Source organism: Gopherus flavomarginatus, chromosome 21 (assembly GCF_025201925.1).
Source record: "Gopherus flavomarginatus isolate rGopFla2 chromosome 21, rGopFla2.mat.asm, whole genome shotgun sequence".
NCBI classification, from domain to species: Eukaryota; Metazoa; Chordata; order Testudines; family Testudinidae; genus Gopherus; species Gopherus flavomarginatus.
The window spans coordinates 23233785-23304254 of NC_066637.1; the positions used below are offsets into that span (position 1 = coordinate 23233785).

The 70470-nt window shown below is 53.8% G+C and overlaps 3 non-coding genes across 3 annotated transcripts; all 3 read left to right on the forward strand.

Moving 5' to 3' along the window:
- The first annotated feature begins 24377 nt into the window (after positions 1–24377).
- Positions 24378–24449, forward strand: TRNAQ-CUG (transfer RNA glutamine (anticodon CUG)). Its single transcript has one exon. It is a non-coding gene; the product is annotated as a tRNA-Gln (tRNA).
- A 2468-nt stretch (positions 24450–26917) lies between these two features.
- TRNAQ-CUG (transfer RNA glutamine (anticodon CUG)) lies at positions 26918–26989 on the forward strand. Its single transcript has one exon. It is a non-coding gene; the product is annotated as a tRNA-Gln (tRNA).
- A 14752-nt stretch (positions 26990–41741) lies between these two features.
- TRNAS-UGA (transfer RNA serine (anticodon UGA)) lies at positions 41742–41823 on the forward strand. The gene has a single exon. It is a non-coding gene; the product is annotated as a tRNA-Ser (tRNA).
- The last annotated feature ends 28647 nt before the right edge of the window (positions 41824–70470 follow it).

Consider the following 70470-nt stretch of genomic DNA (forward strand, 5'->3'; position numbering starts at 1 on the left):
TAGCTCCAGCGGCCCAACCCCGGGTCCTCTAACCCTAGCTCCAGGTCCCCAACCCCTGGGAGTCCTAACCCTAGCTCCAGGGCCCCAAGCCCTGGGTCCCCTAACCCTAGCTCAAGGTGCCCAACCCCTGGTTCCCCTAGCCATAGCTTCAGGGGCCCAACCCCTCGGGACCCTGAACCTAACTCCAGGGGACCAACCCCTGGGTCCCCTAACCCTAGCTCCAGGGTCCCAATCCCTGGGGTCCCTAACTCTAGCTCCAGGGGCCCAACCCATGGGGGCCCTAACCCTAGCTCCAGGGGCCCAACCCCTGGGAGCCCTCACCCTAGTTCCAGGGGCCGAACCCCTAGGCCTCCTACCCCTATCTCCAGGGGCCCAACCCCTTGGGGCCCTAACCCTAGCTCCAGAGGACCAACCTCTGGGGGCCCTAAACCTAGTTCCAGTTGCCCAACCCCTGGGTCCCCTAACCATAGCTCCATGGGCACAACCCCTGAGGGCCCTAACCCTGGCTCCAGCGGCCCAATCCCTGGGTCCCCTAACGCTAGCTCCAGGGGCCCAACCCCTGGGGGACTGAAACCTAGCTCCAGGGGCCCAACCCCTGTGTCCCCTAAGCCTAACTCCAGGGGCCCAAACCCTGGGGGCCCTAACCCTAGCTCTAGGGGCCCAACCCCTGGGGGCCCTATCCCTAGCTCCAGGGGCCCAATCCCTGGGTCCCCTAACCCTAGCTCCAGGGGCCCAAGCCCTGGGGGCCTTAACCCTCGCTCCAGGGTCCCAACCCCTGGGTCCCCTAACCCTAGCTCCAGGGCCCCACCCCTGGGGGCCCTAACCCTAGCTCCAGGGGCCAACACCTGGGTGCCCTAACTGTAGCTCCAGCATCCCAACCCCTGTGGGCCCTAACCCTAGCTCCAGGGCCCCACCCCTGGGGGCCCTAACTCTAGCTCCAGTGGCCCGAACCCAGCGGGCCCTAAACCTATCTCCAGGGGCCTGACCCCTGGGGTCCCTATCTCTAGCTCCATGGGCCCAACCCCTTGGCCCCCTAACCGTAGCTCCAGGGGCCCAACCCCAGGGGGCCTTAAAGGTAGCTCCAGGTGCCCAACCGCTCGGTCTCCTAACCCTAGCTCGAGAGGCCTAACCCCTGGGTCCCCTCACCTTAGCTACAGGGGCCCAACCCGTGAGGGCCCTAACCCTAGCTGCAGGGGTCAAACCCCTGGGGGCATCACCCTATTTCCAGGGGCCCAACCCTTGGGTCCCCTAACCTTAGCTACAGGGGCCCAACCCCTGGGGTCCCTAACCTTAGGTCCAGGGGCCCAACCCCTGGGGGCCCTAACCCTAGTTCCAGGGGTCCAACCCCTGGGGGCCCTAACTCTAGCGCCAGAGGCCCAACCCCTGAGTCCCCTAACCCTAGTTCCAGTGGCCAAACCCCGGGGTCCTCTAACCCTAGCTCCAGGTCCCCAACCCCTGGGGGTCCTAACCCTAGCTCCAGGGGCCCAACCCCTGGTTCCCCTTACCCTAGCTCCAGAGGCCCAAGCCGGGGGTCCCCTAACTCTAGCTCCAGGGGCCCAACCCCTGGTATCCCTAACCATTGCTCCAGGGGCCCAGCCCCTCGGGACCCTAACCCTAGCTCCAGGGGCCCAAGCTCGGGGTCCCCTAAGTCTAGCTCCAGTGGCCCAACCCCTGGGGGCCCTAACCCTAGCACCAGGGGCCCAATGCCTGGTGGCACTAACTCTAGCTCCCGGGGCTCAACCCCTGGGGGCCCTAACTCTAGCGCCAGGTGCCCAACACCTGGGTCCCCTAACCCTAGCACCAGGGGCCCAAACCCTGGGGGCCCTAACCCTATCTCGGGAGGCCCAACCCCTGGATCCCCTAACACTAGCTCCAGGGGCCCAACCCCTGGGTCCGCTAACCCTAGCTCCAAGGGCCCAGCCCTAGGGTCCCCAAACCCTAGTTCCAGGGGCCCAACCCCTGGGGTCCCTAACCCTAGCTCCAGGGGCCTAACCCCTTGGTCCCCGAACCCTAGCTCCAAAGGCCCAACCCCTGGAGGCCCTAACCCTAGTTCCAGTGGCCCAACCTCTGCGTCCCCTTACCTTAGCTCCAGCGGCTCAACCCCTGGGTGCTCTAACCCTAGCTGCAGGGGCGTAACCCCTGGGTTCCCTAACACTAGCTCCAGGGGCCCAACCCCTGGGTCCGCTAACCCTACCTCCAGGGGCCCAGCCCTAGGGTCCCCAAACCATAGTTCCAGGGGCCCAACCCCTGGGGTCCCTAACCCTAGCTCCAGTGGCCTAACCCCTTGGTCCCCGAACCCTAGCTCCAAAGGCCCAACCCCTGGGGGCCCTAACCCTAGCTCCAGCGGCCCAACCTCTGCGTCCTCTAACCTTAGCTCCAGCGGCTCAACCCCTGGGTGCTCTAACCCTAGCTACAGGGGCGTAACCCCTCGGTTCCCTAACACTAGCTCCAGGGGCTCAACCCCTGGGTCCGCTAACCCTAGCTACAGGGCCCCAACCCCTGGGGGCCCTCACCCTAGCACCAGGGGCCCAATCGCTGGGGGCTCTAACCCTAGCTCCAGGGGCCCAAGACCTGGTGGTCCTAACCCTAGCTCCAGGGGCCCAACCTCTGGGGGCCCTGAGCCTAGCTGCAGGTGCCCAACCCCCGAGTCCCCTAACCCTAGCTCCAGGGGCCCAATCCCTGGGTCCCGTATCCCTAGCTCCAGGGGCCCAAGCCCTTGGGGGCCCTAACCTTAACTCCAGGGGCTCAACCTCTGGGGGCCCTGAGCCTAGCTGCAGGTGCCCAACCCCTGAGTCCCCTAACCCTAGCTCCAGGGGCCCAATCCCTGGGTCCCGTAACCCTAGCTCCAGGGGCCCAAGCCCTTGGGGGTCCTAACCCTTGCTCCAGGGTCCCAACCCCTGGGTCCCTGAACCGTAGCTCCAGGGGCCCAACCCCTGGGGACCCAAACCGTAGTTGCAGGGGCCCAAACCCTGGGGGCCCTAACCCTAGCTCCAGGAGCCAAACACCTGGGGGCCCGAACCCTAGCTCCAGGGGCCGAATCCCTGGGTCCCCTAACCCTAGCTCCAGGGGCCCAACCCCGGGGGCCCTAACCCTAGCTCCAGGGCCCAACCCCTGGGGGACCTAACTCTAGCGCCAGGGGCCCAGCCCCTGGGTCCCCTATCCCTAGCTCAAGGTGCCCAACCCCTGAGGGCCCTAACCTTAGCTCCAGGGGCCCAACCCTGGATCCCCTCGCACTAGCTCCAGGGGCCCAACCCCTGAGGACCCTAACCCTAGCTCCAGGGGTCCAACCCTTGGGTCCCTTAACCCTAGTTTCAGGCGCCCAACCCCTGGGGTCCCTAACCGTAGCTGCAGGGGCCGAACCCCTGGGGGCCCTCACCCTACCTCCAGGGGCCGAACTCCTGGGGGCCCTAACCGTAGCTCCAGTGGCCCAACGCCTGGGTCCCCGAAACCTAGCTCCAGGGGCTCAACCCCTGGGTGCCCTAACCCTAGCTCCAGGGGTATAACCCCTGGGTCCCCTAACACTAGCTCCAGGGGCCCAACCTCTGGGGGCCATAACCCTAGCTCCAAGGGCCCAACCCTTGGGTCCCCTAACCCTAGCTCCAGGGGCCCAACCCCTGGGGTCCCTAACCCTAGCTCCAGATGCCCAACCCCTGGGTCCCCTAACCCTAGCTCCAGGGGCTCAACCCCTGGGGGCCCTAAACCTAGGTCTAGGGGCCCAACCTGGGGGTCCCTTAACCCTAGCTCCAGGGGCTCAACCCCTGGGGCCCTAGCCCTAACTCCAGGGGCCCAACCTCTGGGTCCCCTAACCATAGCTCCAGGGGCCCAACCCCTGGGGGCCCTAACCCTAGCTCCAGGGGCCCAACCCCTGGGGGCTCTAACCCTAGCTCTAGCGACCCAACCCCTGGGTCCCCTAACACTAGCTCCAGGGGCCCAACCCCTGGGGACCCTAACCCTAGCTGCAGGGACCCAAACCCTGGGTCCCCTAACCCTATCTCCAATGGATCAACCCCTTGGGCCCTAACCCTAGCTCCAGGGGCCCAACCTCTGGGGGCCCTAAACCATGCTCCAGGTGCCCAACCCCTGGGTCCCCTTACCATAGCTCCATGGGCGCAACCCCTGGGGGCCCTAACCCTAGCTCCAGCGGCCCAATCACTGGCTCCCCTAACCCTTGCTCCAGGGGCCCAACCCCTGGGGATCCTAAACCTATCTGCAGGGGCCCAACCCCTGCGGTCCCTATCTCTAGCTCCAGGGGCCCGACCTCTGGGTCCCCTAACCGTAGCTCCAGGGGCCCAACCCCTGGGGGCCCTAAACCTAGCTCCAGGGGCCCAACCCCGGATCGCCTAAGCGTAGCTTCAGGGGCCGAACCCCAGGGGGCCCTAACCCCAGCTCCAGGAGCCCAAACCCTCGGTTCCCTAACCCCAGCTCCAGGGGCCCAACCCCTGGGGGCCCTAACCCTAGCTGCAGGGGCCCAACCCCTGGGTCCCCTAACCTTAACTACAGGGGCCCAACCCCTGTGGTCCCTAACCCTAGGTCCAGGGGCCCAACCCCTGGGGGCCCTAATCTTAGCTCCAAGGGCCCAACCCCTGGGTCCCCTAAACCTAGCTCCATGGGCCCAACCCCTGGGGGCCCTAACCCTAGCTCCAGGGGCCCAACCTCTGGGTCCCCTAACCATAGCTCCAGAGGCCCAACCCCTCGGGACCATAACCCTAGCTCAGGGGTCCCAACCCCTGGGGGCCCTAACCCTAGCTCCAGTGGCCCAACCCCTGGGTCCCCTAAACCTAGCTCCAGGGGCTCAACCCCTGGGTGCCCTAACCCTAGCTCCAGGGGCATAACCCCTTGGTCCCCTAACAGTAGCTCCAGGGGCCCAACCCCTGGGGGCCGTAACCCTAACTCCAGGGGCCCAACCTCTGGGTCCCCTAACCATAGCTCCAGGGGCCCAACCCCTGGGGGCCCTAACCCTAGCTCCAGGGGCCCAACCCCTGGGGGCTCTAACCCTAGCTCTAGCGACCCAACCCCGTGGGTCCCCTAACACTAGCTCCAGGGGCCCAACCCCTGGGGACCCTAACCCTAGCTCCAGCTGCCCAAACCCTGGGTCCCCTAACCCTATCTCCAATGGATCAACCCCTTGGGCCCTAACCCTAGCTCCAGGGGCCCAACCTCTGGGGGCCCTAACCCTTGCTCCAGGTGCCCAACCCCTGGGTCCCCTTACCATAGCTCCATGGGCGAAACCCCTGGGGGCCCTAACCCTAGCTCCAGCGGCCCAATCACTGGCTCCCCTAACCTTTGCTCCAGGGGCCCAACCCCTGGGGATCCTAACCCTAGCTCCAGGAGCCAAACACCTGGGGGCCCGAACCCTAGCTCCAGGGGCCGAATCCCTGGGTCCCCTAACCCTAGCTCCAGGGGCCCAACCCCGGGGGCCCTAACCCTAGCTCCAGGGCCCAACCCCTGGGGGCCCTAACTCTAGTGCCAGGGGCCCAGCCCCTGGGTCCCCTATCCCTAGCTCAAGGTGCCCAACCCCTGAGGGCCCTAACCTTAGCTCCAGGGGCCCAACCCTGGATCCCCTCGCACTAGCTCCAGGGGCCCAACCCCTGAGGACCCTAACCCTAGCTCCAGGGGTCCAACCCTTGGGTCCCTTAACCCTACTTTCAGGCGCCCAACCCCTGGGGTCCCTAACCGTAGCTGCAGGGGCCGAACCCCTGGGGGCCCTCACCCTACCTCCAGGGGCCGAACCCCTGGGGGCCCTAACCGTAGCTCCAGTGGCCCAACGCCTGGGTCCCCGAAACCTAGCTCCAGGGGCTCAACCCCTGGGTGCCCTAACCCTAGCTCCAGGGGCATAACCCCTGGGTCCCCTAACACTAGCTCCAGGGGCCCAACCTCTGGGGGCCATAACCCTAGCTCCAAGGGCCCAACCCTTGGGTCCCCTAACCCTAGCTCCAGGGGCATAACCCCTTGGTCCCCTAACAGTAGCTCCAGGGGCCCAACCCCTGGGGGCCGTAACCCTAACTCCAGGGGCCCAACCTCTGGGTCCCCTAACCATAGCTCCAGGGGCCCAACCCCTGGGGGCCCTAACCCTAGCTCCAGGGGCCCAACCCCTGGGGGCTCTAACCCTAGCTCTAGCGACCCAACCCCGTGGGTCCCCTAACACTAGCTCCAGGGGCCCAACCCCTGGGGACCCTAACCCTAGCTCCAGCTGCCCAAACCCTGGGTCCCCTAACCCTATCTCCAATGGATCAACCCCTTGGGCCCTAACCCTAGCTCCAGGGGCCCAACCTCTGGGGGCCCTAACCCTTGCTCCAGGTGCCCAACCCCTGGGTCCCCTTACCATAGCTCCATGGGCGCAACCCCTGGGGGCCCTAACCCTAGCTCCAGCGGCCCAATCACTGGCTCCCCTAACCTTTGCTCCAGGGGCCCAACCCCTGGGGATCCTACCCCTAGCTCCAGGAGCCAAACACCTGGGGGCCCGAACCCTAGCTCCAGGGGCCGAATCCCTGGGTCCCCTAACCCTAGCTCCAGGGGCCCAACCCCGGGGGCCCTAACCCTAGCTCCAGGGCCCAACCCCTGGGGGCCCTAACTCTAGTGCCAGGGGCCCAGCCCCTGGGTCCCCTATCCGTAGCTCAAGGTGCCCAACCCCTGAGGGCCCTAACCTTAGCTCCAGGGGCCCAACCCTGGATCCCCTCGCACTAGCTCCAGGGGCCCAACCCCTGAGGACCCTAACCCTAGCTCCAGGGGTCCAACCCTTGGGTCCCTTAACCCTACTTTCAGGCGCCCAACCCCTGGGGTCCCTAACCGTAGCTGCAGGGGCCGAACCCCTGGGGGCCCTCACCATACCTCCAGGGGCCGAACCCCTGGGGGCCCTAACCGTAGCTCCAGTGGCCCAACGCCTGGGTCCCCGAAACCTAGCTCCAGGGGCTCAACCCCTGGGTGCCCTAACCCTAGCTCCAGGGGCATAACCCCTGGGTCCCCTAACACTAGCTCCAGGGGCCCAACCTCTGGGGGCCATAACCCTAGCTCCAAGGGCCCAACCCTTGGGTCCCCTAACCCTAGCTCCAGGGGCCCAACCCCTGGGGTCCCTAACCCTAGCTCCAGATGCCCAACCCCTGGGTCCCCTAACCCTAGCTCCAGGGGCTCAACCCCTGGGGGCCCTAAACCTAGGTCTAGGGGCCCAACCTGGGGGTCCCTTAACCCTAGCTCCAGGGGCACAACCCCTGGGGCCCTAGCCCTAACTCCAGGGGCCCAACCTCTGGGTCCCCTAACCATAGCTCCAGGGGCCCAACCCCTGGGGGCCCTAACCCTAGCTCCAGGGGCCCAACCCCTGGGGGCTCTAACCCTAGCTCTAGCGACCCAACCCCTGGGTCCCCTAACACTAGCTCCAGGGGCCCAACCCCTGGGGACCCTAACCCTAGCTGCAGGGACCCAAACCCTGGGTCCCCTAACCCTATCTCCAATGGATCAACCCCTTGGGCCCTAACCCTAGCTCCAGGGGCCCAACCTCTGGGGGCCCTAAACCATGCTCCAGGTGCCCAACCCCTGGGTCCCCTTACCATAGCTCCATGGGCGCAACCCCTGGGGGCCCTAACCCTAGCTCCAGCGGCCCAATCACTGGCTCCCCTAACCCTTGCTCCAGGGGCCCAACCCCTGGGGATCCTAAACCTATCTGCAGGGGCCCAACCCCTGCGGTCCCTATCTCTAGCTCCAGGGGCCCGACCTCTGGGTCCCCTAACCGTAGCTCCAGGGGCCCAACCCCTGGGGGCCCTAAACCTAGCTCCAGGGGCCCAACCCCGGATCGCCTAAGCGTAGCTTCAGGGGCCGAACCCCAGGGGGCCCTAACCCCAGCTCCAGGAGCCCAAACCCTCGGTTCCCTAACCCCAGCTCCAGGGGCCCAACCCCTGGGGGCCCTAACCCTAGCTGCAGGGGCCCAACCCCTGGGTCCCCTAACCCTAGCTCCAGGGGCCCAACCCCTGGGGGCCCTAACCCTAGCTCCAGGGGCCCAACCCCTGGGGGCCCTAACCCTAGCTCCAAGGGCCCAACCCCTGGGTCCCCTAAACCTAGCTCCAGGGGCCCAACCCCTGGGGGCCCTAACCCTAGCTCCAGGGGCCCAACCTCTGGGTCCCCTAACCATAGCTCCAGGGGCCCAACCCCTGAGGGCCCTAACCCTAGCTCCAGGGGCCCAACCCCTGGGGGCCCTAACCCTAGCTCCAGTGGCCCAACCCCTGGGTCCCCTAAACCTAGCTCCAGGGGCTCAACCCCTGGGGGCCCTAACCCTAGCTCCAGGGGCATAACCCCTTGGTCCCCTAACAGTAGCTCCAGGGGCCCAACCCCTGGGGGCCGTAACCCTAACTCCAGGGGCCCAACCTCTGGGTCCCCTAACCATAGCTCCAGGGGCCCAACCCCTGGGGGCCCTAACCCTAGCTCCAGGGGCCCAACCCCTGGGGGCTCTAACCCTAGCTCTAGCGACCCAACCCCGTGGGTCCCCTAACACTAGCTCCAGGGGCCCAACCCCTGGGGACCCTAACCCTAGCTCCAGCTGCCCAAACCCTGGGTCCCCTAACCCTATCTCCAATGGATCAACCCCTTGGGCCCTAACCCTAGCTCCAGGGGCCCAACCTCTGGGGGCCCTAACCCTAGCTCCAGCGGCCCAATCACTGGCTCCCCTAACCTTTGCTCCAGGGGCCCAACCCCTGGGGATCCTAACCCTAGCTCCAGGAGCCAAACACCTGGGGGCCCGAACCCTAGCTCCAGGGGCCGAATCCCTGGGTCCCCTAACCCTAGCTCCAGGGGCCCAACCCCGGGGGCCCTAACCCTAGCTCCAGGGCCCAACCCCTGGGGGCCCTAACTCTAGTGCCAGGGGCCCAGCCCCTGGGTCCCCTATCCGTAGCTCAAGGTGCCCAACCCCTGAGGGCCCTAACCTTAGCTCCAGGGGCCCAACCCTGGATCCCCTCGCACTAGCTCCAGGGGCCCAACCCCTGAGGACCCTAACCCTAGCTCCAGGGGTCCAACCCTTGGGTCCCTTAAGCCTACTTTCAGGCGCCCAACCCCTGGGGTCCCTAACCGTAGCTGCAGGGGCCGAACCCCTGGGGGCCCTCACCCTACCTCCAGGGGCCGAACCCCTGGGGGCCCTAACCGTAGCTCCAGTGGCCCAACGCCTGGGTCCCCGAAACCTAGCTCCAGGGGCTCAACCCCTGGGTGCCCTAACCCTAGCTCCAGGGGCATAACCCCTGGGTCCCCTAACACTAGCTCCAGGGGCCCAACCTCTGGGGGCCATAACCCTAGCTCCAAGGGCCCAACCCTTGGGTCCCCTAACCCTAGCTCCAGGGGCCCAACCCCTGGGGTCCCTAACCCTAGCTCCAGATGCCCAACCCCTGGGTCCCCTAACCCTAGCTCCAGGGGCTCAACCCCTGGGGGCCCTAAACCTAGGTCTAGGGGCCCAACCTGGGGGTCCCTTAACCCTAGCTCCAGGGGCTCAACCCCTGGGGCCCTAGCCCTAACTCCAGGGGCCCAACCTCTGGGTCCCCTAACCATAGCTCCAGGGGCCCAACCCCTGGGGGCCCTAACCCTAGCTCCAGGGGCCCAACCCCTGGGGGCTCTAACCCTAGCTCTAGCGACCCAACCCCTGGGTCCCCTAACACTAGCTCCAGGGGCCCAACCCCTGGGGACCCTAACCCTAGCTGCAGGGACCCAAACCCTGGGTCCCCTAACCCTATCTCCAATGGATCAACCCCTTGGGCCCTAACCCTAGCTCCAGGGGCCCAACCTCTGGGGGCCCTAAACCTTGCTCCAGGTGCCCAACCCCTGGGTCCCCTTACCATAGCTCCATGGGCGCAACCCCTGGGGGCCCTAACCCTAGCTCCAGCGGCCCAATCACTGGCTCCCCTAACCCTTGCTCCAGGGGCCCAACCCCTGGGGATCCTAAACCTATCTGCAGGGGCCCAACCCCTGCGGTCCCTATCTCTAGCTCCAGGGGCCCGACCTCTGGGTCCCCTAACCGTAGCTCCAGGGGCCCAACCCCTGGGGGCCCTAAACCTAGCTCCAGGGGCCCAACCCCGGATCGCCTAAGCGTAGCTTCAGGGGCCGAACCCCAGGGGGCCCTAACCCCAGCTCCAGGAGCCCAAACCCTCGGTTCCCTAACCCCAGCTCCAGGGGCCCAACCCCTGGGGGCCCTAACCCTAGCTGCAGGGGCCCAACCCCTGGGTCCCCTAACCTTAACTACAGGGGCCCAACCCCTGGGGGCCCTAACCCTAGGTCCAGGGGCCCAACCCCTGGGGGCCCTAATCTTAGCTCCAGGGGCCCAACCCCTGGGTCCCCTAAACCTAGCTCCAGGGGCCCAACCCCTGGGGGCCCTAACCCTAGCTCCAGGGGCCCAACCCCTGGGTCCCCTAACCATAGCTCCAGGGGCCCAACCCCTCGGGACCATAACCCTAGCTCAAGGGGCCCAACCCCTGGGGGCCCTAACCCTAGCTCCAGTGGCCCAACCCCTGGGTCCCCTAAACCTAGCTCCAGGGGCTCAACCCCTGGGTGCCCTAACCCTAGCTCCAGGGGCATAACCCCTTGGTCCCCTAACAGTAGCTCCAGGGGCCCAACCCCTGGGGGCCGTAACCCTAACTCCAGGGGCCCAACCCCTGGGTCCCCTAACCATAGCTCCAGGGGCCCAACCCCTGGGGGCCCTAACCCTAGCTCCAGGGGCCCAACCCCTGGGGGCTCTAACCCTAGCTCTAGCGACCCAACCCCGTGGGTCCCCTAACACTAGCTCCAGGGGCCCAACCCCTGGGGACCCTAACCCTAGCTCCAGCTGCCCAAACCCTGGGTCCCCTAACCCTATCTCCAATGGATCAACCCCTTGGGCCCTAACCCTAGCTCCAGGGGCCCAACCTCTGGGGGCCCTAACCCTTGCTCCAGGTGCCCAACCCCTGGGTCCCCTTACCATAGCTCCATGGGCGCAACCCCTGGGGGCCCTAACCCTAGCTCCAGCGGCCCAATCACTGGCTCCCCTAACCTTTGCTCCAGGGGCCCAACCCCTGGGGATCCTAACCCTAGCTCCAGGAGCCAAACACCTGGGGGCCCGAACCCTAGCTCCAGGGGCCGAATCCCTGGGTCCCCTAACCCTAGCTCCAGGGGCCCAACCCCGGGGGCCCTAACCCTAGCTCCAGGGCCCAACCCCTGGGGGCCCTAACTCTAGTGCCAGGGGCCCAGCCCCTGGGTCCCCTATCCGTAGCTCAAGGTGCCCAACCCCTGAGGGCCCTAACCTTAGCTCCAGGGGCCCAACCCTGGATCCCCTCGCACTAGCTCCAGGGGCCCAACCCCTGAGGACCCTAACCCTAGCTCCAGGGGTCCAACCCTTGGGTCCCTTAACCCTACTTTCAGGCGCCCAACCCCTGGGGTCCCTAACCGTAGCTGCAGGGGCCGAACCCCTGGGGGCCCTCACCCTACCTCCAGGGGCCGAACCCCTGGGGGCCCTAACCGTAGCTCCAGTGGCCCAACGCCTGGGTCCCCGAAACCTAGCTCCAGGGGCTCAACCCCTGGGTGCCCTAACCCTAGCTCCAGGGGCATAACCCCTGGGTCCCCTAACACTAGCTCCAGGGGCCCAACCTCTGGGGGCCGTAACCCTAGCTCCAAGGGCCCAACCCTTGGGTCCCCTAACCCTAGCTCCAGGGGCCCAACCCCTGGGGTCCCTAACCCTAGCTCCAGATGCCCAACCCCTGGGTCCCCTAACCCTAGCTCCAGGGGCTCAACCCCTGGGGGCCCTAAACCTAGGTCTAGGGGCCCAACCTGGGGGTCCCTTAACCCTAGCTCCAGGGGCTCAACCCCTGGGGCCCTAGCCCTAACTCCAGCGGCCCAACCTCTGGGTCCCCTAACCATAGCTCCAGGGGCCCAACCCCTGGGTCCCCTAACACTAGCTCCAGGGGCCCAACCCCTGGGGACCCTAACCCTAGCTCCAGCTGCCCAACCCCTGGGTCCCCTAACCCTAGCTGCAGGGACCCAAACCCTGGGTCCCCTAACCCTATCTCCAATGGATCAACCCCTTGGGCCCTAACCCTAGCTCCAGGGGCCCAACCTCTGGGGGCCCTAACCCTTGCTCCAGGTGCCCAACCCCTGGGTCCCCTTACCATAGCTCCATGGGCGCAACCCCTGGGGGCCCTAACCCTAGCTCCAGCGGCCCAATCACTGGCTCCCCTAACCCTTGCTCCAGGGGCCCAACCCCTGGGGATCCTAAACCTATCTCCAGGGGCCCAACCCCTGCGGTCCCTATCTCTAGCTCCAGGGGCCCGACCTCTGGGTCCCCTAACCGTAGCTCCAGGGGCCCAACCCCTGGGGGCCCTAAACCTAGCTCCAGGGGCCCAACCCCGGATCGCCTAAGCGTAGCTTCAGGGGCCGAACCCCAGGGGGCCCTAACCCCAGCTCCAGGAGCCCAAACCCTCGGTTCCCTAACCCCAGCTCCAGGGGTCCAACCCCTGGGGGCCCTAACCCTAGCTCCAGGGGCCCAACCCCTGGGTCCCCTAACCTTAACTACAGGGGCCCAACCCCTGTGGTCCCTAACCCTAGGTCCAGGGGCCCAACCCCTGGGGGCCATAATCTTAGCTCCAAGGGCCCAACCCCTGGGTCCCCTAAACCTAGCTCCATGGGCCCAACCCCTGGGGGCCCTAACCCTAGCTCCAGGGGCCCAACCTCTGGGTCCCCTAACCATAGCTCCAGGGGCCCAACCCCTCGGGACCATAACCCTAGCTCAAGGGGCCCAACCCCTGGGGGCCCTAACCCTAGCTCCAGTGGCCCAACCCCTGGGTCCCCTAAACCTAGCTCCAGGGGCTCAACCCCTGGGTGCCCTAACCCTAGCTCCAGGGGCATAACCCCTTGGTCCCCTAACAGTAGCTCCAGGGGCCCAACCCCTGGGGGCCGTAACCCTAGTTCCAGGGACCCAACCCCTGGGGTCACTAACCCTAGTTCCAGGGACCCAACCCCTGGGGTCCTTAACCCTAGCTCCAGATTCCCAACCCCTGGGTCCCCTAACCCTAGCTCCCGGGGCTCAACCCCTGGGGGCCCTAACCCTAGATCTAATGGCTCAACCCGGAGGTCCCTTAACCCTAGCTCCAGGGGCCCAACCCCTGGGGCCCTAACCCTAGCTCCAAGGGCCCAACCTCTGGGTCCCCTAACCCTAGCTCCAGGGGCCCAACCCCTGGGGGCCCTAATCCTATCTCCAAAGGCCCAACCCCTGGGTCCCCGAACCCTAGCTCCAGCGGCCCAACCCCTGGGTCCCCTAACCCTATCTCTTTTTAAACTAGACAGTGACTGGAGCGGTTTTCTCATCCCTGTAATAACTACATTGACAGAACAATTCTTCCTTTTCTTTAGCACTATCTAATCAGGGCTTAGGTCACCTTAAGTCTTTGGGTTGTGGGGGGGGTCACACCCTGAGAGATGTTGCTTTGCCAGTTCAGTGCCCAGCGTACACCAACCCTTAGATTCCTTTTGTTATTTCAATGCAGGCACTGACCTGTGAGAGGAAAACATCAGCTCACAAACACAGAGACTGAATTCCCCACATTTAATCTTGCCGCACTTTCCATAAAGTCACAAAATTCAATACATTCTTGCTAGGACAGAGAAAAAATAAGTGACACTAAGTTTTTGGCTTGGTTAAATAAAATTAAGTGTTTAATTAATATAGTAAAACTCTGTACTGATTCCTCTAACTAACACCACAGCGTGAAATAGGAACAGAGACAAATCTTGTCAGCGACGACTAATTTTGCCAATGATCTTCCCATTATTAATTTCCTCGCTGCCCCCATTGGAGGTCTGGGCATCTCCAGTGTCATAGCTCTGCATTCACCTTCCCCTTAGAATTGTTCTCAGACATTCGCCTTCCTCTGCAGCGTGAGGCACGGGGTCACTTGCTGGAGGATTCCCTGCACCTTGAGGTCTTTAAGCCACGATTTGAGGACTTCAATAACTCAGACATAGGTCAGGGGTTTGTTACAGGAGTGGATGGGTGAGATTCTGTGGCCTGCATTGTGCAGGAGATCAGACTAGAAGATCATAATGGTCCCTTCTGAACTTTAGTTTATGAATCTATGAATTTATTCCCAAATTTGGAAAATTGTGCAGTTCAGAATGTGAATAGTGACCCCATCTCCTTCCTGCACCTGCTCTACATTGCTCCCCAGCAGCTTCTCCCCCTGCAGATTAACCCAGCACGGCAGTGCAGGCCCCCAGGATTCAGCAGGGGCCCCTGGAAAGGACAGTGGGTGCAGCTAACAGCCCAGTGTGCCTGGCAGTGAGGGAGCTGTAAAAAATCAACACTCCCCCTCAGAAGTACAGAGATTGCATTCCCCAACTTTAACATCATGACCCCCTGTAGAAAGCCACACGTGTCAGTTGTATTTTCACAGGGAGATGCAAAAAATCAAGTAACACCAATTTTTAAGTTGAGTAAATAAAGTTGAGGAGATAGTTATTAACCTCACAAATATACTAAAGATCCCTCAACATAACACCTGAAGGTGAAATATGAACAGAGACAAACCTTGTCAGCAAAGGCTCATTTCCCAAACGATCCTCAAAATGTTACTAATTCCCACCCTTCCTCCACAGAAGCTCTGTGCAGTGTAACTGTTCTGCAGGCAGCTTCCCATTAAATGCTGTTGTGGGACATTCCCAGACCTGGAAATGTACCAACGACAGAATTTGAAGAGCAAACCTGGCTTCCTGCACCAGGCGGGATTTGAGTGTTTTGTCCTTGTCACTTAGTCTTTGTCAATAGTAGAGATGCCATGAGCAGGACTCTAGGCTCTGCTGGAGGGATCCTGGCACAGGGGCTGGTGGGGGAGAAAGGATTGTAGATTCTGACCTGTGCTCTGGAGAGGAGGTAATAATTGAAAGGGGCATTTTTGACTCCTCCCCTCCTCAGTGTCCCAGGGCTGGAATTGTACATTTCACAGGGGCAAATGAGGGGGTATTGCCACTTGGGTAATGAAAACCAGTGCTGTACGTGAGGTTTAAACTCACAACCTCAGCATAGCTCCTCTCAGCACTGCCCTATAAGTACTGTGCACTAACCAATTGTGCCACTGGAGCACCTGTTAGCTGTGATTCTCTGAGACCCCTAGGTTGATAAAGGCGAGGAGTGACTCCAAAACATTCTCAGTGGGGCTGAGAACCGGTAGCAACAAGTGTTGTACTTGGTGGGGTGGATTCCTCTTAAGGCTTCCAGGCACCATTTGACCCTTTTGCTCGTTCCTGTGTAATAACAGAGCTGGTTAAGACTCACTGTAGAGACTTGCTGCAGACCAACAGATCTGAAATCACTGATCACCAGGTCTGAGCATTAGTCCTGCTTTGGGACAGCATCTCTCATGCAAGAAACTGCCGAGTCTGCGCTAGCAGTGAGGCTCCCTCACTAACACCCACCTCAGCCCCCCTCATCTGCCCCATCCCTGGGCCTGCCATTTCCCCATCCTCCCTCCGGTGCCTCCCTCTGTCTGTGGGGCCCCTCCCCCCACCCATCCCACCTCCCCGTCCCATGAGCCCACCCCAACACCCTCCTCCTCCCCCCATCCTCAGAGCCCTGCCCCTGACCTCCTCCTCCCCTCGTCCTCACCGCCCCTCCCCCAACCTCCTCCTCCCCCGCCCTCAGCGCCCTGCCCCCGACATCCTCCTCCCAACCCTCCTTCTCAGCGCCCCTCCCCCAATTGCCTCTAACCCATTTCCCCATTGCTGGGCCCCACTTTACGATCCCCCTACTCCCCTAGTCCTTCCCTGGGTGTGAGGCTCCTCATCTCCAGTCTCTGCTAACCCCCAACCTGCTGGGTTCCCCTTTTCAGCCACTGTGGGGCATGGCAACCCGCCCCTGCTTGTCCTTGCTGGGGTCTCTAAATCCCCCAGTCCCACAGTGCACTCTGGTACCACCACTCTCCTCTCCTCCTAATCCCCCTAGTCTCTTCCCTTGGGTCCTCCTGGACACCCCAACCCACAGTGTGAAATATTTATGAGTGTTTTAAAATTTCAGTGCTCTGCATTTTTCTCCTGCCACTGCCACCTGGGAGCTCAGGGATGTGAGATTCTCCTCCATTGCGTTTCTGCCCATGGAAAAAGAAGAGAGATCACACTTCAGCACCTTTGTAAGTGAAAGCAGCCTGGAAACAAACCAACTGTCTCCAGAGTGTGTAGTTTGTGTTTCTTTTGTTGCAGTTGATGTGTGCGCAGCATGCACGGTGTGTGTGTATGTGTGCAGTGTGTGCAGCGGACAGGGGCATGGTGTGTGTGTCTATGTGCAGTGTGTGTGGTGGAGAGTGGCACTGTGTGTGTGTGTGTGTGTGTGTGTGTGTGTGTGTAGTGTGTGCAGTGGACAGGGGCATAGTGTGTGTGTCTATCTGCAGTGTGTGTGGTGGACAGTGGCACTGTGTGTGTGTGTGTGTGTGTGTGTGTGTGTAGGGCCGGTGCAAGGAAGTTTCGTGCCCTAGGCAAAACTTTCACCTTGCTCCCCCTACCCCCAGCACTGCATCAGCTCCCCACCCTCTGCCCTCAGGTGCCCCCCCCCCCACGGCAGCTCCCTTGCTTGGGAGCTGTGCAGTACCTCCCCACCCCAGCTCACCTCTGCTCCGCATCTTCCCCGAGCTCGCCGCCCCTGCTCTAATTCTCCTCCCAGGCTTGCGGTGCCAAACAGCTGATTGGCGCCGCAAGCCTGGGAGGCGGGAGAAGTGTAGCAGCGACTGTGCACTCGGGGAGGAACCGCTGTAAAAAAAAAAATTGGAGGCACCGCTTTTTGGCACCCCCAAATCTTGGCGCCCTAGGCAACTGCCTAGTTCGCCTTAATGGTAGCACCGACCCTGTGTGTGTGTGGTGGACAGTGGCACTGTGTGTGTGTGCAGTATGTGTGGTGGGTAGTGGCACTGTGTTTATGTGTGTGTGTGTGTGTGCAGTATGTGTGGTGGACAGTGGCACTTTGTGTGTGTGTGTGTGCAGAATGTGTGATGGGCAGTGGCACTGTGTGTGTGTGTGTGAGTGTGTATGTGCAGTGTGTGTGGTGGACAGTGGCACTGTGTGTGAGTGTGTGTATGAGCAGTGTGTGTGGAGGACAGGGGCAGTGTGTGCTCACACAGGAATTCATGGGGAACTCACCACCCTTGGCGCAGCATTTGACTTGTCCTCGGAGTGAATGTAGCACTGTGGAGTGTCAGCTACAGAGCATCTTCTGACAGCTCAGAGGAGCAATTGCAGAGAACGTCCTTCTCAACCCCAGGCTGGAAAATGCTCAGTGAGTTCTGTGGGGGCAGAGCAAAAGACCAGTCTCTGACACCTCCTGCAAAACGGCCTCTCGCTGCTCTAAAGCATGGAGATGCTGTATCTTTAATGGTAGTGAAAAAAATGGCACCCTGGGAAAACAAGAGTAAGGCCCTTTCTGGAAAAGGCTGAAACTTTTTTGCTGAAATTAAAAAAAAAAATTCAGTCTGACTGGCTGTTAATGACCCTTGCAGAAAGTCCTACTTCTTGCCCACCATGCACGTGAAAGAACCATTTCCATTTCAGTGCCAGGAGAAAGGAGACCCAGAAGAAGCCTCTGTGCCTCCTGCACTTCAGCAATGCATGGGAGGGGTCAAATAATCAGATCAAATATTACAGACCATGATGGGGTGTGCATACCCTGCACTAGGCAAGAACGGGTTAATTCCACACTATGGCTGGAGGAAGTCCCACCCCTCAGACCCTGCTGGGCATGCTCCAGCTGCTGTGTCAGTATAAAGGAGAACAGCTCAGGTCAGTCCGGGCTGGCCATTAAGGAAGACGCACGCTTGGTGGAGGCTTCAGGCCAGGAGCCGTTACAGCCTCTGACTGTGGGACCAGAGATCCCAGGCACCAGACCGGAGACTTGCTACCTGCAGTCAATTGGTGGGAATCAAAGTTCTATGGAGCTGCCAGTGTCAGGGAACCTGGAGACCCTGACGATAGATGGACGACAGCTTCAGGAAACAAGGTAGGAAGTGGCCCAGGGAGGCAGAGTGAGTGGTATCTCGTACCTGTGTAAGGTCAGCATGTTGCGGTAGGATCCTGGCTGGCTGCGTAACGAACGCACTCAACTTGAGAGGGCCTTGGGCTGGGACCCGGTGGAGTCAGGTGGGCCCAGTTCCCCTTAATCCAGCCACTATCCCTGTTTTGAAGCGGCCCCTTGATCTGACCATTAGGCCTTGCAGACCTGAACCAAAGGGTGGCCATATTGACTCACTCACGCAATCCTGAATCCAAAGACAGCCATGTTGACTCTGGACTTAGTGCCCCTAAATCTTGAGTTCAAGGACAGTCCGACCTTTCCAGTGAGATCTCACATGGCCCATCTTGCATAAAACACATCTTAGCTGTGCCACATGCATATCATAACAATATATCTATGAAGAATATGGGGTGTAGGGTCACAGCTCCTCTGGCAGGGCAGCGGCTGGCAGGGACCAGGGGAAGCTAGAGAGAGCTCCTGGCTGGTTGCTGGGACTTGCAGGCTTGAGACCCTGAGAAGAGGGCAAAGAACGTGCCTGGGCTGCAGGGAAGCAGTCCCAGGAATTGAAGCAGCACTGGGGGATGAAGTTAAGGAGAGGAAGCAGAAGCTGTTATCTACAGGATCCCTGGGCTGGGACCCAGAGTAGTGTGCGCCTGGATCCCAGCCACTCACCACTGGGGAAATGGCTGGATTGGGAGACACTTCACCGCATATCTGCCTAAGTCACCCTGGAAGGGAGGAGCACAGATCATGGCATGGCCGGATGGCCAAGTCATAAAGAGGATGCTGCAGTACTTGGACTGAGGCAGTCTGCAAGCAGTGACAGTGATGGACAAGGCACCACCAGGAGAAGGAACACTAGCTGAGCGAGCTAATCCCTGAGATAAACAGCAGGAGGTACCACCCTGGCACCACCCTGGCATCACCCATTACAAGGCTTGAGTGCATGTCCTCCCCTTCCTAGGGGTCTGGCCAGGCTCTGCCAAGCGAGGCTCAGCTGCTCTGTGAGCCCATCCAGGGAGCTGATACCACCCAGACATATGTGTGTCCTCAGGACAACACAGTTGCAAAAGTGAGCAGTGGCAGGCTGCAGCACACACCACACTTGCTGGCTCAGCCTTGTGCATGCTGGGGTGGCCACCTCCCCGTTGATGAGACCTGGTCCCACGTCTTCCTGGAGCTCCAGTCTGCCCTGCTGCCACCCCTGTCTGTGTTGCTGTTGTCTGCTCTAGCAGCTGACTGGAAGGGGCGCCTTGGACCCAGGCCATGTAGCCATGAGATCTGGAAGGCTGAAAGCAGGAAGAATGGTGCCTTCCTAGCCCACCCAATATTCCAGAATATAATTAAGGAAAATATTTCTCAATGAATTCTCAGTAAAACCACCATCAGAAACCACCAGTGTCTGCATCATGCTAAGGGCATTGGGATTTTCTTTAAATTTGGCAGACCAACCTAACACACATTTGAACCTCTTCTTTTCACACTGTTGCTCATTCTCAGGGTCTGCTTTGTCTCCAGAGAGATCCATTCTCTTTCAGAACGGCCTTGCTCTTCCTGTCTGTTTCACTCATGGACATGTCAGAATAAACACTCCCCTTCACTCTATTCTCAGACAAACACTAATATTAACTGTTTGCTACTGAGGGGTTTAGAAGCATTTATTGCGTGAAGGATGACATTTCTGGGGGATTGTTCCCAAGATCCAGCACTTTATGTTCAAACATCACCCAACTTTCTTGGTGAAAACAAGGCCAAGGTTTTTTTGCAGTATACAGGAGGTTTTCACCCCAGGTGGGACTTGAACCCACAATTTCTAACTTAGGAGACCCATGCCTTATCCATTGGGCCACTGATGTACAACTAGAATAACAAAAATTCCCTCTCATAAATGCACATTCCTCACATTCACTTCGAAGCCAAATACCCCCTTTCTGCACCTTACAGAAATGTCTGCATCCCCTGGCAGTGAGGCAACTAGGCAGGTGACTGACAGAGCTGAGCACCACCTTTCTACCAGCCATCTTTAGAGAAGAACCCCATCCTAGAGTCACCCTTCCCTCCTTCAGGACCTCCACGTCTGTGGCTCTGAGTGGCAGTAGGATGATTAGTGGGAGAATCCGGGGCTGGAAGCTGGGTAAGGAGTAACCAGATGAGGCAGACCCAGGGGGAGGTTGTGGGCTGCTGGTCAGTTGTTGAGATCTGAGCTCTAGATCAAAGCTGCACAGTGACCTGACACCCAGGGTTACAGGGCAGACATCGTGACCCCCTAACTGGCCTCGATGAACCCCAAACCGTTATTACTAAGGGCATTGAGTCTCTGTCCCTTAATAACTTCTGGGAGCTCCCCAGCAGGCTGCAGGCATCAGCCGCCTCCTGCCTCACAGGTTAGACTCTTGGGGCTGTGCCAGCCGCCCCCTCGCTTGAAGGCTCAGTGTAGGAAGAAGGAGACCTGGTGCTGGCAGAAGAGGGTTTTGATTAATCTACCTCTATTAATCCACGGACGCTGTGTCACTCTGCTGGCTTTTCTTCAGTAGCACCTAGTGGCCCTGGCTCCAGGCTAGTGCCTGGTGAGCTCTGGCACTGGCAGGAAGCGCTGCAGGGTGTCGAGCAGCGGCCCTGGCAAACAGCTGCTGGTAGGTGTCTCTGTGGTATCATGGATCAGTAAGTTCAGCTGGTAATCGAAAGGAGGGGGGTTTATGCTCCCCCAGGGATGCCACTGAAGGTTCCTCATGGTCTCCTCAAGGTCTGCTGGGAGCCGTGATGTTCCCCTTTACTGCCTCGAAGGCTCCCTCTCGGACACTGTGGGTTCACCTGCTGGCTGGAAGAGTGTGGGGGCTGCGCTGCAAAAACCCATCTCCCGGCAGCCGTACTAGAGGCTTGGGATTAATCCTCAAAGCCGAGCACAAAACCTTCAGCCGGGAACATTTCGCTCCCTTCCCACCTCCGCCCAAGCAGCAAGGGAGAAGTGGATGAAACACGCTGGCTCGAAGATGCCTCCTTCCCACTTCTCTGTACACTGTGCATAGCCCTTGGCCTGCCTCATGCCTCGTCAGGAAAGCCCGGCCATGCTGCCCAAGCCTAAGTCACTTCCGCAGCCTGGCCTGCCCTGGCTGACGGTGCGCAGAGCTATGTGAGTCAATGGCAGGTTGAGTCGGGAGCCTCAGCTCTTTCCCCTGACAGCCACACAGCGCTGCCAAGCGTCCTGAGATCCTCCCTCATCTTCTCCCGCAGCAGCCGCCTGCCGGTGTGGGTGGGAAAAGGGGACGAGGAAGTACTGCTGCCTCATTCCGGGACAGGAGGCGCTCACCCTGCCCAGGCCTGTCTCTTGCCTTCAGCCCAGGCAGTCAGAGGTGCCAGCAGGGCCAGCACTTCCATTTAGGCGGCCTAGGCAATCGCCCAGGGTGCCAGGATTATTGGGGGGCGGCATTTTGCCGGGGGGGTGGCAGCAGGCGGCTCCTGTGGACCTGCCGCAGTCGTGCCTGCGGAGGGTCCCCTGGTCCCGCGGCTCCAGTGGAGTTGCCGCAGGCATTCCTGCGGACGGTCCGCTGCTCCCATGGCTCTGGTGGACCTCCTGCAGGCACGGCTGCGGCAGCTCCACCGGAGCCGCGGACCAGCTGACTCTCTCCTCAGGCACGACTGTGGCAGGTCCACCGGAGCCGCAGGACCAGCGTGCGGGGCGTCAAAATGGCCATCCGCCTAGGGCGCTAAAAACACTAGCGCCACTCCTGGGTGCCGGAGAGCTCCCTGGCAGGCCGCCGCCTCAGCCAGGAAATAAGGAAAAGGCGATGAATAAAGAAGTCAGGAAATAACAAGGAAATGAAGAGGTTTGTCGAACGGGTTTCTGTCCGATTTACCAGCTTCTCAGCTACCGCTCAAAGTTAAAAACCTAAAGTCGACCTATCGGCATAAGTACAGATGGTTAGATGGAAATTAAAAGGAGCTGCTGTCACAGGTGTTAGGTGCCTGCAAGCAGCATGCAGAGAGTTTAAAAACACTGCAATTAGAGGCTCAGATGAAACGTTTGCCCTAAATCAGAAACAACAATAGGACGACCAGCAGAAAGCCACTCTAGGTAAACGGCTGAGGAATGGAGACTGTTAGAGGCAAAAAGTCATTCCTCAAAATTTGGATATCAAATCCTAGTGAGGATAATAGGAAGGTGCACAAACTCTGGCCTGTTAAGTGTCAAAGTGTAACAAGTCAGGCCAAGAAAGAATCTGAGAAGCAACATGCTAAAGACACAAAAGCTAAGAATAAATCCGGTCAATGCGAGTCCTGGTCTGTCCCCGCAGAAAGGTGAACCTCTGTGGCTGGAGTGAGCTCCTCTAAGCTGACCTCACTATAGACCTGTGCCAGGTAGTGCTCATTGTAAAAGTGTGTCCTCTGACTTGGGAAAACGGGACCAGCGGTCCTCAGGCTGGCTGACACAATTAAAATCCTCCCCCCAACAACAAATATCATGCAGTCTAGAGGAAGAGAGCCTTTGATCTTCCCTCTCATGGCTTAACTGGGGACCATACACACTAATATAGCAGTAACCAGTGCCACAGAGCACAAAGTCTATCAGTAATGACCTCCCTGGTCGGAGCTCCACCACCTTCTGTACTCACACCACGAATGTGAAAAACAAGACTCCAGGCCCATCATTCTTCCCTGGACAGGGGGCCCTTCCTCCAATCACCCTCTGCTTATTGAGCTACCCTAGAGTTGTTAATGTGCATTTCCTGAACACCCACCATGTCCAAGTCCACCTGCTCCAAGGCACTGAACATCAAGCACCTCCTCCTGGGCCCCCAAATCCTTTCCACCTTCCACACGGCCATTTTCACAGATGCCCCTTCCCTGGTGCTGCCCTTGCTCAGCTGCACAGAGGAGTTTTCATCCCCAATCCCTGCCTGTCACTGCCCAGCAGCCCTCTGGCACCATTCCTGAGGGTCACCCTGCCTTGCTCTCTTCCTGCCATGCTGGGAAAGACAGCTCTCATCGTTAAAGGTCAGGTGGGCCAACTAGGGGCAGAAGTCCATTCTATGTTTTCCTACTGCAGAGCCCAAGATCAGAGCCTCACCTACAGTGCCACCCAGAGGGCAGGCGAGTGGGGCAATTTGCCCCAGGCCCCGCAGGGGTTCCAGGAGAATACAACGTTCCTACTTTTTTTAATGGAAGGGGCCCCCAAAACTCCCATTTTTTTCACTACCATTAAAGCTACAGCGTCTCCATGCTTTGGAGCAGAGAGAGACCATTTTGCAGGAGGTGTCAGAGACTGGTCAGCCCTGCTCACTTTGGGTGTAGGCACCACTGTGCTGCCAGAGAACAAGCTGCCCCTGCACAAAGAAGATGAAAGAACCTGCAAAAGCCTGGGATTGAATTAGGGACCTTTAGGTCTTCAGTCTAATGCTCTCCCAACTGAGCTACTTTGGCAGCTGTATGGGATTATTTTGGCCTGTTGCTTCTCTGTCCAGGATGTTTTTGCAGCCGTTGCACACAAAAAGGACATCATTGTGAGCGGGCCATGAAGACAAGACTCACTTTTGCCTGCCTTGCTCTGCTTGACTTGCTTCCTCACCCCGTTCCTGCCTTAGTTCCTGGGTTGACCTGGTGGTGGAAGGGGACTGGGGGCCAGTGGTGCATGGAGGAAGTTGAGCTGGACCGTGAGCTAGACTAGATCCTGGCGGTGAGAGTCTGGCCACCACTTGCCACGCCACCCTGTTGTCCTGGCTTCCCCCACTGGGCGTCATTTTGGGAGGGAAGTGGAGCTTCTGCCTCCCCTCCCCAGTTTTCACACCACAGAGGAGTGCGAACAGGAAAATGAATGGCTGCTCCACACGCCCACCGGAGGAATCCAACGCCCTTAGCTGTGGTAAGTCAGGCTATGCCTTCATTACCTGCCGTATTGGCAGGTAGCAATCGATTTCTCGGGGATCTATGTATCGCGTCTCATCTAGACGCAATGTATTGAACCCTGAACGTGCTCCTGTCGACTCCGGAACTCCACCAATGCGAACGGCGGTAGTGGAGTCGACAGGGGGAGCCGCGGAAGTCGATCCTGCGCCGTGAGGACGGTAGGTAACTCAATCTAAGATACTTCGACTTCAGCTACGTTATTCACGTAGCTGAAGTTGTGTATCTTAGATCGATCCCCTCCCCTAGTGTAGACCAGCCCTTAGAAGTATCTGTTGGCTGACAGAGCCTGTCCCTGAGCAGCTGGAACAGCAGCTGCCGCCTCCCCCTCGGCTCCAGGCTGTGGGAAATGCTCATTGCCTGGCTGCATGGGCGGATGCTGCTCCGTGCTCTGGAGAGCGTCTGTATTGGTCTGTCAACCCCCGGTCTTCACTGAGCCAGTCTGGTAAGGTCCCAAGTGCCCCCTCCAGGCTGGCAGCTGAGAGTTTGTGCAGCACAAGCTGGTCCCATGGTGCAATGGGCAGCACTCAGGACTCTGAATCCTGTAATCTGAGTTCAAATCTCAGTGGGACCTTGTGTTGGCTTGTGGTCATAGGTGGCAGGTTATATACATTTGCAGTGCTTGGGCTCCAGGAATAGTCAGGGCTGGGGGCCCTGCCAGCCCCACAGGCAGCAGCAGCGTCAGCACCACAGGGGCACTCAATGCACTTCCTGTGGGGAAATGGCTCCTTGGTATCCAGCTGCTAGAGTGAGAGCCAGGGGAGAGCAGTGTCTGACTCACCTTGGGGGAGAGAAAAAACCTGATGAGTGTGGATCTCCCTCAGTCTCCCCTGCAATGCTGGTCAGTTTTATTATCACTGTGATAGTCACTGCTTCCCTTCAGGGCCAGCCCTAGAGAGGTCTGGGGTCCGGGACAAATCCCCCCTTTCCTCCCCAGGTCCTGCCCCCATCCCTTCCCAGCTTGCACCATTCCTCTCCCTCTCCCACCTCTTCCCATCCCTGCTCCTCCTCCTCCCCACCCAGTGCCTCCTGCACCCCACTGAACAGCTGATCACTGGCAAGTGGGAGGTGCTGAAGGGGAAGAGGAGGAGCTTGTCAGCAAGGCCTGTAGTGGGGGGAGGGAGCTGGCTGCCAGTGGGCGCTGAGCACCTATTTTTTCTCTGTTGGTTCTGCAGCCCCGTAGCTCCCATGGAGTCGCTGACTTGGCTTCCTTCGCACTCGAGAGAGAGGAGCAGAACCAGGGCTATGGCTGATCCATGGGGCACCAGGTGAGTGGCAGAGGCTTCAGGTGCTGAGAGTTTGCCTGACCCCTCAGGGACACAGTGTGAGGTGGTGCCCCAGGGATCTCTATGTAAGGAGCAGAACAGGATTTACTTGGGGTGGGGAGAGAATTGAGAGTGTCTCGGGGGTGGTACAGAGGTGTTGCTCGGGTGAGAGACTGGCTAAAACACAGGCCATGCTGCAAGCAGGATTCAAACCTGCACAGGGAAACCCTATTAGACTTCAACTCCCCCATCTTAACCACTCAGCCATCACAGCTGTGAGTGAAAAACTGCCCCAATGCCAGAGAAACTGGTAAAGAATCACAGTGACCAGGTGTGAAGTCATCTGAACTACAGAATTCCCACCGCAAACCTGGCTCCCAAAGCACGGGGGGGATTTGGGGTTTGTTCTCTTTGCTTAGCCATGTGCAGTCGCACAGAGAGCGCGTTTAAAAGTCTCCCCTCCCACAGAGCGGGAATGGGAAATGATTCTCAACTTGAAGCCTGATGTAAGGTGACCAGACGTCCCGATTTTATCGGGACTGTCCTGATATTTTCTTGTTTGTCCCGCATCCCGACCGATGTTTGGTCGGGACCCTGGACAAACAAATAACTTTGTCCTCTTCTCCAGCACACAGGCATAGTCTGGAGGGATACTTGCCCCCCCCAACTCTGCCCCTTCCTTCCCCCATTGGATACCTCCGCAAATCCCAGCCCTGGCCCTGCCCCCAGCCCCACTCCCTCACTGCCCCATTGGATTCCTCCCCAAATCCTCGCCCTGGCACTGCCTCTTCCCCAAGCACGCAGCATTCTTCCTCCCTCCCAGGTTTGGACACGGGCCATGGCCATGGCTGGGAGCGCAGCACAGAAGCTGCTCTAGCCCTGCAGCCTGCGGGGTAGCGCAGTGGGGCTGGGGGCAGCACGGAGCAGGCAGGGCCCAGGTGGGCGGAGGGCGGAGACACATGTGGGGCTGACACACTCCTGTCGGGAGCTGCCTGGTTCACCCCTTGCCCGGGAGCTGCAGGAGGGGCCTGGATCATGGCTCGGCTGCAGAGCTCGGAGCCCAGGCTGGACCCAGGAGTGAGGGGATGGGGGAGCTGGGGATGTAGCGGGGGTCAGAGCCGAGAGTTGGTTGGAGATGGGGTTGTGCCACTGCCACTTGGCGGCGGGGAGGCCCTCCGGCTTTTTTTTTTTTTGCTCTGCCCCCGCGTCCCGATATTTCATCTTTGACATCTGGTCACCCTAGCCTGATGTGAAGGAGGATGTCTGGACCAAGGGGCCAGGGACTGGCCTTTGCTAGAGAAACCACTGTCAAGTTTTAGCCAATTAGGACAAGTCAGCAAATAAGAACAACTTCAGGTATCAGTAACTGCTACAGGTTGCAAATTCCTACATGCAGCAGTTTCTGGCACTACACCTGCACAGCTCTGCTCCCCGGCTCTTCTTGGGCTCCTGCTCTCTCCTTAGCTCTGCCCCACTCTCACCCAGGCAGTTCCAGCTCACATGGAGGATGGGACCCCCTGGCCTGGTGACTCCCTCATTACACTGCCTGGCCTGTCAGTGCAGCTAACTTGGAGCTTTGGCCTCTCCCCATTGTCCCTGGGGACTGTCAGTCTCAGGGTCCTGATTTCCCATTGATCCTTCCCCCTTCTATTGGTGCTGGGAACTAGCCAACCAAACCCCCCCCCACACACACTAAGTTTTAGTAAAGGGCCAAGAGCCCCCTTACACAAGCCAGCCCCATGAGGGTCACCGATATGCAGAGAAGGCAGCACAAGCTGGTCCCATGGTGCAATGGGCAGCACTCAGGACTCTGAATCCTGTAATCTGAGTTCAAATCTCAGTGGGACCTTGTGTTGGCTTGTGGTCATAGGCGGCAGGTTATATACATGTGTGGTGCTCGGGCTCCAGGAATATTCAGGGCTGGGGGCCCTGCTCCAGCAATATTTGGAGCTGAGTCTCTGCCCCTGCCTGCCACCCCTCCCCTTGCTGCGCTGCGTCCCTGCCTGAGAAAAACCAGCGTGCGCCTGTCCCCTGCCTGCTCCTGCTGCTGGAGTAGAGCGATTCTGGGCAGAACTGCTGTCTGCTTCCACCGGGGTCCTAGTGCCTGCCCATCACTAATGGCAAGGCAGGCTGCCCTGAGCCCCAACCCTCTGCACCCTGATCCTCTGCCTCAGTCCTGAGCCCCCCCCACAGCATGAATCCCTCATCCTCAGCCCCGCACTCCCTCCTACCCCCAAACTCCTTCCCAGAGCCTGCACTTCTCACCCCTTCCTACAACCCCACCCCTTGCCCCATCCTGGAGCCTGCACCCAGCACCCAAACTCCATCCCAAAGCCTGCACCCTAATCTCCAGCCCAGGATCAGCACCTCAGACCTCCCCCCCAAACCCCTTCCCAGAGCCTTGGGCAGGTGGGGGTGGATTTTGGGGGGCAGAGTTGGGGGGTGTGTTCTGGGCACCACCAAAATTTCTACAAACTTGCCATCCATGCTTGTGGTAAAGCCCCAGAGCTCAACTTCCCTGCCTCCAGCTGTGTAAGAGTGAATCTTTCCCCTCCTGCTGGGTGACTCACACCTCCTAGAGCCAGGTCTTTGGCTGCGATGGCCAAAATGGGTTAGGGCTCTAGAACTTGCTACCCTGATAGTTGGGATTCTTGCTGCTGCACCTGATGCTCACAAGCTTGACCCTTGTGTTTCCTACCACACTTTTCCTCTGGCCCACATGGCGCTTGAAGAAAGGAGTGCCAGCGCTGGGATTAATAGTCAGGGCTTGGCAGGAGGGAGGAAGAGTCCCAGCCTGGAGCCCCACACACCTTCCCTCCTCCGGGCACCTAGAGCAGAGGCAGCCCAGCTCTGTCCGCTGGATATCTCAGCAGAGTAGGTGAGTTCATGTAAATACAGTCTGGTCCCAAAGCCTCCTCCCAACCCTGGTCATCAGTAGCTGCCAGGGGAGAGCTCATTCACACCTCGCTTACAAATCATCATTTGAAATTCTAAGGTTGGCCAACACTGCCGAAGCCAATGCACCAACATTGTCAGCAAACACAACAGCTGGGTGAGGAAACCCGGCTTTGTCCAGACTTTCCAAATCTATTTTACTTTCTCAGGTACAAGTAGTTTTCATACGTTGTATCTGCTTTTAAAGTGTGTGTTAACGTTTCAATTTCCATTCAAATTTGCAACCAATGACAACATTGGCAGCGCTGCATGTAACTACCTGACCACTGCGGGAGAGGGTGTTGGGGAAATTCGGGGAAGGGGGTGCACAGCCCCCTGATTGGGGGGGTGTATAGGGAATGCCCAGTTTCACTGAATTGAGTCTCCTACTGCAGCACCTCAGTAGGTTACATCAGAGAGGAGCTGCAGCGTCTAGGCAGTGGGATGCCTGTGCCTTTAAGAGCCCAGCCCTGGGAAGCCCATGCTGAGAGGTGCTGCCTGTGAGAGAGGAAATAAAAAAGCCCTCTGCTCCCCCCACCCATGTTTGCAAACACTGGAGTCTCAGCCCACCGGGATAACTGTTACCCCTCTGCCCCTGCCTGTGCCAGGGTTTAACCCTCTGGCAGCACCTCCCTCTGGGCTTAACTCCGGCTCCTCCCTCCCTCCCTGACTTTGCCCTTCAGTCCCTCCCCTAACTCTGCCTCCAGCTGCTTGACCCCCCGACCAGTCAATTTCCACCCCCTGCTCAGACCCTGGCCACCCCCTCCTCTGATTTGCCCCCCTTTGCCCCTTTTTAATCCCTGTAAAAAGTAGGGGGTGCTGGGTCCCATTCTCTGGAGGGAGGGCAGGGCACCTGGCCCCTGCCTGCCCATTGCTCAAAGTGTCCCATGATCTTGTGGATGTTTGCTGAGTGCTGCAGGGTCACCCGAAGGGGGAGAGAGACGCGGTTAGGAGGTGATTCAGCCAAGGGTGCCTCACCCAACACTGAGATGCAGCCACCTCTGGGGTGAGTTACACAAGTCAGCAAATGAATATGGAACAAGAAACACATTGAAAGGACCGAGGCAGCTGCAGGAGGTGGAGAAAACCAGAAAAAGCAATATCCCTGGATCCCAACCCTGCCCCTCCCCCACTATACCCCCTAATCTCCACTCCCCTCTCACATTTGAGGGGAGAACCCAGGAGTCCTGGTCCCCAGCCTTGCCCACCCCCATATTTTGATATGGCTCCATCCAACAGCTGCCCCCGCAATTGCAGGGCATTGCCATGGGGCACACCGGGGCCTGCCTCTTTGCACAGGATGGGCAATGCCAGTGCCCCAGGATGGGGAGAGACCATGCTAAGGGAGAAGCAGGCAGCAGACAGCTCCCATGACAGAGAAAGAAATGCTAGGGGGTGCTGTGCTGCAAGGAGTGAAGGGGGTTGGCAGGAAATGGGAGGATCTTCTCTCACAGCAGATGCGTCTGTCTCCCTCCCAATTCCTCCCCAGCCCTACCCCATCCCAGGCAAATCCCAGCCCAGCTACCAGGGTTAAATTTGGCCTGGATTCCCCAGCTGCTGAGGGTGGGGTATGGGGCTGGGAAGCATGAGCCTCTACTCCCCCTTCCCCAGACACAGTTGCATGGGCACAGACCAAAGGAGCCTGCAGCACTGCTGCCTAGAGGAAACTGAGGCACCAGCCAGTGACAGACACATCATGGCTCTCCTCATCCTCATACTCTTTTCCATATACAACCTGGCCAGGGGAACGGGGGTAAACTCAGGGCAGTTGCATAGTTAACCTGTGGAACTCCTTGCAAGAGCATGTTGTGAAAGCCAAGACTATAACAGGGTTCAAAAAAGAACTAGATAAGATTATGGTGGATAGATCCATCAAGGACTATTAGCCAGGGTGGGCAGGGATGCTGCCTGTAGCCTCTGTTTGCCAGAAGCTGGGAATGGGCAATAGGGGATGGATCACTTGATGATTCCCTGCTCTGTTCATTCCCTCTGGGGCACCTGGCACTGGCCACTGTCAGCAGACAGGAGGATACTGGGCTAGGTGGACTTTGCGTCTGAACCAGTCTGGCCGCACTTATGTCTCCCTTGGCGCAGCAGTGACACCCAGTGGGCAGTCAGAGTAATGCACAGAAGGTGTTTTCCTTGGCGCAGCAGTGACACCCAGTGGCCAATCAGGGTAACACACAGAGCATGTTTCCCTTGGAGCAGCAGTGACACCTCGTGGTCATTCAGGGTAATGCACAGAAAGTGTTTCTATTGATAGAGCAATGACACCCAGCGGTCAGGTGGTGTAATGCACAGCGTGTGTCTACCCTCTACAAGCAGTGACACCCACGGACCAGTCACAGTAAGGCACAGAGTGTGTTTCCCACCAATCTGGGTAAGGCACAGAGCATGTTTCCCATGGAGCAGCAGTGACACCCAGTGACCAGCAGGGGTGGCATCAGACTCTTCTCCTTTAGTGGGGGACTGAGATGGGCTAGACAAAAAAAACTGGGGGGCTGTGCCCCCATCACCTGGCCCCACCCTTCATAGGGGCCATGCCTCTGTTCCTTCTCAGTTAAAGGCCAGGCTCATCTCCTACCCCCCCGGCTAGGGTTTACAGCAATACAAACTTTATTACAATAAAATAGTAAACAGGGTTTACTTTAAATATTCTAAATCTGTCCAAATTTCAGTACTGAATCCAAAGTTTTCTTAAAGATCCCATCAGTAACCAAAACCTAAATAAAAAATTAAAACCAAAAACAAGGCTTAATTTAAAACCCAAACATTAAAAAAAACTTTGTTTGTAAAAATAAAAACTAACAAATGCTGTAAATTAATAATTTCAACATTTTATCAAAAAAGTGTGTTACAGCAGAATGATAAAATAACATCAAATAAATAAGCATGACCACTAAAACCTCCTATAAAGGAATTGAATCCTTGAATACTGGAAATCTGTATAAGATATGCAGAACTATGTCAAAACTGGTGTTGCAGGTCAGCCATTCGAATCCACCAAATATCAATTAAAAGTTCCATTCCAACTAAAAAAACCGAAACAACCCAATAGACCCAAATGGTCACAGCCTGAAACAAACCTACACAGAAGGAAAATTAAACCTGTACCAACATTGGAACAAACGATGTAAATTTCTAATTCTAACTTCTTGTTTCTCCCAGGAGGAAGGTGTTTTCCACCCCAGTAACCAGGCTGTCACTGCAGCTTTCCTTTCACTAAATAAGATTTTTACCAAATATAAATTGCCCTCCAATTTCTCTAAGAGAAATTGAAATTGTATCTTTGCACTAATATCCCAAATGTGCAAGTCCATCCCCTCAGAGCAGCCCCACACCCTGAGGCCAGGGGAGAATCCCAACTGGTTTGTGCATTTGTAACCCTGGGCCTGAAGCTGGTGAGAGAAAGGGAAGTGAGCCATCTTGGAGCTTTCCGATACCATCTGCGGGGAGCACAGGGATTTGACTGAGTGACATCCTGGCTAATTTTGACCTTGTTCTCTGCCAGCAGGCTCCGCTGGAGAGCTCGGGAGTGACTTGACCATGGCAGCACCCTATTTACATATTAAAAGCTGGCATTTTGGGGCCAATGGGGTGAAATGTGAGTACTTTTGGGGTTGGGACCTACATGAGAAGGGATGTGGACAAATTGGAGAGAGTCTAGAAGAGGGCAATAAAAATGATTAGCGGACTGAGACACATGACTTACGAGAACCTACAGGCCATATCCTGTATGTTAAGCTAAGGCAAAGTTAGCATATCTATATTGTGACCTTTTACTCAGAGAGGAAAATCGACCTTTATCATGTTACTTAAATAGATAAGTACCCATGCCTGTCCAAGACCTTTACCTAGACCAATCGACAATGGAGAATGGCATAGGGTTTTTTTCAGTGCTGTACCCACAGATTTAACAGGTACACTACAAGGTAACTTATGTGCATATGTACATGTCATCAGCAAGCACAAACATACTAGCCTATGAAGTAAACGTACCCGAATGTTTTGTGGGTGAGGAATGAAATTTGGGCATAGGAGGAAGGATTTCCGGCCCTTGTGCCCTATGAAAGAGGTAACCCACCTCGCTAGAGCACTTTGCTCTGTCATTCTGACCTACTTCCTCCACTCTCTCTCTATGTACTATCAGCAGGCTGTACTTGTTCTTAAACTTTAAGTTTCAAGGGAACTAGGCTAAGTTCAGTTTCCCTAAGTTGTTATTCTTTGTTTAGTAGGTTTTTATTTTAAGTTTAACATATTCCAGTAAACCCTAAGTAACACTAGCTTTTTTTAAGCACTGCATCTTTCACTTAAGAATTGAGAAACCTGAACTGCAAGGCTGGTCCTGTGTCTCTTACCACCAGGTTATCAAGGAACGCTGTGAGTATATTAACCAAAATTTTGTTGCATATAATGCCATATGTATCTTTTGAATAGCAGTAATGCAAATGTAACTTTGTAAGTCAATTAAATTAAATAACATGTAAGCTAATCAATTAAATTTTCATCAAATTATCCAAATTAATATTATTAGTACACCCTACATCAGGCTACATGGGACAGAGAGTTGGAGTGCAGAGGGATGAAGGCACTGGCTCTAGGGGTGCAAACTCTGGGGTGGGGTTAGAATGAGACATTCAGAGTGCAGTAGAGGACTCAGGGTTAGGATAGAGAATTGGGCTGTGAATGCTCTGGAATGAGGCCAAGAAAAAGAAAACTGAGATGCAAGAAAGAAATCAAGCTAGAGCAAAAACCAGAGAAGAAATGTGCAATTTGAGCTGCAGAGAAAAAAAAAAAACCTCTCCCTGTCCCCTCTCACCAAAGCATCTAAGAACCAGATGAGAGACATCTCTCCCCCACTGCAACAACAATTCCAGTTGACCTGGACTGAGAAAGGAAATTTTCTCCTTTGCAGCACTAACAGACCTGGACTGAATCATCAACACCTCATCCCCTGCCTTCCGCCTGCCTCCAATCTGGTGTTCCTGGCGTGGGACACGGGAGGGGCTCCTCTCTTCTCCATTTGGGACATGGCGGGATGAGAGAAGTGACAGGGCTTTATGGGAAATAATTATTTGCCTGATTCATGTGCAAGTCCTAGTCCTTGTTAATCCAAACAAATGGTTTATCCTGCATGCTGATGCCAGTTTGGAGGGTCTGGGAGCAGTCCCGTACCAGGAAGTGGAAGGAAATGTAAATCTGTAGGCATTGCCAGCTGAGGACTGTCTGATAGCGAAACTCGCTATCCCATCCACCAGCAGCAGTTCTTGGTCTTGAAATGGGCCATCACTGAGAAATTTCGAGACTACTTGTGTGGTGCTCAGTTTCAGGTGTGGACAGAGAACAATCCACTGACTTATGTGTTAACAAGGACTAAGCTGGATGCTACAAGGCAGAGATGGGTGGCTACTTTTGCTAGCCATAACTTTGCATTCAATTCCAATGAGTTGGTATAATAGGGAATGTGATTTATCAGGACCACCAATTCTTGGCTAGGGGAGAATGTCAGCAGGGTCACTATGAACTCTACCCTGTCATCTGTTGGTGATCTGTTGTAAAGGCCTTTTGAGGCTGATGTCATTTGCATGGTTCCACCCACCCCGGATTGCATGATGGAAGTGCTTGTCCAAAGGGTCATTTCGGCTGCTGTGGGATTCCCAGTCTCTTTCTTATTAGGACAAGGGTAATAAAGTGCAGTTATTCCAGTGATATGAATCAAAGACAGTAGAACGGAACTTAGCAGTTCATGATTTCGGGACTCACTCGAACCTACATAAAACTCGTTAGGCAAGGGACATGGGTTCCAAAGGATAGTGAAATAAGAGAGATTGAAAAAGAATGTTTGCATTTAGTGTAATGGATTTTTTATGTTCTTTGAATCTCTTTGGTTTAAAAAGAAAGTTTTTTATAGTTTGAATACATATTTGGTTCTATGCCACAGATATAAAATCATTACTAATTAAATGCAATTTTTAGAGAGGCAAAAGTTCCTGAGTTTTGAGCTTATTTCTACACTGAAAGTAGTAAACAACCCTATGGGGGGGACAAACGTTGCTTACCACTCAGAGAGCAAGAAAATTTAGCAGATTGGACTCTGCGAGATCAGCTGTGGGACACAGCTTTTGTGACACACGAACGATCTCTGAAACCAGATTCTTAGTCACAGGTCAGCAGGTGGCAAAGATTGTGGCAAAGATTCAAAAACACTGAACGTTCAAACTCACCAAACGCGGGTCAATCCATCCTCATCCTCGTATCCGCTCGTTATACTCCACACCTGAACTTAGCCCTCACATGGACAACACACCCTCCCAACTCAGTGTCTGTACGTTAACCTTTTACCCCCAGTCGGGGCTATTGCAGATTAGGTATTCCTTATGCCACCCGATCTTAAACCGAACTTCACACCCCCTGGGTAATCTGTACATTGTTCCCTGATCACCAGAAACTTCTGCGCCTAAACGCTGTACCGTACACTTCTTTTTTTTTTCAACGTCATCTTAATAAAATGTTGACATTTGTTCGAGATCCCGGCTCCTGCTCCTTTGCAAGGCGTGTGCGTTTGCTCCGGGTTTTAGTCTGCTAAGACAGCAAGGAGGGCCGATTGAGCCAGAGGCACTTGCCTGCTGCAGACACGGATCCAAGGCTGAACCTCGTCCCCCACGAGCTGAAGGCTTAACTGAAAACAGTTTAAGAAGTGCTCCCGTCTCCGGCACTCAGCTACCCAGCTCCCAGTGGGGTCCAAACCCCAAAGAGATCCCTTTTACCCTGTAGACGCTGTAAAATCCTGTGACCAGGGCAGCTGCCTCGCAGCCTGCGCATCTGCCTGCCGGCACGCGAGCTTGTAAGGCACTACTCCGGATAGTGCCGGCTGGGTGACAGGGCTGGGAGGAGCCAGCAGAATGGCACAGCGGAAGCGTGCTGGTTCCATAACCCAGAGGTCAATGGATCAAAACCATCCTCTGCTGCATGTGCGTTTGTTTCTTTTCCCTCTGGGCCTTCCAGCGAGGTGGTGACCAGCAGAGCAGCAAGAGGTGGCTGAGGCGGCCGCCTGCCAGGGAACTCCCTGGCACCTCTGGCTGCCTGGGCTGAAGGCAAGAGGGAGGTCCGGGCGTGGCCAGGGCCTCCTGTCCCAGAATGAGGCTGCAGTGCTTCCTGGTCCCCTTTTCCCACCCACCCCAGTGGGCTGCGGGAGAACACGAGGCAGGCTCTCGGAGCTCTAGGCAGCACTGTGTGGCTGTCAGGGAAAAGAGCCGAGGCTCCCGACTCGACCTGCCATTGACTCGCGTGGCTCTGTGCGCCTTCAGCCGGGGCGGGCCAGGCTGCGGACGTGACTCAGGCTTGGGCAGCATGACTGCTCTTTCCTGACGAGGCATGAGGCAGGCCAAGAGCTTTGCACAGCCTACAGGGAAGTGGGAGGGAGGCGTCTTTCAGCCGGCGTGTCTCGTCCGCTTCTCCCTTGCCACTTGGGCAGAGGCGGGAAGGGAGCAAAATGTTCCCGACTGAAAGTTTTTGTGCTCGGCCTTGAGGATTAAGCCTGAGCCTCCGGCACGGCTGCTGGGAGATGGGTTTCTGAATGGCATCCAGCCTGGTCTTTGGGCCACCAGCTGAAAGCACTGAGGCCAAGAGGCAGCAAAATGGGACTTCTGAGGCTCCACGCAGGCCTCAGGGAAGCAGCACAGGCTTATCACCATCCCCGGGTGGGCTCGAACCACCATCCTTTCAGTTAGCAGCCAAACACACTGACCCACTGCACCACAGAAATACATGTCTGCTACTAAGGCTGCTGCCTAGCAGCCTGCGCATCTACCTGCCAGCGCTAGAGTTCACAAGGCAAGTGTGGGTGCTGGAGGCTGTAGGTAAAGAGCCAGCAGAGTGACACAGCAGAAGCATGCTGGGTTCATAACCCAAAGGTCAATGACTCAAAACTGTCTTCTGCTAGGCACGTGCTTGTTTCTTTTTGCTCGGGGCCTTCAAGGGAGGAGGCAACCAGCAGAGCACTGAGAGCCTAGGCCATGAGGCAAGTGGTGGCTGAGGTGTCGGCTTGCCAGGGAGCCCGGCACCTTGGGCTGCCTGGGCTGAAGGATTTTTTTAATTTCTCAAGAAACCTTTGTGGTTTTCAATGGAAATCTAAACCCAAAGCTAAAACGTTGAGGATTTTTTTTTTCATTTCATTTTACTATCCATCCCTTTTCTTTTCCTAAACTCGGGTCTACAGAGTGTCAGTCCTACTGAGCCTCAGGCCATGGTCTCCAAGGTTTTGGAAATGTACTGACCTGTCCTGGACATGGTCCCTGCCAGCTCATGTGACGCTGGCTTTGCTGAGCCTGCTGCTGGGGAAGAGGGAAACTTTGTCTCTCAGCTGGACATTCCCTTCAGGTGCCCAGTCTTCAGTGTGGCTCGAATGTCCATGGATCAGGGTTCACTGACGCAAGAGATGGCTTTAAAAAATATGAATATTTTCACAAGCACACTGACTTTCTCAATTTTTTATTTCTTGGTAACATTTCATGGACCTATTGGAGTTGAACCGGTAAAAAGATACAGGAAATCAGGGTGTCACCAAAAGGATATAATATAAAGTTTGCAGTTAAAGGTACAGAAAGGAGCTGAAAATGCAGCTGCAGACTTTAAGACTGTTTCTTTAAGCAAGAGGGGGCAGTCAATGTGACCCCAGAAACCTTGGGATTCATAATGTGATAGGGCAGAGAGGAACTTTGTCTGTTTGCAGTGTCTTTCAGCCTATGTTTGGGACTGTGAGAGATCTGCTAAGAATGGGACTACAATCCCCACCATTTCCTTCCCCGCTGCACTTCCCTTTCCTCTGGCCAGGTCAGGGGAACGGTCCTGAAGCAGGAAAGGGCAGGGCTGCTGTGGGAATCGGTGGCCGCATGGCAGGCGAGGAGCTGCAGAGAGCTGGATGCGGAGGGCAATCCCCAGGAACGGATGCAGAGCCACATGTGGAACAGGCTGTGACTCCCAGAGCTTACAGCTGGCTGCAGGTCTGGGTGGGGTTCTGGGGGAGCAGCAGCGGCTGGGCAGGGAGCCAGTACAGAGCAGTTCCAATGAGAGACACGAAGTGAACCTGGCCTGGAAACCTGCAGGCTCCAATTTGCTTGGCTAGAGATTGGAGTGGAGAGGTCACCCCAGGCTTTAGGCCTGAAGTAGGGTTACCAACTTTCCGCACAAAACCAAACAGCCTAACCCCGCCCCTTCCCCAAGGCCCCGCCTCTTCCCCGAGGCCCCGCCCCTGATTCACTACATTCCCCCTCCCTCGGTGGCTTGCTCTTCCTCACCCTCACTCACTGTCACTGGGCTGGGCAGAGGTTGGGGTGCGGGAGGGGGTGAGGGTCCTAATGTGGGGTGAGGTCCAGAAATGAGGGGTTCAGGGTATGGGAAGGGGCTCCGGGCTGGGCAGGGGGTTGGGGTGCGGTAGGGGGTGGGGGTTCTAATGTGGGGTGAAGTCCAGAAATGAGGGGTTCAGAGTATGGGAAGGGGCTTCGGGCTGGGACGGGGGGTGGAGATGCAGGAGGGGATGAAGGTTCTAATATGGGGTGAGGGCCAGAAATGAGGGGTTCAGGGTATGGGAAGGGGCTCTGGGCTGGGCAGGGGGTTGGTATGCGGTAGGGGGTGGGGGTTCTAATGTGGGGTGAAGTCCAGAAATGAGGGGTTCAGAGTATGGGAAGGGGCTTCGGGCTGGGACGGGGGGTGGAGATGCGGGAGGGAATGAAGGTTCTAATATGGGGTGAGGGCCAGAAATGAGGGGTTCAGGGTATGGGAAAGGGCTCTGGGCTGGGCAGGGGGTTGGGGTGTAGGAGGGGGGCAAGGGCCAGGAGTGAGGGGTTCAGGGTATGGGAAGGGGCTCCAGGCTGGGCAGGAAGTTGGGATGCGGGAGGGGGTGAAGGCTGTAAAGGGGGGTGAAGAGCAGGAATGAGGGGTTCAGGGTATGGGAAGGGGCACTGGGCTGCAACGGGGGGTGGGGTGTGGGACTGGCTGAGGGCTGTAAAGGGGCGTGAAGGGCAGGAATGAGGGGTTCAGGGTACAGGAAGGGGCTCCAGGCTGGGTAGGAGGTTGGGGTGCAGGAGGGGGTGAGGGCTCCGGCTGAGGGTGTATGTAACCTTCCCCTTTCCCTAGCCATGTGTCTGAGCCACCAGGGCCAGCACGTACAAGGCCTCGCTGCTGAAGCACTGACAGTGTCCAGTGACGCTACACCTGGCCCTCTACTGACAGCTCAGGGGTTTGGCGTCCTCTGGCACTGAGACTCCACAATAATTACAGGGTTATTTCTAATGGGTTAAAGCAGAAATTGTGCTGAGATTAACACGTCTCTCGCGGGTCTGGGGGTTTTACAGCACGAACTGGCTCTGCGTGTGGGTACAGTGCATGTGTTTGAGTGATACCAACATGGCTGAAACACACAACTCCCCATCCTGGGGGTTTCCATCCCCCCTGATTCCTTCCACGGAGGGTGCTGACCCGGCTCCTCTACGGCCAGATGCCCTGATGGACAGCGGTTGGGGATGTTGGGAGAGGTTCTGTTTTCTGTGGCTAGTGACAGCCCCAAAGTGACTCCCACCAGCCCCCATTGCCTTGTGCTGCAGCTGCCAGTCTCTGAATCCTGGCCTGGGATTCGATTGGAACAAGGCCCCTGGGAGCTGGAGAGACCACGGGTCAGACACTGCAACATTGTAGCCAGAACATCCTTGTCTAGATTTTAAGGCCAGTCAAGACAACTAAATAATCCTGTCTAACCCCCATGCATGTGACAGGCCACAAAGTCACCCCTGCACAGAGCCCAACCACTGGGATTAAACCAAAATATTCCAGCCCTTAGGAGAATATCCCGTTGTGTGCCACAGACGGAGCATAGGAGAGGCAGAGGGGTACCAATACTGGAGGCCCCTGCACTGGAGTGGATTTGGTGAGAGGTACCCAGCTGATCTGGGCAAGTGACTTGTGCCCCATGCCACAGAGGATGACAAAAACTCCAACATCCCTGCCAGTGTGAGCTGGGGGAAATTCCTTCCTGACCCCAGCAACGGAGATCAGGGAGACCCTGAGCATGAGAGCAAGGCCACCAGCCAAGCACCGGAGAGAAATGGTTTTCTATCTCACCCGAGAGCACTTTCTTCAGCCTCGCCCCGCCCCCTCCTGCCACTCCCATGTGGGGTGGAGAATCCATCATTGCCCTGGGTACTTTGTTCCAGTGTTTAATCACCCGATTGCAAATGTGTCCCTTATTTCTCATTTCAGTTTCTCTGCCATTAACTTCCAGCCACTGGTTCTTGTTCTGCCTTTTGCTGCTGGGTTAAAGAGCCCTTCAGTACCCAGGATTTTCTCTTTGGGAGGGGATTTACGCACTGTCATCAAGTGACCTCTTGGTCTTCTCTGTGATAAACTGAGCAGACTGAGTTCTTGTCTCGCACTGGAAGGCAACTTTTCAGCACTTTTTTTTCTCTTCTCTGCCCCCCATCCAATTTTTCATTCTTCATCTTAAAATGTGGCCAAGATGACAGTGTGCAAGAGTCCAGTGTTGGTCTGACCAATGTTGTACACAGAGATAACACTAGTGCCCGATATCTAGTCACTGTTCTCCTGTCTGTTCATCCAAGGACGACCACAGCATCGCACGGGCATTTCATGCTGAGTTGTTTGTTCATTATGACACCTAAACCCTTCTCCGAGTCACAGCAGTCTGGCCTTGCTCGTTAGTAAAGCTCAGTGTGTTTGAATGGCCACAGCTTCCCAAGTGTTCTGTAACATGCACAAGGGATTCCCCTCCTCAGTCACCTTCACCTGCTGCTGGTCTCTTTTCTCTTTCTTCTCCAGGATCTGCATGTGTCATTGTGGGGAGAGTTCTCCTCCTCTCTTTGCCTGGGAGCGATGTGACCCCTCGGATGGACTGACCAAACCCAGGATTCCTTCAGCCTGAAAGCAGAGGGGAGCCTTCACCCGCTCCCTCTTTAAGGCTCCAGTCCCGGGTCCTAAATTCCCTGACAAAGCACAAAAATCCACCCTGAGCCCAACTCCTCTCTCGATGGTGATTTTCTTTCTCCCACAAATCTGTCTTGAGGACACAGCCCTGGGAACAGGTGAACACAACCCCTGAGATTTCCCTTCGCAGCCTGCAAGGGGCAAACGCCCTATTAAACAGCTCGGGAATGTCGTCTTTTTCTTTTCTCCTTTCAAAAGTAACTTCTTGTATTTCTAGTCTCTTTATATGACCCCCCGATTTGCCACTTCCAGTTCTCTGCTGTACACGCCAGCACTGGATCGAGTGAGGTGCCTGGACCCATCCTGTACTGGGTACATGGGGGTCTTGCAGGATCAGACCCTAAAATCGCTTTAGAGGGAAATTCTAACCCCACCCAACCCCGACCTGTTCCTGGGAGGTGTCGGTATTGACCCAGGCCGCCGAGCACCAGGGAATGAAGAGACCAATTTTATCAGTAAGTCAGACCCCCCGGCTGCCCACTGCCTGGATCACCTCCCCCCAGGTGACGCGAGCCACCCTCCAGAGCCATTGCTGGGCCCCGGGGGCAGCCACACAAGCCATGGGGATGGGCAGCTCCCAGGAATCTCGGCAATGAATCTCCAGGCCGGAGGGTTTCCCCTAGTGCCTGATCCACCCTCAGGGTCCAGCAAGCCAGCAGCTTCCACCCAAGGCTAGAGCGCTAACAGCAGCAGCGTGGCTGGGGGGCTCGGCCGGTGACTGGGGCCAGTCACCTGAGCATGAACCCAGCCAACCCCAGGAGATGGACCCGGGTCACCAGCCCAACCCACCACGCAGCTGCTGCCGCTACCCCATTACTGCGCGAGCTCCCATGGACCACGCTGGGGAGATCCCCCAGCTGCAGGGTAGATGCCCTTGAGCGCGTGGCAGGGCACAGCTCCTGGCTGCCCTGCCCTGCTGAGTTCTCTACTAGGCTGGATGGATCCAGGGCCAAGGGTGCTGGGTGACAGGGGGGCATTGGCTCTGGGCTGGGACTGTCACGTCCCCCCCCGCCCATCCAAGAGGATCACAGCAAACGAAACCAGCTCAGCCTGCAGGGGAAGAGTTCAGTCCAGGGCCTGGTGCATTCTGGGAGCAGGGACAGTGCAGAGAAAGGGCAGATACAGGGCACCTCTGAACACTGCACAGAACTTCCGGTCCTGCCTGACCCACAGCCCCTGTTATCCCAGCCCTGGGCTCCCCTCTCACTGCTCTGCCAGTGCCCTTCACTCCCGATCCACAGACCTCCCCCGCTGTATCTGTGACTTCTGCTACTGAACCACCAATGCGCTGACTCCTCCTGTGAGACATTTCTCTGCACAATACTGCTGCTATTCCAGCTACTGACTCCAGGAAACATTTTCCTTAGCCTGGTTCCGTGTGTCACTGGTTTCTATAGCAAAGATCAGTCCCTGGCCCTGTGGTCCAGACATCCTCATTCACATCAAGCTTCAAGTTGAGAATCATTTCCCATTCCCGCTCTGTGGGAGGGGAGACTTTTAAACACGCTCTCTGTGCGACTGCACATGGCTAAGCAAAGAGAACAAACCCAAAATCCCCCCTGTGCTTTGGGAACCAGGTTTGCTGTGGGAATTATGTAGTTCAGATGACTTCACACCTGAGCATTGTGATTCTTTACCAGTTTCTCTGGCAGTGGGGCAATTTTGTGCTCACAGCGGTGATGGCTGAGTGGTTAAGGTGTTGGAGTTGAAATCCAATAGGGTTCCCCTGTGCAAGTTCGAATCCTGCTCACAGCGAGGCCTGTGTTTTAGCTAGTCTCTAACCTGGGCAATACCTCTCTACAACCCTGAGACACTCTCAATTCTCTCCCCACCCCAAGTAAATCCTGTTCTGCTCCTTTCACAGAGATCCCTGGGACACTGTGTCCCTGAGGTGTTAGGCAAACTCTCAGCACCTGACTCCTCTGCCACTCACCTGGTGCCCCATAGATCAGCCATAGCCCTGGTTCTGCTCCTCTCTCTAGGGTGTGAAAGGAGCCAAGTCAGCGACTCCATGGGTGCCTCCAGGGCTGCAGAATCAACAGAGAAAAAAAAAGGTACCCAGCAGCCACCTCTGCCCCTGCACCTCCCACCTGCTAGCAGGCCTGGCCGACAAGCTCCTCCTCTTCTCCTTCAGTGCCTCCAGCTGGCCATTGATGGGGTGTACTGGAGAAGTGAGGAGAGAAAGAAGTGGGGCAGGGTGGGGTGGGAAGAGATTTGATGGTTTGGGGGCAGGGCCTGTGGTGGAGCAGGCATTGAGCACTGCCCGGGAACTGTCAAAGTCAGCGCCTCTGAGCGCAGAAGCCTTCCCTGAGTCTAAGCTGCCAGGAACCGTGCTGCAGAGCAGGTGCCACAAGTCTGAGCCTCTCTGTCCCACACATGGCTCTGGGCACCACCAGGAATCATTTGGCTCCTGGCACACAAGGCAACATACAAGCTGAGTCCCAGGACAGCAGCTCAAACCCTGGCCCCTCCCATTAAGAGCCTGATACTCTACTAACTGAGCTAGCCAGGCTTGCTAAGAGCCTCCTCTTCTTCTCCAAGGCCACTGCCAATTCCTCCTCCTCTTCCTCCCTCCTGCACCTGAGGGTCACTAAATCTCCTCACCTAGACAGCCAGCCCATCCACTGCACCACAATCCCCCGTGCCTGAGCCTCCCTGCCAAAGTCCTGCACCTGGCTCCATAGAATTAATTCTCACTTGTCACTGGGAACTCTACTTCTTGTGCCCAGAGAGTCTTGGCCCCACACAGTAGAAGACCCGAGAAAGATAGTGTCTGCCTTTTCTAAAGAAGTGCTTGGAGGGGCTTTTTTCACGTGGCCTAATGGATAAGGTGTATGATTTTGGGTCAGAAGATTGAGGGTTCAAGTCCCTTCATGGTTGTATTGCTGCAGTTTTACCTTCGTGCTGAAAGTCCTGCTCCCTTCAGGGCTGGAACCTCTTCTTGGCCGCTCAGACCAATGCTCTGGCTTCAGCTAGAGCCCCGGGAAGGAGTTGGGAGTTGGGTGTCACAAAGGCTGAGGCATGAGCCCCAAGTCCTTCCAGTCTAGCCTTTGCCATTCCTGACTTGCCAAAGATAATGGGCAGCTGGCCAGGCTGGCGTGTAGAGCAGTTTCCCTCTTCCAAATGTGCGCCTGTCCCTGTGCTTGAGGGGGCTTGGTAAATAGCACCTTGGGAGCCTGGGTGTCTCTCTGCTTCTCGCCAGCTGGGGAAAAGCCTCTTGGGGTAAAATCTCCTGCCCCACTGCAAAAGTGAGCACCTGAGTGGGAACAGACAGAGGTCACACCAGGGGGCTGGCACTGCTTTCTTACCTTCTTTTGATGTTGGCCAGAGAGCATCAGCAGCTGCCCTACATGCTGGTCTGCGGGTCGCTTTCAGTGGGTGTTTGGTATGGCAGGAAGCATCCTGGCTGGGGGGTCTTTTTGGCTGTCTGCTGGCCATGCATAGGCATGGTTCTCCCCTCCTCTAGCCCCGCCTTCAGTTGCTCTGTGGCTTATAAACCTTCCCTTGGAGCTGTCAGCACCAGCCGCCTCTGCTCTAGGTGTCCGGAGGAGGGAAGGTGTGAGGGGCTCCAGGCTGGGATCCATCTCCCTCCTGCCAAGCCCTGACTATTAATCCCGGCCCTGGCATTCCTTTCTTCAAGCGCCATGTGGGCCAGAGGAAAAGTGTTGCAGCAAGCACAAGGGCCAAACTTGTGGGTATCAGGTGAAGCAGCAAGAATGCCAACCACCAGGTCAAACCACAGGCAGCCATAGCCACTTCTACACCCCAATCCATTGCAGCCATCTCAACCAAAGACCTGGCTCCAGTGGGTGTGAGTCACTCAGCAGGAGGGAAAAGACTCACTCCTAAACAACTGGAGACAGTGAAATTGAGCACTTTGAGCTCCAGGGGTTTACCACAAACCAACACAAGGTCCCACTGACATTTGAACTCAGATTGCAGGATTCAGAGTCCTGAGTGCTGCCCATTACACCATGGGACCAGCTTGTGCTGCCTTCTCTGGCCATCGGTGACCCTCACGGGGCTGGCTTGTGTAAGGGACTGTTGGCCCTTGACTAAAACTTAGTGGGGTTTTTGGTTGGCTAGTTCCCAGTCCCAGTAGAAGGGGGAAGGGTCAATGGGAAATCAGGCCCCTGAGACTGACGTGCCCCTGGGGCAATGGTCACCAACTGGTAAGGAACACCTGAGAATTTGTTAATGGAGAAAAATTCCCTGTGAAAGTTGGCAAAGCTGTGGAGATTTTGAAAAATTCCAGTGAATTTACACATGAAGATACAAACAGAGAGACAAACACACAGAGGAAAAGAGAAAATCACAGACTGCACAGGCCCACACAGACATAAACAAAAACCAAACCCACACAGCACACAGAGCCATATACGCAAAAGGGAAAGCCACACAAAATACAGAAAGAACAAATCCACACCCAAAAATACAGCAAAAGCCCACAACAAGAAAGCACAAAACCCACATACCAAAAGAATGCTAAGCAAAAAAACAATCTATATGCAAAAATCATACACACACACACCCAAAACTATGCCAGGCATCCACCAAAATCACACAGGACCCACATGCACATCAACATGACAGATGAAAACCACATCAACATACAGAAAGCCAGGCAGGGTTTGAGTCTCACAGCGAAGAGGGTGACCACACAGTTGGTTTGGGGAGCAAAGACGGAAGGGGAGTCGGAGGCAGCACTCTGGTCTCTGCCTGACTCCTCCTGATACAAGTGGCTGGTGGAGAGCAGAGCCTGGTAGATCTGTGGAATCTGCCCTGCTCTCTGTAAAGCAAGGGGACCTCAGTGTCTTCTGAGCTGCAATTGTATTTTCTGCAGGGCAAACTGATTGGCAGAACCATTTGCTTAAAGAAAACTAGCATTTCAAGTGAGGCTTGAACTCACAACCTCAGCATTGCTGCACTTAGCACTAGCTACTATAAGTCCACTACACGAACCCATTGCCCTTCTGAGGGCCTTACTGCCTTGATTCATGGATGAATTAGTAGTTGAGAGGGGTTGCATTAACTAAAACAAATCCATATTAATGGCTGCTGAATGGCAGCAGCAAAGGTGGGGAGCCTCCTTCTGTGTGATAGAGCTGGTTCCCACCTTCTGTTGCTGAGGGGAAGGTTGGTGCTTTGAGCCCACCTAGAGCTGGAGCGTCCCATGGGTGAGATTAACAGAACTCAAGAGGAGAGAAGGAAAGGGAGGGGAAGTCTTTTCTAGTCCTGCCTAGCTCCATTGGTCTCCTGCAGCCCTTTCGGCTCTCTGCTCCCCTGTTGGGGGGATGCAGAGACAAACCCCCATCTGGGTGAGTCACCGAGAGGCTGTGTCCCATGGAGTGTGTGTGGGAGAGGGGGAGGGTTGGATTGGGCTCAAGGGGAGAAGGTTGTGTGTGACAGTGTGTGGGGGAGGGGGAGGGTGTGTTCCTTAGGATACAGATGATGGAAAACACAGGGGCAGTGACAGTGAAGCCCCGTGTCTCAGTGTTATGACCCTGCGTGGTGCTGCCGTTCACCTTCCCCTCCTATGGTCTCATCTTTAATTGAATCCAGCATTTTTTCACCTGTCATCACCACAGAGGTGTCGCACATGCCTCAGATACAGAGACGCCAAGGACTGGAACTGATTTCAGCTGCAGGACAGCTCTGCTAGGTCTTTATACATTTGCACAGGAAAATGCTGAGTGTTTAAATTCATTACAACCATCCCCATTCAGCGAACTCCTGAACATACTGGAGATGGGTCTGGAAATCCATTTTCATTTGAAAAAGTTTTTCAAGGGAATCACGTGGATTGGAACTAGGCACCTATTATCTTGCAGGGAAACATTCACCCACTGATCTATACTCGCAACAAAGAGTGTCATGTATAACCCAGAGCAGGAACAGTTTTTAACCTAGGGGTTACTAAATTTTCTCTCTATACAAACACCACAGCTTACAAACTCCCCACCCCCGCTCTGTGTCATCAGAGCACAACAACGACTCTCCTTGGAGCACACACAGCTCCCCAGCTCCCTTCCCGTCAGTCTCCCCAGCATTGCTCCAACCCCTTAAAGCAGGGTCTCAACCTCAATTTACCTTAGGGCCAGTGCCAGTCCTCCAATCCTCACAGTGGGCCAATAATGTCACTCATACCGCCCAGAATCTTCCCCCCAAAACTCTGCCTCTCGTCTGCCTAAGGCTCTGGGAGGGAGTTTGGGTGGAGGGAGGAGGTCTAAGGTTCAGAACCTGGGTTGGGGCTGGGGATTGGGATGCAGAAGGGGTGCAGGCTCTGGGGGGAGTCTGGGTGCAGAAGAGGTGAGAGGCTGGTCTCTGGGAGGGAGTTTGGGTGGGGGAGGGGTTCTAGGGTGCAGGCTCTGGGATGGAGTTTGGGTGCTGGGTGCAGGCTCTGGGCTGGGACAGGGGTAGGGGGAATAGGAGGAGGGATGGGGGTGCAGGCTCTGGGAGAGAGATTGGAGCGGGTGTGTGGAGGGAGGGGGTGCAGGCTCTGGGAGGGCGTTGGGGTTGTGGCGCTTACCTGGGGCTCCAAGGCGGGGCAGGCTGGGGGGCCTCTGCATGCTGCTGCCCCCAGGCATCACCCCCAAAGTGTCCCATTGACTGCAGGGGCTTGGAGTAGGGGCAGCGCGTAGAGGCACAGCTCTGCCCCGCCCTGCCATGGGGAGGGGCTGGCAACCACTGGAGCGAGCAGGCAGATACTGCACTGCCAGGGCCCCTGGAGGGGAGCGCCTGGGGGCAGCAGGTGGGGCCAAGGGAGTGAACTGGTCCCAAAACTGCTGAAGCCCCATGGGCAAGACCTGGGAACCAGGACTGCCAGCCAGACAAACACGTTTAAGAGGAGGCGTCCCTCTCCCTGTCAAGAACTGATCTTCCTCCTTCAGTTCAGTGACAGCCTGAATTGTTCCTTATCCCGGCAGAGCCAGAGGACTGAAAGCAGCAACATCAAACCCCTGTGTAGCTTGCAGGGATGGACATAAACACTCCCTGGTATCTGAGGAGATGTTCAGCTTTGCCCTTGGTCAACTACAAGGCGAAAGGGAAAGGAGGTGGCGCCCGATATAAAGAGTGAAACATGACACATCATAGTTATGCCCATGGTGGCTGCAAAATCTTTTTATGTACTTCTTCTTATCATCAGTGTATTGTTTTCTCTGGATTCTAGGCCTTGACAAGAAATTTGTACCTTGATAAAATAATCAACTGCCCCTGGTGAAGGCAATGGACTTGACACCCACTGGGGTGTCCCTACACAGGTACAAGTACTAACAACATGGCTGCATTTTGGCCATAGTTTTTAATAAGGGCAATAAATTGAAACAAATCTCTGTTAAATCATTTCCCAGCCTGAGTCCTTCACCCACATTCCTTAGGGCATTGGGCCACCATGTGGACGTTTCATTTCCCACCTCAATTTCACACAGAGACACAATTTCCTTTGCACAGATCCATGAACAGCAAAACCTCCCTGTGTCTCTGGTCTGAGCCAGGGCACTCGATTCCAGTGAACCCTTCTCTCCTGCAGTGGCGATGGGCAGACAGAGGGGACGTGGCCACCTGCATCCCTGACAGGGAGATATTGGCTCGGCTCTTTCTTTCTGCTGCTGTTGTTCGTCCATGAAACATCGAGGGTGAAATGCAAGGCTGAGTTCATGCACCAGCCCCCGGAAATATTTCAGTGCCCCAGAGAAAACCTGCCCCCTGCTATTGGAACGATGTGCTGGAGATTTGACTAGGAAAGAGACTGTCTGAACTGTCAGAGTGAGGAATGAACAACATTCTACAGCAATGTCGTTCACACAAACACACTCTCATCCTGCTCCAGCCGGAAGGGAAATGGGCAGGAATTCTCGCTGTTCAGCCAAGGACACACTGACACTGATGCGCAGCCATGAGTGTGCTGGGGAAGCTGGTCTGAGCAAACAATTGGAATGACAATTCAGTGAGAACAGAATCATCATGTAGTGAAACAAAAGTATGTTAAGTAGTTGTGGCTGAGTGGTTAAGGTGATGGGCTAGAAATCCATTGTGGTTTCCTAGCACAGGTTCAAATCCTGACAACTGTGTTGTTGTTGTTATTATTGCACTCTTAGTGCCTGAGCATCCACAGTGTGAACTGGCGCCAGATCTAGTTTCACTCCATCTACACTTAAAACACTGCTATAGCTCTCTGGAGCAGACAGTGACTGGAGGGGTTTTCCCATCACTTTAATAGCTACATTGACAGAACAGTTCTGTCTTTTCTTTAGCACTATCTAACCAGGGCTTAAGTCACCTTAACTCTATGGGTTGGGGGCGAGGTCACACCCTGAGAGACGTCGCTCTTCCAGTTCAGTGCCCAGCGTACAGCAGCCCTTAGATTCCTCTTGGTATTTCAATGCAGGCACTGACCTGTGAGAGGAAAACATCAGCTCACAAACACAGAGACTGAATTCCCCACATTTAATCTCGCTGCACTTTCCATAAAGTCACAAAATTCAATTCATTCTTGCTAGGACAGAGAAATAATAAGTGACACTAAGATTTTGTCTTGGTTACATAAAATTAAGTGTTTAATTAATACAGTAAAAAATCTGTACTGATTCCTCTAACTAACACCACAGTGTAAAATAGGAACAGAGACAAATCGTGTCAGTGGCAGGTAATTTCGCAAATGATCTTCCCATTATTAATTTCCTCGCTGCCCCCATTGGAGGTCTGGGCATCTCCAGTGTCATAGCTCTGCATTCACCTTCCCCTTAGAATTGTTCTCAGACATTCGCCTTCCTCTGAAGCGTGTGGCACGGGGTCACTTGCTGGAGGATGAATCTATGAATCTATTCCCAAATTTGGAAAATTGTGCAATTCAGAATGTGAATAGTGACCCCGTCTCCTTCCTGCACCTGCTCTACATTGCTCCCCAGCAGCTTCTCCCCCTGCAGAGTAACCCAGCACAGCAGTGCAGCCGCCCAGGGTTCAGCAAGGGCCCCTGGCAAGGACAGTGGGTGCAGCTAACAGCCCAGTGTGCCTGGCAGTGAGGCAGTTTAAAAAAGCAACACTCCCCCAGAAGTACAGAGACTGAATTCCCCAACTTTAACATCATGACCCCCTGTAGAAAGCCACATGTGCCAGTTGTATTTTCACAGGGAGATGCAAAAATCAAGTGACACCAATTTTTAAGTTGAGTAAATAAAGTTGAGGAGATAGTTATTAACCTCACAATAAAAAGGCTCATTTCCCAAACAATCCTCAAAATGTTACCAATTCCCACCCTTCCTCCAGAGCAGCTCTGTGCAGTGTAACTGTTCTGCAGGCAGCTTCCCATTAAATGCTGTTGTGGGATATTCCCCGGCCTGGAAATGTACGAACGACAGAATTTGAAGTGCAAACCTGGCTTCCTGCACCAGGCGGGATTTGAGTGTTTTGTCCCTGTCACTTAGTGTTTGTCAATAGTACAGATGCCACGAGCAGGACTCCAGGCTCTGCTGGAGGGTTCCTGGCACAGGGGCTGGTGGGAGAGAAAGGATTGTAGATTCTGACCTGCCCTCTGCAGAGGAGCTAATAAGTGAAGGGGCATTTTTAACTTCTCCCCTGCCTCAGTGTCCCCTGGGCTTGAATTGTACATTCCACAGGGCCAAATGAGGGGGTGATGCCATGTGGTTAATGAAAACCAGTGCTCTAGGTGAGGTTTGAACTCACAACCTCAGCATAGCTCCTCTCAGCACTGCCCTATAAGTACTGCGCACTAACCAGTTGTGCTACTGGAACACCTGTTAGCTGTGATTCTCCCTAGGTTGATAAATGCAAGGAGTGACCCCAAAACATTCTCAGTGAGATTGAGAGCAGGTTGCGACAAGCGTTGTACTTGGTGGGGTGGATTCTTCTTAAGGCTTCCAGGCACCATTTGACCCTTTTGTTCGTCCCTGTGTAATAACAGAGCTGATTAAGACTCACTGTAGAGTCTTGCTGCAGATCAACAGATCTGAAATCACTGATCACCAGGTCTAAGCATTAGTCCTGCTTTGGGACAGTGTCTCTCATCCAACAAACTGCCCAGTCTGCGCTAGCAGTGAGGCTCCCTCACTAACAGCTGAAATCAGGGAGAGCTGTGTGAAGTGCAGGGCTCCGGGGTGCCTGAACAGGGGGAACAACACCCCAGAACATTTAAAAATGGGAGGGCTCTGCCTTGCCACTTTGTAATGACCGTAAGGGCGAGTGAGGGGGGAGGGGGTTGAGAGCAGTGAGCTGGAGGTGGGGTCTTGGGGGGAAGAGGCTGCACAGGAGCGGGGCTTTCGGGAGGAGGGGTGGTGCAGGGGCGTGGTCTCGAGTGGAAGGGATGGAGCTACTGTTCAGGCTCTGGTGGCCACTACTTTTAGGGAGGCTGTTCCGCTCCTGGTGGGACCAAAAGACGTCCCAGAGCACAGAGGGTGGCCAGCAGAGCGGTGACAGGGTGGAACGGCAAGTGGCCGGCAATATAGCCAGACAGTGGAGGGAGAAAGGGGCTTTCCCCCCGGGAGGTAAGAGGTGAACTCTGGGTTTTCATTGACCCAGAGCAGCAGCTGTGGGTGAGGTGCAGTGAAGGGAGGGGCACATCCACAGAGCTTTTGGTGTCTGGATTTAAGAGCCGGAGGCAAAAGGCCACTGCCCAGCGGGCTGTGGGTGGGTGTTTTGCTCATAGTGTTGTGTTATGAATCCTCATTGTGGTGTTTTCCCAAGTTAATACAAGGTGAGTTTCCTCCTTTTTCTTAAAGTTTCTTTTCTACACTCAGTGCGTGTGAGTGGGGAAAGTATCACCTCTTAGAGGCACCCAGTGGCCAGGGCTAGTTTCCCCAGGTTACTGGGTGGGGGCTTAAGCAGATTGTGTGTTGTATTGTTGAAGAGGAGCCCCAAGCACCCAGACAGGGAATTGTAACTTCAGCCTTCAGAGTAAGAGCCAGAGGTGCTGCCAGCTGAGCTAGCCAGGCTGCCTAAATGTATTAACCCCTTTCACCGCAAGAGTAAACACCGGGTACTTCTGCGCTTCTCAGCAGCTGGGAAAGAGCCTCTTGCAGTAAATCCTCCCCTCCTCTTGCCCCACCCTCAATTGCTCTGTGGCTTTTAAGCCTTCCCTTGGAGCTGTCAGCACCAGCTGCCTCTGCTCCAGATGCCCAGAGGAGGAGAGGTGTACTGGGGTCCTATCATAACCTTAGTCCCAGATTTGGTCCTTAGCGTCCAAAATATGGGGGTTAGCATGAAAACCTCCAAGCTTAGTTACCAGCTTGGACCTGGTACTTGCTGCCACCACCCAAAAAATTAGAGTGTTTTGGGGCACTCTGGTCCCCCTGAAAAACCTTCCCTGGGGACCCCAAGACCCAAATCCCTTGAGTCTCACAACAAAGGGAAATAATCCTTTTTCCTTTCCCCCCTCCAGGTGCTCCTGGAGAGATACACAGACACAAGCTCTGTGAAACTACACAGAGTGACTCCCCCTCTCTGTTCCCAGTCCTGGAAACAAAAAGTACTTTCCTCTTCACCCAGAGGGAATGCAAAATCAGGCTAGCAAATTCAACACACACAGATCTCCCCCCTGATTTCTTCCTCCCACCAATTCCCTGGTGAGTACAGACTCAATTTCCCTGAAATTTCCCAGTAAAGAAAACTTCAACAGGTCTTAAAAGAAAGCTTTATATAAAAAAGAAAGGAAAAATACATACAAATGGTCTCTCTGTATTTAGGTGACGAAATACAGGGTCAATTGCTTAAAAGAATATTGAATAAACAGCCTTATTCAAAAAGAATACAAATCAAAGCACTCCAGCACTTATATTCATGCAAATACCAAAGAAAAGAAACCATATAACTTACTATCTGATCTCTTTGTCCTTACACTTAGAAACAGAAGACTAGAAAGTAGAAACTACTTCTCCAAAGCTCAGAGAAAGCAGGCAGACAGAAAACAAAGACCTTAGACACAAAATTCCCTCCACCCAAAGTTGAAAAAATCCGGTTTCCTGATTGGTCCTCTGGTCAGGTGCTTCAGGTGAAAGAGACATTAACCCTTAGCTATCTGTTTATGACACGCCCCCCAAATTGCAGACAGTGGGGAAGCTCACTGGCGGCAATTTCCTTCTAGAACTTTAAAATAAACAGATTACTACAACACATGCACCTTTACATATACTACTAAATATATAACTAACAGACTTCTACATTTTAAGAACACTTTTTAACTACTGAATTCTGGGAAACTCTCACGGGAGAGAGCATCAGCAACTTTGTTAGAAGCTCCTGTGATGTGTTGAATTTCAAAATCAAAATCTTGGAGAGCTAAACTCCAACGAAGAAGTTTCTTGTTGTTCCCCTTGGCAGTATGAAGCCACTTTAGTGCAGCATGGTCAGTTTGTAGTTGGAACCGCCGTCCCCAAACATATGGGCGTAGCTTTTCCAGGGCGTACACAATGGCATAGCATTCCTTTTAACTGACTGACCAGTGACTTTCCCTCTCAGACAGTTTCTTGCTGAGAAACACGACAGGATGGAAGTTGTGATCTGTTGCTTTCTGCATGAGCACTGCTCCTATACCACGCTGAGATGCATCCGTGGTTACTAGGAATGGTTTGTCAAAATCCGGGGCCCTGAGCACAGGGTCAGACATGAGCGTTGCCTTAAGTTGGGTAAAGGCCTTTTGACACTCATCAGTCCACTTAACTGCATTTGGCTGGGTCTTTTTGGTCAGGTCGGTCAGTAGGGCAGCAATTTGGCTGTAGTGTGGTACAAATCGCCTGTAGTATCCGGCCAAGCCTAAGAAGGATTGGACCTGCTTCTTGGACCGTGGGACAGGCCACTTTTGGATAGCATCCACCTTGGCCTGTAGGGGGTTTATGGTTCCTCGACCCACCTGGTGCCCCAGGTAAGTCACTCTGTTTTGGCCTATTTGACACTTTTTGGCCTTAACAGTTAGTCCTGCCTGCCTGATGCGCTCAAAGACCTTTTCCAGGTGTAGTAGGTGTTCGGGCCAGGAGTCTAAAAAAATGGCCACATCATCGAGGTAGGCAACTGCAAATTCTCCCAGTCCAGCTAGTAGACCATCTACCAGCCTCTGGAAGGTGGCGGGTGCATTTCGAAGGCCGAAAGGAAGGACATTGAATTCATACACCCCCGCATGGGTGACGAATGCTGACCTCTCCTTGGCAGGTTCATCTAGCGGTACTTGCCAGTACCCCTTGGTTAAGTCTATTGTAGAGATGAACTGGGCACGTTCCAACTTCTGCAATAGCTCATCGGTACGTGGCATTGGATAGTTGTCCGGACGAGTTACAGCATTTAGCTTACGGTAGTCCACGCAAAAGCGTATTTCCCCATCTGGTTTGGGTACCAGAACCACTGGAGATGCCCATGCACTGGTAGATGAGCGGATTATACCCATCTGTAGCATGTTCTGGATCTCCCGTTCTATAGCAGCTTGGGCATGAGGAGACACCCGGTAGGGTGGGGTTCTGATTGGGTGAGCATTACCTGTATCAATGGAGTGGTATGCCCATTCAGTCCGTCCTGGGGTGGCTGAGAACAATGGGGCGAAGCTAGTGCACAGCTCCTTGATTTGTCGCCGCTGCAGATGTTCCAGGGTGGTTGAGAGGTTCACCTCTTCCACGCCACCGTCTTTTTTTCCGTCGTAGCAGACACCGTCAGGCCACTCAGCATCATCTCCCTGGACTGTAAACTGACAAACCTGTAAATCTCTGGAATAGAAAGGCTTGAGAGAATTAACATGGTACACTTTAGGCTTTAGTGAGGAATTGGGAAATGCTATGAGGTAGTTTACAGTTCCCAGGCGCTCTTGGACCGTGAATGGCCCTTCCCATGATGCTTCCATTTAATGGGCCTGTTGCGCCTTCAAGACCATAACCTGGTCTCCTACCTTGAAGGAACGTTCTCTGGCATGTTTGTCATACCAGGCCTTTTGCTCTTCTTGAGCATCCTTTAGGTTCTCTCTAGCAAGGGCTAAAGAGTGTCGGAAGGTGCTTTGCAGATTGCTTACAAAGTTCAGAATGTTAGTTCCTGGAGAAGGCGTAAACCCCTCCCATTGCTGCTTCACCAACTGTAATGGCCCCTTAACCTCGTGACCATACACAAGTTCAAACGGTGAAAACCCTAAACTGGGATGTGGTACAGCCCTGTAGGCAAACAGCAACTGCTGCAACACTAGGTCCCAATTATTGGAGAATTCGTTGATGAATTTTCATATCATGTCCCCCAAAGTTCCATTGGACCTTTCCACCAGGCCATTGGTTTGATGGTGGTACGGGGTGGCAACCAAGTGATTCACCCCATGCATTTCCCACAGTTTTTCCATGGTCCCTGCCAGGAAATTAGACCCTGAATCTGTAAGGATGTCGGAGGGCCAACCTACCCTGGCAAAGATGTCTGTTAGGGCCAGGCACACAGTGTTAGCCCTGGTGTTGCCTAGAGCGACTGCTTCTGGCCATCGGGTAGCAAAGTCCACTAAAGTCAGTACGTACTGCTTTCCTCTGGGCGTCTTTTTTGGGAAAGGGCCCAGAATATCCACAGCTACTTGCTGAAATGGGACCTCAATTATGGGGAGTGGCTGGAGAGGGGCCTTGACCTGGTCTTGAGGCTTTCCCACTCTTTGGCATACCTCACAAGACCGGACATAGTTGGCAACGTCCTTGCCCATCCCCTCCCAGTGGAAGGACTTCCCCAACCGGTCCTTGGTTCTGTTCACCCCAGCATGGCCACTGGGATGATCATGGGCTAAGCTTAAGAGCTTCCCCCGGTACTTAGTTGGAACCACCAACTGTTTTTGCGGCTGCCATTCTTCCCGGTGTCCACCAGAAAGAATCTCCTTGTATAAAAGTCCTTGGTCTATAACAAACCGGGATCGATTAGAAGAGCTGAGAGGCGGTGGGGTGCTCCGTGCCACCGCCCAAGCTTTCTGAAGGCTGTCATCCGCTTCCTGCTCAGCCTGGAACTGTTCCCTTGAGGCTGGGGTCACCAGTTCTTCCTCAGACTGTGGACTTGGGCTTGGTCCCTCTGGAAGCGATGTAGGTGATGGTATTGTTTCTGTTGCTGGTGAACCGCTCTCCGCTGGTGCACCTGAGGGTATTTCAGGCTCTGGCTGAGCCTTTTGGGTATGGCTGTCTTTGGCTTCTGCCAGTTTTGGCTCGCTGGCGCCCTCTGGCGTTGAGTTTGAAGATGTGGTTGCACTTGCTGGTGCTGGTTGCTGTTCCAGTTCCGGGCCTGGGACTGGAGGTGCTGTGGCTGTTTCAGTGGTTGGCATGGAATCTGGGTCCACTACCTCTGTCTGGGTCTCTGGTAACCCAGCCGGGGCGTCTGTGGACGGTTCAGGAACAGGAATGGGTCTGGAAGCTTGCCTGGTTTGGCTACGTGTAACCATTCCCACTCTCTTGGCTCGCCTCACCTGGTTGGCCAAGTCTTCCCCCAGTAGCATGGGGATAGGATAATTGTCATAGACTGCAAAAGTCCACATTCCTGACCAGCCTTTGTACTGGACAGGCAGTTGAGCTGTAGGCAAGTCTACAGCTTGTGACATGAAGGGGTAAATTGTAACTTTGGCCTTTGGGTTGATGAATTTGGGGTCAACGAAGGATTGGTGGATAGCTGACACTTGTGCCCCCGTGTCTCTCCACGCAGTAACCTTCTTTCCGCCCACTCTCAAATTTTCCCTTCGCTCCAAGGGTATTTGAGAGGCATCCGGGCCTGGGGATCTTTGGTGTGATGGTGGTGTAATGAATTGCACTCGCATGGTGTTCTTGGGACAGTTGGCCTTGATATGTCCCAGTTCATTACACTTAAAGCATCTTCCATCTGATGGGTGACTGGGCCGAGGTGAGTTACTGGAGACTGGTGAGGTGGAAGAGTAGGGTGTCTGTGGCTTTACTTGGGTGGTATGTGGGGTCTTTGGCTGTCCTCGGTTGTAGGGTTTATGGTCGGTGTGCCCCTTGGGGTATTCGTTCCCCTGGATAGTAGCTTTCTTGCTTTCTGCCACTTCCATCCATTTGGCTCCAATCTCCCCCGCCTCAGCGAGATCTTTGGGTTTTCCATCTTGTATGTACCGTGTGATGTCTTCAGGAACACCATCCAAGAACTGCTCCATTTGTATGAGGAGGTGCAGTTCTTCCAAGGTTTGAACGTTGTTTCCTGTTATCCAGGCCTCATAGTTTTTTGCAACGTAGTAGGTGTGTTTGGGAAATGACACCTCTGGTTTCCACTTTTGGGTTCGGAAGCGCCGACGGGCATGATCTGGGGTTATTCCCATTCTGTATCTGGCCTTGGTTTGAAAAAGTTTATAGTCATTCATTTGCTGCTTAGGCATTTCAGCTGCCACCTCTGCTAAAGGTCCACTGAGCTGTGACCTTAATTCTACCATGTACTGGTCTTCGGGGATGCTGTACCCAAGACAAGCTCTTTCAAAATTTTCCAAGAAGGCCTCGGTGTCATCACCTGCCTTGTAGGTGGGAAATTTCCTGTGCTGTGGAGCAATAGTTGGCGCCGGGTTGTTAGGGTTGGCTGGCACATGCAGCCCAGCTTTTGCCAAGTCCAGTTCATGTTTTCTCTGTTTTTCCTTCTCTTCATTTTCTTTTTGTTGTTTTTCCATGTCTCGGTGGTGGGCCGCCTCTTCTTCTTCTTGCTTCCTTCTGTGGGCCAACTCTTCTTCTGCTTGCTTCCTTCGGTAGGCCACCTCTTCTTCTTCTAGTTTTCTTTTGTGTGCTGCCTCTTTGGCTGCCTGTTCTCTTTGGTAGGCTGCCAGTTTGATGCTTTCTTCCTTTTCTTTCATCTCCATCTCTTTTTGTTTTATTTCTAGTTCCTGTTTGTGTTTTTCCATCTCTCGCCTGTGTCCAGCTTCTTTGATTTCTTCTTCGGCCTCAATTTTTGCCTTAGAAGTCATGGTTCCTGTTTTCTTGGGTTGGGGTGCCCTCCGGTGTTTATCTTCTGAACTGCAGGTTCTCTGTTGCCTCCTGAAGTCTGCCTAGCAACAGTGCCTTTAGCTAATTTTCAATGTTAAGTAAACCTGAAAAACCACTTTATTTGCATGCATATAGTGCTGGTACTGACTCTCAATGGGAGTGCTATTGTGTGACAAAAGACCCTTAACAGTCTGGTAATGGCTTCTTGCCTAACATGCAAGCCACAAACTGCCAGAGAGAGCAGAAAAAAAAAATTCTCTCTGGTTCCCTTTTAAAACCAACTGTTTCTCTCTGCTAAAAAGCCCTTAGCAGAGAAAAGAAAAATATAATATTCCTACTGGCTTCTGGATTCTGTCTATCCCACCACTGCACACCATATCATAACCTTAGTCCCAGATTTGGACCTTAGCGTCCAAAATATGGGGGTTAGCATGAAAACCTCCAAGCTTAGTTACCAGCTTGGACCTGGTACTTGCTGCCACCACCCAAAAAATTAGAGTGTTTTGGGGCACTCTGGTCCCCCTGAAAAACCTTCCCTGGGGACCCCAAGACCCAAATCCCTTGAGTCTCACAACAAAGGGAAATAATCCTTTTTCCCTTCCCCCCTCCAGGTGCTCCTGGAGAGATACACAGACACAAGCTCTGTGAAACTACACAGAGTGACTCCCCCTCTCTGTTCCCAGTCCTGGAAACAAAAAGTACTTTCCTCTTCACCCAGAGGGAATGCAAAATCAGGCTAGCAAATTCAACACACACAGATCTCCCCCCTGATTTCTTCCTCCCACCAATTCCCTGGTGAGTACAGACTCAATTTCCCTGAAATTTCCCAGTAAAGAAAACTTCAACAGGTCTTAAAAGAAAGCTTTATATAAAAAAGAAAGGAAAAATACATACAAATGGTCTCTCTGTATTAAGGTGACGAAATACAGGGTCAATTGCTTAAAAGAATATTGAATAAACAGCCTTATTCAAAAAGAATACAAATCAAAGCACTCCAGCACTTATATTCATGCAAATACCAAAGAAAAGAAACCATATAACTTACTATCTGATCTCTTTGTCCTTACACTTAGAAACAGAAGACTAGAAAGTAGAAACTACTTCTCCAAAGCTCAGAGAAAGCAGGCAGACAGAAAACAAAGACCTTAGACACAAAATTCCCTCCACCCAAAGTTGAAAAAATCCGGTTTCCTGATTGGTCCTCTGGTCAGGTGCTTCAGGTGAAAGAGACATTAACCCTTAGCTATCTGTTTATGACAGGTCCAACCTGGGACTCTTCCTCCCTCCTGCCTATCCATGACTATTAAACCTTGGCAAGAGGAAGAGGGTGGCAACTGGGCTGTCGACGTGCTTTCTTTCACGTAAATCAGTGTGACTCCTGGCCTATCCCTGCAGAAAGGTGTACCGCATCTGTGTCTGGTGTGAGCTCAGATCAGAGGAATTGGAGGCTACCTCCTGCCCTCCACTGGTTCCACTACGGAGAGACATGTCCTCTAAACTGACCTCACTACAAACCTGCACCAGGGAGTGGTCATCATAGAAGAGTTTCCTCTGACAGTTGGGAAAACGGGACCAGCGGTCCTCAGGCCGTCTGAAACAATTAAAATCCACCCCCTACACCAAACACTGTGTAGTCCAGAGGAAGGGAGCCAGTTCCTTTCACACCTTAACTGGGGACCATAAACACTAATCTAGCGGTAACAAGTGCCATGGAGCACTGCAAATGTGAAGAACAAGACTCCAACCTCATCATTCTTCCCTGGCCAGGAGGGCCAGAAAGACAGGCCCTTCCTCCAATCACCCTCTGCCCATCAAGCCACCCTAAAGCTGTTACTGTGCATTTCCTGAATGCACACCATGTCCAAGTCCAACTTCTCCAAGTCACTGAACATCCTACAATCTCCTCCTGGGCCCTCCAATCCCTGCCACGTTCCACATGGACACTTTTACAGACGCCCCTTCCCCAGTACTGCCCTCGCTCAGCTGTGGAGAGGAGCTTTTGTCCCCAATCCCTGCCCCCTCTGGCACCATCTCCTAGGGCCACCCTGCCTCACTCTCTTCCCACCATATTGGGTCAACCAATAAGTCGCATGGGAAATACAGCTCCCATCTCTGATTTTAAAAGGTCAGCTGGGCCAACTGGGGCAGAAGTCCATGCTCCATTGTCTTGTTGGGGATCTCAAAATCAGGGATTCACCTCAGGTAAAGGTGCTGCTGCGCTCCTAGAAAACAAGCCACCTCCACGCAAAGAAAGATAAAAGGGCTGTTAAAGCCAGGGATTGAACCAAGTACCTTTAGATTTTCACACTAATGCTTGACCAGCTGAGCTACTTTGGTACCTGCATACTGCTTTTTTGGCCTGCTGCTTCTCTGTCTGGGATGTTTTTATCGGCCATGGCCATGGCACACAAAAAGGACGTCATTGTGAGTGGCCCACAAAGACAAGACTCGCTTTTGCCTGCCATGCTCAGCTTGACTTGCTTCCTCACACCATTCCTGCCTTAGTTCCCGGGTTGACCTGGTGGCAGAAGGGGACTGGGGGCCAGTGATGTGGGGAGGAAGTTGAGCTGGACCATGAGCTAGACTAGACCCTGCAGTAAGAGTCTGGCCACCACTTGCTGCCCCACCTTGTTATCCTGGCTTCCCCCACTGGACGTCATTTAGGAAGGGAAGTGGGGCTTCTACCTCCCCTCCCCGATTTTCACATCACAGAGGAGCACAAACAGGAAAACAAATGGCTGCTCCATACTTCTCCCACGAGAGGAACCAGATAACCTTGGCTGTGGTGAGTAAGAAGTGTCTGTTGGCTGACAGGGCCTGTCCTGGAGGAGCTGGAACAGCAGCTGACACCTCCCCCTTGGCTCCACGCTGTGGTAAATGCCCATTGCCTGGCTGCGTGGGTGAATGCTGCTCTGGGCTCTGGAGAAAGTCTGTATTGGTCTGTCAACCCCCCATCTTCACTGAGCCAGTCTGGTAAGGTCTCAAGTGCCCCCTCCGGCCTGGCAGCTGAGAGTCTGTGCAGACATCAACCCCCCTGCCAGCCCCACAGGCAGCAGCAGCACCAGCCCCCCCAGCACCACAGGGGCACTCAATGCACTTCCTGTTGGGAAATGGCTCCTTGGCATCCAGGTGTTAGAGTGAGAGCCAGGGGACAGCAGTGTCTGGCTCACCTTGGGGGAGAGAAGAGACCTGATGAGAGCTGATCTTCAGTCTCCCCCGCAATGCTGGTCAGTTTTATTGCCACTGTAATAGTCAGTGCTTCCCTTCAGGGCTGGCCCTAGAGGGGTGCAGGACCTGGGACAAATCTCCCCCTTTCTGCCCTTCCCCACTCCACCCCTTCCCCCAAGTCCGACCCCTTCCTGCCCTGCACCTTCCTGCTCCATTCCTCTCCTTCCTCTTCCTGCACCCCACTGAACAGCTGATCACTGCAGGGGGAGGGGCTGAAGGGGAAGAGCAGGAGCCAGGGCCAGTGCAACCATTCAGGAGGACTAGGCGGTTGCCTAGGGCGCCGAGATTTGAGGGCGCCAAAAAGCCCCCCCCCAATTTTTTTAAATGGTTGAGCAGCCTCTGCTGCTGGGACAGAGAGGGAGTCTGAGCTGCCAGCAGCAGCGGGTAGCCCAGGGGGTCCCCTGGGTCAGGGCGCCTCCGCGGCAGCCGGCAGTCCAGGGTGTCCCCCGGGTCAGGGCGCCGCCGCGGCAGCTGGCAGTTCAGGGTGTCCCCTGGGTCAAGGCGGCGCCGCAGCAGCCGGCAGCCCAGGGTGTCCAGAGGGGGCGGCAGGCAGCTCCCGTGGAGCTGGCGCAGTCGTGCCTGCGGACAGTCGGCTGCTCGTGCGGCTCCGGTGGACCTCCCGCAGACACCACTGCGACAGCTCCACCGGAGCCGCGGAGCACCGGACCCTCCACAGGCACCACTGCGGCAGCTCCACCAGAGCTGCTGGACCAGCGTACGGGGTGGTGAAATTGCTGTCCGTCTAGGGCACTCAAAACCCTAGCGCCGGTCCTGGCAGGAGCTTGTCCACAAGGCCCAAAGCAGGGGCAGAGCTGGCTGCCAGTGGGTGCTGAGCAACTTTTTTTTCCCCATGTTGGTTCTGCAGCCTCATAGCACCCCTGCATTCACTAACTCGGCTCCTTTCATGCTCTAAAGAGAGGAGCAGAACCAGGGCTATGGCTGATCTATGGGGCACCAGGTGAGTGGCAGAGACTTCAGCTGCTGAGAGTTTGCCTGACACCTCAGGGACACAGTGTGAGGTGGTGTCCCAGGGATCTCTATGAAAGGAGCAGAACAGGATTTACTTGGGGTGGGGAGAGAATTGAGAGCATCAGTTTGTATAAAGGTATTGCTTGGGTGAGAGGTTGTGAGCAGGATTCAAACCTACAGAGGGGAATACTATTAGATTTATCAAGTCTAACACCTTAACCACTCAGCTGTGAGTATAATAAGGCTTCAATACCACAGAATAAATAATCACGATGAACTGGTCAATAATCACAATGCCCAGGCTTGAAGATTTCCCACAGCAAACCTGGCTTCCAAAGCAGTGGGGGGGATTTGGGGTTTGTTCTCTTTGCTTAGCCATGTGCAGTCGCACAGAGAGCGCGTTTAAAAGTCTCCCCTCCCACAGAGCAGGAATGGGAAATGATTCTCAACTTGAAGCCTGATGTGAATGCGAATGTCTGGACCAAGGGGACAGGGACTGCTCTTTGCTAGAGAAACCACTGTCAAGTTTTAGCAAATTAGAACAAGTCAGCAAATAAGAACAACCTCAGGTATCAAGTATCAGAGAGGTAGCCGTGTTAGTCTGGATCTGTAAAAGCAGCAAGGAGTCCTGTGGCACCTTATAGACTAACAAATGTTTTGGAGCATGAGCTTTTGTGGGTTTATACCCACTTCGTTAGATGCATTCACCCACGAAAGCTCATGCTCCAAAACGTCCCTCGGGTATCAGTAACTGCTACAGGTTGCAAATTCCTACATGTAGCAGTTTCTGGCACTACACCTGTGCAGCTCTGCTCCCTGACTCTTCGTGGGATCCTGCTCTCTCCTTAGCTCCACCCTACTCTGGCCCAGACAGTTGCAGATCACACAGAAGATGGGACTCCCTCATTTGATTGTGTGAAAGTAGAATGAATTACATTGTGAAAATAGGAAGGATTAAAGAAATGCTGTCTGTACCTTTAAGCAAAACTGTTGGAATGCTGCAATCCAGGTGTCAGGAATACAGACAGTAACATAGAACAATTGGACCTTTTAAGGGCAATTGGTGAAGTATTAACCTTAGATCGATAAGAGTTAGTAAGGAAGTAGGATATGTATGCTGTTCCCCAGGTGAATTTTACTGTTTTGCTTTCTTTGTCTCTGTGTCTAATTCCCGCTCTTTTATCTGTGTAAATAAGACTGTTTGGGTCTTGCATGGCCACTCACAGTATCTGGGTGTTATTGGCAGAGCGCTGCGCTAATAAAACAGAGTGGTCTGACAAATTGTGAGTCCTGATTCTAACTTTGACAATTTGGAGGTTCCACCGAGATGGCAACCGTCTTCACTGGGGCTGTGTGATTCCTGACTGTTTTTGTAGGATGACTGTGGCAGCCAGCACCTGGGCATTTGGCCAGAGCAATCCTCCACTAGAGCGGAAAGGTGCACAGCCACAGTGAGGTCTACACCATCGAACCTGTTGGTTCCCACTCTGTTCTGGTAGGGATCCCGGGATCTGACATCAGGAATCTGGTCAGGTAATTATTTCTGTGTTTTGTCCGGATTGAGGACTGTCCTGTCTCTATGTCTATCCATCCTCTTGTGGAGCGTTTGAGTCTGGGTGCCGTCTCCGTCCGGGGATAGACCGACCAAGGGGTTCCTGTCCCCGCGGTCTGAGTGAGTGGAAACTGCACAATCGCAGCTGCACCGCACTTTGGGTAAAACCCCTGGTGTGAAAGCAAGGGCGATTGAGGCAGTAGTCTGTGGGCTCCTTTTGTGTGTTGCACTGGGCATCGCTCTGAGGAACCCGAATTTCCTTCTTGTGTGATTGGTGTGTGAAGTCCTCCTGTATTGGTAACCAGACGTCTAAGTCGGGACCATTCCCTAAATGAACGCTGGCTCATTTTATGTATTTAGGATGGGACTGGACTCCTGTAAAAAGGGTCCAGACTCTCGTAAATTTCTGGAAAAATGGTCTAGGCTAACTCAGGGGATCCCAAAACTCAGTGGCCACTATTAAAATCTTGGAACAAAGACTGAGTGGACGTCTTAAAGGACAAACTCGGCCAACCTAAAACTAAATTGGCTAAAGGAGAGGTTAATTGTTTCATGCAGTGGTGGCAAAAGGCAAATCGTAGGTGGACAAACTCAAAACTTGTCTCTCTCAAATATTCAAATAATAAGTTAAAAGCTTTATTAAAAGCCTCCTCTCCCACCACCAGACTGAGCGCTCCCCTTTACCCCGTTCTCCAAACCCCGGATCGATCCAACCCCCTTCATACTCCCATCTCATTGTAAAAAGGACAAAAAGTCCCTTGTTCTGTTTCCCTTTGTTGTCTGCCTCAAAAAATGATTCTTTAGTGTTCCACTATCAATTCAGCTAGGAGGGTGGGCTCCTCAACGAGCTCTCACCCTTCCTGGTCCCTTTCCTTGAACATTTCTTTCAAAATTATGAAATGACCACAGTATCACTCACAAACGGTTCATTGGGAAAAAAAGCAGGATCGGGCCCAGACAAGCAGGCAAGCAACAGATAAAGAAACTGAAAAACAGGTTGAAAGCCCTAAGGGAATAGTGTCAGGAGTAAGAAAAGCAGCAAGTGCAGGCATGAACCCCTGGAACAATACTTAAAATGGTGAAATCTGAGGTGATAAAGGTGTCATTTTGGGACATAAACAAGTGATTTAAGAAAGGAGTGAAAAGTTAACTCTACAGAGGCTGGAGAGAATTAAGCAGTTAAACTTTGTGGAAAATGTTAAAAGGGACTATGTTAAAGAGAGAGAATTCTTGGTTTCTTTGCAGCCATTCTGAAGGGAAAATGGGCTCTTTTTCCAGAAGAATGCCTGTAAATAATCCATATATATATATATATATATATATATAGCTATGTAAAAACAAAGCAGTGTAAAGAAATGTTAAGGAAAAGAAAATGTGTATGTATCTATTTGTCTGTGAAAATATGCAACATTCTAGGAATCTAAACCAACACATCTGGTTTGTAAAACTCCAGTTTTCTAGGTGTGAGATAAATTGATTTTGTTTTTGTTTTTAATGCCACTAAAATTTATTTGACTCTTTAATTCAAAGTTGCAAAACTGACAGACCTTTTTGCAAGACCCAGGTAATTAGTGCTGTTTGGCTTTGGGATTTAGCATTTAACCCTTAAGGGGTAAATTGATTCTTTACAAAAATTAAAATGTTTTTAAATAAAGACCAAGTCATGGCTGCAATAGGGCAGTCAAAATCAGGAGAATAGGGAGAGATTCTGAAGTCTTTTTGTTTGCTTGGTTTTTTTTTTTTGAAACAATAGCAGATAAAAGCTGTAATGAAAGAATAAGAAATTAACAGTGACCCTCTGAAGCAACAGCAGAGATGAGGTGCACAAAACAAAAAGAAGCAACGTTAAAAACACTGAGCCTTAAAATAGCTCTGTTTAATCAGACTGTCATTTTTATAAGCGTCCATGAAAACTCTGTAAGAACAAAAGAAACAGTTACACCTTATGTAAAAATTAATATGGCTAATGTTTTTTAAAAGTTATACTATAGAAAGAATGTGCATTTTCCCTAGCCATGTGCAGTGTAAATTGTAGAAAGGGGTAAAAAAAAATGCAAATAAAATGTGCTGCTGAATTAAAATCCTATTAGGGCTCCAAAAAGAGCCAATAGGCTGTGTTTTCTTTTTCAGATCCCTGTGTGTTAAGACAGAGTCTCTGAGCTCTGCTGAGGCTTTGAATCCAAAAGCCAAGCCTGTGTTGATGCAAATTACCTAAGTGATAAAGAAAGGTGAGAACTGCCAGCACAAAAGAAGCTGCAAATAAAGAACATACCTGGTCAGCAAACAGATTGCCTACATAAAAGGCATGGTATAACAAGATACCTTTAATAGACTTGATGCTAATGTTATTGTTAATATTAAACATTAACATAAATTTACTGTTAGTAAGTACCCCTGTAACAGCTTATAGTGTGTATGATTTTTGGAAAAATCCTTTAAAGTATTATGGTAATGATGCTTCTCAGCTGCTACCTGTGAATAAACTTAAAGCTTAACACAGCAGGAAAAACATTACAAACTTGGTCTGCTGTATAAAAGGAAAAACTTGAGGTAAACCACCTCATGAATTTAATAACCAAACAGTGGAATAATTTCCGCATAACCCTTAAAAAGTAGAACCCATTAAAACCTGGTCTGCCTATAGAACAAAAAACACAAGAAAATATAGGGGTAATTCCTCTGTTTTGCCTGCAGTCAGCAAGGATATTTGTAAAAGAAAGGAATCTTTTAAGTAATAATCAATGCCATCCCAAAAGGGGTAGAAAAATGTTATTTTTGTCTTTCAGATAATCCAAAGTACTGTATAATGGGCTATGTGTATGTGTTAATTCTTGGGGGAAAGTGTTTAAAAAGTGTTAGCAACCCACCAGAAGACAAATGTAAATGTAATGTAAGTACTGTGTTTACCAATAATCACATTTACTGTTTGCCACAACAACAACAAAAGAGTCTCAGCTTACTGTAAGCACTGATTTAGCTCAGTTCTCTATCACTCTTGGCATTGAATGGCAAACAGTTACCAATCATCTGTTAAAAGGTAAAAAGGCAACATAGTTCCTAGAAAAAAAAATGTGGAAAATTGGACCATTCATATTATACACACAAATGGGGACATGTTAAGAATTGCCACTGCAGAAAAACATAACAGCCTACCATTGGTATAACATATTTTCTGGATGGTCTCCCACAACTACTGGCATACTAATATTACTACCCCTAATTGTGTTTTTGGTTTTAAATTGTATGTGTTTAATCGAAATGTTTAAAATGTGCTGGTGGATAAAACAAATGTATGCAAAGCTAAAGCCACAGGCCCAAATCACCTCTCAGTATTTTCTATTACATGGACTAAATAAGAAGTGACACCGGCGATTAATAATCTTAGTGTCAAAAGAGGGATATGTAGGAGCAGGATTTTATAATGTCTCATAAGAATTAAAGTATAATTTGATTTCATCCTGCTAGCCACCTTTTTTAAATAGCAGAAAGAAATGACCCCCTGCGACTATAAGATTCTGTTTTCCCATATGCATTACAAATTGGGCCTTCTCTAACTCTTTGTTTTACGATTTAGGTAGTAAGAGACAGGATTCTCTATTGTGTCTATGTTAAGTAAATTAGAGAAACATTGAAAGCCTGGGTCTCAATGTAAATTGTCTTGGTTATTAATTGTAAAACTTAGCAAGGTTTAATTTGCAATGCTTTTTTGCTCAATATAAAATACTACTGTTTGTATTCTCAATTTATTTGCGTGAATGAGGAATGTATGCATCAGGAAAAGATAAAGGTGTGAAGGCCATTGTTATAGCCAGAGTCAAGGAAGAAGTAGTAAAGAGACTTAAAGAACATCAAAGAATCATCAGGCACTGCTTACTACCCCGCTGGCTGTTAAACTGTCTGGCATCTCAGAGTGGATACATGCTTCGCCGTGTAAAAATGCACCACCCCCAGTGAACCAATCATCACTTCAAGACCACACAGAGTCAATTGTGACTCCAGAAGAAGATGTAGAGGAACAGCCTGCAATACCTTACAATCTACGTTCTCATAAGGGTTGCCAGAAGCAGGCGACAACCTAAAGCAAGGCCCAAGAAGAAGCAGTAGTGAGCCTAGCGCCTGCTGCCTGGTGGACATAAAACTGTGACTGCGGTTTCCTCAGTTGAGGTTGTCAGAACCAGAAGGGCCCTGCCTCCAACATGCGCCTCTGGTGGTGCCTGTTCCTCAACTACTGGTCTCCTCAGGTCTGGGGAGTCCACAACAATGACAATTCTTTTATCCAGCAGCAAGTTTGGATAGCTCAGACCCTTATTATTTCTAAATGCTGGGTCTGCAGCAACATCCCAGCCCATTCTCAAACTGGTGTTCCTGTCCTGGCTATCCCACTCAATTCCCCAGACCTCACTGGAGGACCTTGTCCGTTTAACACAATATGGAACAGTAATGACACCTGGGAAGAGGCTATTGGCAGTTCCTTTATCCCGCTTGGGGGAGTAATACACCAGGCAAAAAGGCTCCTGAGGTTACAACCAGTAGTTAAATAATGGCAAATAAAACTGGAGAAAGTTTAAGAGCCCTGGCCAAAGAAACAGGGGCGATCCGACAGGTGGCCTTCCAAAACTGTCAGGCATTAGGCATAGTGCTGGCGGCCAAAGGAGGGACCTGTGCTCTCACTGGAAAACAATGTTGTCTGTTTATACCTGATGATAGCAATGAGGTAATAGATCGCGCTAGCCACTTAGAACAAATTGCATTTCTTCCCCAACTAGAGCCAAGTTCTTTATGGAAGTGGCTAAGTAACCTGCTCGATTTCTCTGGCATAGGAAACTGGTTGTTTCAGGGAGCCCTAACTATCCTCTTTGGAATCTTAGTGATTTTTGTCTGCTTTCAGTTAATCTCCTGTTGTATCCAGAATTGTGTCACCCAGGTGACTGCCCCAAAACAGAGTGCTAATATGATGATTTTGAATATCGCTGATGAACAAAGAGATAAGGAACGGTTAATTTGTGGAACCCAGTAATTGTTGGTCATGGCATGCGCTTGACCGAAAGGAGGGATTGTGAAAGTAGAATGAATTATATTGTGAAAATAGAAAGGATTAAAGAAATGCTGTCTGTACCTTTAAGCAAAATTGTTGGAATGCTGCAATCCAGGTGTCAGGAATACAGACATTAACATAGAACAATTGGACCGTTTAAGGGCAATTGGTGAAGTATTAGCCTTAGATGGATAAGAGTTAGTAAGGAAGTAGGATATGCATGCTGTGCCCCAGGTGAATTTTACTGTTTTGCTTTCTTTGTCCCTTTGTCTAATTCCCGCTCTTTTATCTGTATAAATAAGATAGCTTGTGTCTTGCATGGTGCTCACATTATTGGGATGTTATTAGCAGAGAGCTGTGCTAATAAAACAGAGTGGTCTGACAAACTGTGGCCTTGGCTACACTGGCACTTTACAGCGCTGCAACTTTCGCGCTCAGGGGTATGAAAAAACACCTGTCTGAGCGCTGCAAGATACAGCGCTGTAAAGCCTCAGTGTAATCAATGCCGCAGCGCTGGGAGTGCGGCTACCAGCGCTGCAAGCTACACCCGTAGAGGATGTGGTTTATGTGCAGCGCTGGGAGAGCTCTCTCCCAGTGCCGGTGCTCCAACCACACTCACACTTCATAGCGCTGACGCGGCAACGCTTTGAAATTTCAAGTGTAGCCATACCCTGTGAGTCCTGAGTCTAACTTTAACAGGAGCAGATGTTCAAGTGGGGGCAGGGCGCTGCTCTCCCCTCCCCAGCTCTGCGAGGGGACTCGGCAGCGGTCGTTCCTGCGGGGGTGGGGCACTGGGTTCCCTTCCCAGCTCTGCCAGGGCCTGGGGAGTCGCTGTTCGTGCGGGGGCGGGGCGTTGCCTCCCCTTCAAAGTTCTGCGAGGGGGCTGGGTTGAGGCCATTCCTGCTGGGGCGAGGGGCTTCCTTCCCTCCCCGGCTCTGCCAGGGGACTGGGTAGCGGCCGTTCCTGAGGGAGAAGGGTGCTGGGTACCCTCCCTGGCTCTGCGAGGGGACTAGGGAGCAGCGATTCCCTCGGGGGTGTGGCGCTGCCTCCCCTCCCCAGCTCTGTGAGGGGACTGGGATGTGATCTTTCCTGCGGGGGAGGGGCGCTGTGCTCCCTCCCCGGCTCTGCAAGGGGACTGGGGAGTGACGTTTCCTGTGGGGACGGGGCGCTGGGCTCCCTCTCCAGCTCTGCGATGGGACTAGGCAGTGTCCATTCCTGCTGGGGCAGGGCGCTGCCTTCCCTCCCCGGCTCTGCGGGGGTAGTGGGCAGCGTACGTTCCTGCGGGGGCGGGACGCTGTCTTCCCTCCCCGGCTCTGCGAGGTTACTGGGGATCGGTCGTTCCTGCGGGCGTGCGGAGCTTCTTTCCCTCCTCAGCTCTGCGAGGGGACTGGGCAGCAGCCGTTCCTGCGAGGGAGGGGTGCTGCCTTCCATCCCCAGCTCTGGGAGGGGACTGGAGAGTGGCTTTTCCAGCGGGGGTGGGGAGCTGGGTTCCCTCCCCACTCCTGCGAGAGGACTGAGGAGCGGACAATCCTGTGGGGGCGGGATGCTGCCTTCCCTCCCCATCTCTACCAGGGGACTGGGGAGTGGCAGTGCCAGCAGGGGCGGGGCACTGGGTTCCCCTCCCAGCTCTGCGAGGGGCTGGTGAGCGGCCTTTCCTGTCGGCGCGGGGCACTGGGTTACCTCCCCGGCTCTGCCAGGAGACTAGGGATCGGCCATTGCTGTGGTGGCGAGGCTTTGCCCTCCCTCCCCAGCTCTGCCAAGGGACTGGGGAGTGGTGGTTCCTGCGGGGGTGAGGCGCTGGATTCCCTCCCCAGCTCTGCGAGGGGACTGGCCCCCTCTCGTTCCCCCAGGGGTGGGGCACTGGGTTCACCTCCCAGCTCTGTGAGAGTGCCATTAACAGATTGTCAAGGGTTAATGTCTCTTCTACCTGTAAAGGGTTACAAGCAGGGACCTGGACACCTGACCCAAAGACCAATCAGAAGACAAGATACTTTTACATTTGGGTGGAGGGAAGTTTTTGTGTGTGTTCTTTGTCCGTTGTGTGTTCTTCTCTCGGAGGGTCTGAGAGAGACCAGACATTACTACAGGCTCTCTAAGTTTCTTTTCATACAGTAAGTAAAACAGGTGGTTTAGGCTTTTCGATTGTTTTACTCTATTTGCAATTGTGGATCTGGCTGGTTAACTTTTATACGTGTAGTTGCTGGGAATATTTTGATTTGTATTGGTACTGGGGGGAAAGTCTCTTTGTGGTGTCTGTAAGCTATAGGACCCTGTAATATTTACATCTTGAAGTTACAGAGATAATTCTTTACTTTTTTCTTTTTTTTATTTAAAGATTTCTTTTTAGAGAACCTGATTGATTTTTTTTCTCTCTTGTTTTCCTTGTTTTATACCAGGGAATTGGAATAACTCACCAGGACGGGTGGGGGAGACGGGAGGAGGGAGAGATAAAATCTCTTTCTGTTTTCCTTGAATCTGTTTGCCTCTTTGTGGAAGGGAAGGGAGATGCTTCTCTGTATGGTAATTTAAGAGGTTGGATCAGTATCTCAGGATAGCCCAGGGAGGGAAGTTCTGGGAGGGAGAAAGGTGGAGGAATGGTTTATTTCTCCTTGTTTTAAGAACTCAAGGGATCTGGTTTCTTGGGATCCCCAGGGAAGGTTGGGAAGGTCAGAGTGCCCCAAAACACTATATTTTTGGGTGGTGGCAGC